At 37.2% G+C, this 71,236-nt stretch overlaps 2 protein-coding genes across 2 annotated transcripts; both read right to left on the bottom strand.

The window, feature by feature from the left end:
* Positions 1 to 21,178: 21,178 nt before the first annotated feature.
* LOC149833076 (uncharacterized) lies at positions 21,179 to 35,497 on the bottom strand. The gene is made up of 11 exons (XM_090013363.1): positions 34,887 to 35,497; positions 33,891 to 34,380; positions 33,340 to 33,470; positions 33,002 to 33,193; positions 30,007 to 30,299; positions 25,481 to 26,240; positions 23,635 to 24,864; positions 23,449 to 23,575; positions 22,423 to 22,722; positions 21,713 to 22,336; positions 21,179 to 21,559 (listed from the first exon to the last, which is right to left on the bottom strand). Exons 1-11 carry the CDS (start codon positions 35,495 to 35,497, stop codon positions 21,179 to 21,181), a joined length of 5,139 nt encoding a protein of 1,712 aa, XP_089869489.1.
* Positions 35,498 to 59,621: 24,124 nt separating this feature from the next.
* Positions 59,622 to 62,203, bottom strand: LOC149833075 (putative pentatricopeptide repeat-containing protein At3g15930). The gene has a single exon (XM_090013362.1). It carries the CDS (start codon positions 62,201 to 62,203, stop codon positions 60,098 to 60,100), a length of 2,106 nt encoding a protein of 701 aa, XP_089869488.1. The 3' UTR covers positions 59,622 to 60,097.
* Between the last annotated feature and the right edge of the window lie 9,033 nt (positions 62,204 to 71,236).

The following is a 71,236-nucleotide window of genomic DNA, read 5'->3' as shown; positions in this document are numbered from 1 at the left end:
GGTTGAGGACCCCACAACAAATCATTGGCGAACGATTCCTGACGCACGCTGACCCCTGGCTTATTCCAAGTCACCTTAAAGATGTTTTGAAAAACAGAGCACTCCCAAAAAAGGTGAAAGTCAGATTCTTCAGCCGCCTCACACAACACACATTTACTCGGCAGATGAAATCCGATGGATTTGAGGAAGTTGTCAGTCTGCACCCGATTGTGTAAGATTAGCCAAGCCAGGAAACATGATCTCGGAGTGGGACCCTTGCCCCAGATCAGGTTCGTCGGAAACCGGTCCACCCCCGACGGAAGGAGAGCGAGGTAGCCTTCTTTAGAACGAAAAAATCCGTTCGGAGCAAGGTTACGACCAAAGAACGGAGACTGTGATTCAACATTGCCATTATGAGACAGAACTGCAGACCATGCTTGGATCCATGATCGCCGAAGCTTTGACATAGATCGCTGACGCATGCTTGTGACCCCCACCAATGATTCCACACCACCGTATTTAGCTAGAAGCACGCTTGCACACGGAGACCCAGGTTGGTGTGCAAGCCAACTCTGCTTCACGACAAGAATCATACTCCTCAGTCGGGGGTCCTTGATTCCCAAACCCCCCTATTTTGGGGTAGTCGAAGAGTGTCCCACCCTATTAGGTGGCGCTTGTTTTTTGGACCACGCCCAGACCACAGGAAGTGCGTCACTACCTGAGTTATCTTCTTACTAACCCCCATGGGCATCAGGAACATAGACATAAAATATTCTGGCATAGTAGAAAGAACGTGCTTAATGAGAGTTAGTCTACCTGCGATAGAAAGGTAGGACGCTTGCCAGCCCAAAATTTTTTCCTGAACCCTTTGGATAGTGGTGCTCCAGGCTGCCGTTGATACACGACTATTTGAAGCGGCAGGCCCAGATAAGAGAAAGAGTTATTCGAAACCGAGCATCCGAATATCCGCTGGCCCAAGTCCAACATTGAAGCAGGGGCGTTGACCATGGAAAGACAACACTTCTCGTAGTTCAAGGATAGACCTGACATCGATTGGAAAAAAAGAAGGACAAGCTTGAATCTTAACATTTGTTGGATGGAGGCCCTTCCGAAGATAATTATGTCATCAGCGTATGTCAGGATCTGACTACGACACTCTTGAATACCGAGAGATTCAATTAGATCACCCTCCACTGCCCTCTTAACCAAGACCACCAGGCCTTCAGAGACAACGTTAAAGAGTAACGGAGACAGAGGACATCCTTGCCGAAGACCACGACCAAGTTTGAACTGTTTTCCCTTGACCCCATTGATCTGAAACTGTGATTGAGCATTGGTTACCAGCTCATGCACCCAGCTAGAGAAACGCCTACCGAAGCCCAAGTTTGCCAACATGTTGAAGAGGAACGGCCAATGAACCGAGTCGTAGGCTTTATGAAAGTCAAGCTTCAGAGTGAATTCATAGACCCTGTCCCAATGCTTTTATTTTTATAATATATAAAGGGCGAAGACATGAATCTAAACCAAGTAAACACAAATACACAATAAGAAAACTCATAGATACATTAATTGAAAAACATATAAAACCCCTAAAATTCTTACCAAAATCAATCCATTATTCAAAACATCATGTTTAATATTGATTGAAATAAAAAAACAAAAATGCTTAATTAAATATTCATAGCATTTAAGAAATTAAATAAAAAAATAAATTCTAAAAAAATCAATAATTTAGAGGTTTAATAAATAATAACCAAAATCAAGCATTCACTAAGAAAATCTTGTTTAATGATATATAAAAAAGAAAAAATATCATAAATAAAACCAAAAATTGTAAATAAACATTTGCATCATTTGGAAAAATGCTAATCAATACCCTAATCTTTGAAAATTTCATGAATTTATATTCATTAAAAAAATAAAATCCCTAATATCCTAACTAAAATAAAGTATTCCTAATTGCTAACTAAAAAGTATATACAAACCTTATAACCTTAATTAAACATTTATGCTATATATTTAGAAAAAAACTAAAAACCCTAACAAACATCATACATCATGCTAAACAAAACAAGTAAAACCCTTAAAATCAAAACATTCACGCTATTATCATATAATTCTTAAGAAAAAGAACACAAAAAAAAATTAAACCCCTAATTAAACATTTATATCATTCAAAAAAGTTTAAATCAATACCTTAATTAAAAAAAATCATAAATTTATTCTAACTGAAAATAAAAAAACTAATTATCTAACCAAAGGAATATATATATAAAGAAAGGGGTGGGTATGTACTTGCCACATTCAGCTTGGGGTCACTATGACCCATCGTTGGCCCACTAGGTGACTCAACAAAAAAACACTTGGGTTCCACTCCTGACACAGCAAGACTCACCAAGTCAATGCTGGGTCTTTCGGTTTTACTTCAGATGCAAAACTGGGATGATTCTTTAAAAACTCATCACTCGAACGAGTTTTACTAGTTTATGCCAAGCTTTCACTATTTTTTGGAACCTTTTGGTTTTACTTCAGATGAAAAATCAATAGAATGCTTGCTCAGACCGAGTCACTGAGTCGACAGTTTGATATGGACGAGATTGCCAACTATGCCCTGACTCATTTGGGTCGAGCACGGTCGACTCACTCCCATTTCTCCCTCTTTCCTTTTGCTATCTTCATCCGTATGCGTACTTTTTCAGATTCTATTTATTTATTTTTTTTTTAAAATTTATTATGATTTGTTCCTACTCGAAGGATCATATGGGCTTGTTTTTACATATTATCTATTTATAAATTAAATTATATATATATATATATATATATCTTTTTTGGTAGTTATTATGGACACTTTTTATATAATATCTATTTATAAATTATCCTATATATTATATTATATAATACACATATTATATGTTTTATATATGTATTATACACATTATATATATTATGATTTATGATGGTGCTCCCAAATAAGCTGGTGAGAAGTACCAAATTCATAAAATTTGTGGACTTCGTACTTCCTTCCCCAGCTACCATAGACTGCTAGATTCCAAACAGGGCCTAAATGGTTATTTATGGTTTTAGCCTTTTAGGGGTTTTAGTCATTAATAATAATGAATGCTAGATTTTGGTTAAAATATTAAGATTTTTTATCAAATAGCACAAGTGCATAATTTATGATGTTTTTTGGAATTAGGGTTTTGATTTATTTTATAAATGACATGAATGTAACTATAGTTTTAGGATTTTTAAGTGTTTTTTTAATTTTTTATTTAGTATTTAGCTTGAATCTATGAATAATAAATGTTTGATTTAGGCTACATTATTAGTGTTTTTGTATCAATTAGTATAAGTGAAAGATCTATGATTTTTGTCTGAATTTAGGTTTTTGATTTGCATTAGTTCAAATGATATAAATGTCTAATTACGGTTTTGATTTAGATCACCATAATCCGGCATGTATGCAGATTTTCCTGGCGATTCAAAAAATCAACCACAATGAATGCATTGATTTTTTTAGACTTATAAAACCATGTTTTTTTGTCGAAAAAACATGATCTAAGAGTGGATTCCTACTAAATCGAGCATTCTGAACACATTTATGAGGTTAGATTGTGTCAAAACAACTCTCATTGTGAGATTCAAACTAGATTGTAGGTACAATAGTTTGCATCCTGATCTGGCGTGTGGAGTTGCATGTAAAACTGATATTGCCTTATCTTGCTGGGTTTGAACATTCACAGCTAGTGGCAGACACAATGGGGAAGGAATCTTATCATTGGACATAAGATGGGTTCCATTCTGCATTCAATCCAAAGTCCTAACCGTATAACCAACGTTTAGGAATGGTTGACAATTACATCTTGATACGAACTCATCCTAGCCATCCAGATGCATCATGCATCAGCTGGATGGCTAAGATCAACATAAGATATTTTTTATAGGATCTTTGTCAGACACAAGACAAGTGGCCCAATTGATCTCCATCACTTAATGGCATGTTCGATTGCACATCGTGCAGGAAGCCACATATGCACATCAGACGCCTGCTATTAAATAGTGGATGCAGTGTTCCGTGCATCCGTGGGATGTGTGGAGTGTTGTTTTTTTTAATGACCACCCCACCCCCTCCCTGGAACAGTGGGGATGGTACACTTTTTGACAAACAAAAAAACCTTTTCTAGGATAAACTGAACAATATGTCCTAGACAGGACCGCTGTCCTGTTTGTCCTGGGCTAGTTGCTCTGTCTTAACCTGGACAGGGATTCAAACACACCCTAATGGTGTCAACAGGTTGGACTTTCAATGGACTCTTTCTTCAAAGTCTGTTGATTGATTTTCTACCCTAACTCTTCTCTAAACTCTTTTTCTTCCTACTTTGGTTAGCGTAGGCACATATCATAGTTTGTAGACTATAGTTTTTGATGAATCTGGAAATGGATTTGCATCAGGCATACATCATCTCAGTAGCGAGCGGCATCTAGAGTTCCTTGGACAGTTTTTTGTTTAAGAATCGTTAAACCCGATATCCTCTCTCGTTTTAGACATGTTTTTCTAAAATTTGTCTGACCAAAAAAGTTGACAGAGCATATGAGATTTGACAATTTTCTAAAAAAAAATAAATATCCTTAACCACTATAATTGATAACAAAATGGATCCTTAGGACCTGTTTTTTTCATGTGGTTTTCATAAGAAATTGTGGAGCTAACATCCCTTTCCCTATCTCTTCTACCGCAGATGAAACAAACATCCAACCATCATAGTGGGAAAGTGTCATGCTAGTACAACTTGACCCCAAATTTCCTCGGGACCTTTATGAGAAGAAATTAACCTACCATGATCTATCCTTTACTGGCCTCACTCTACAGTGGTGAACCTAGAACCGACCCAACAGTCTTACTCCATTCCTATTGTGGGTTTCATTACAAAAGGAACCAGACTCATGACGTGTGGGCCTCAAAGACATCAGGTGCAATGTGATCGCTCTAGTGTATTCCATTCCTATTTTGTGATTTTGTTTGAATTGTTGCTATTACTTGCAAATAATTGTGCAGGTTCTGAGCATGATTTACGGTTTTGCATTTGTTTCTATAGAAGGAAAAAATTGTGAAGCCAACTCTTGTGGATGCACTTGCTTTCTTTTCCTGAGAGCTGAGGTAGAGATATCCTAATAAGCCTTGAACCTGGGACCCCTTGGTGTGTTAGCCATGCAGCCTTCTCATTTAGACGCTGGTGATTACTTATAGTTATGAAAGAAAAAAAAACTGAAAAGAATGTCACTAATGAAAAATTAATGAAAAAAATACTTCAATCACAATAATGCAACATTGCCATCATCATATCAACAATAACTTTATTTATTTTTGACCTCTAAAAAAATCTTTTGGACTACAAAGTCAATGCTACTATTAGAATTTCAAAAATGCTCTTATCTACCTTATTTTTTATTAATTTCAATATAAAAATATCTGTTATTTTTCATATTGTTAAAATAAGTTGGTGTTACAAATACCCTTTTTGTTCCCACTATAAGGTGGATAATATTTCAAACACCAACACTATATTCTCTAGACAAAGCATCCACTTATTATAATTTTTCTGATGTTGACAGATGTTGCTTATTTTAGCAAAGATGGTGATCATGATTCAATAACTAAAGATGAAGGATGCTTAGGAGGCTTTAGAGGCCAAACAAAAGGTATTGTCGGATTGTGAATTTAATATAAATTCAGGTTTTTTGCTGAAGGCATCTTGTATTGATTAATGATATGAACATATCTTATTATACATCTTACCGGTTAGTTTTTTGAAATGCCACTACAAGAAGAAAAACATTAATTAGCGACAAAAAATTGTGACTTGATTATTTTTGTCACAAATTTGCGATGAATTAGCTAAAGAAAACTAGTTGTTCTTAAAATTGAAATTAGTTGCGGAATTAACGATGAAAAAATTGTCTCAAAATCCATCGCTAATTAGCAACAAATTAGCGATGGAAACACTCCGTCTCAAACTCCGTCACAACTTCGTGACGAATGAACAACAATATTTTTTCGTCGCTAATTTGCGGTGGGGTTTGAGAAAGAATGTTTTCGTTGCTACTTTAAGATATAAAACGGCCCATCGAGGGCGCAAAATTCTCTCTCTCTATCTCTCTCTTATTACCCCCAAATCCTCCCATTCCCCATCCGCAGCCCGCCGAAGCCTGGTGCTATCGTCGTAACCGCTACTGCCTCTGCCTCTTTCCCTTCTTCTCTTTTTTCTTTCCCCGTTTGTGGCCTCGTCGGAGCAACATCGTTGCTAACACCCCCAGTCGTCCTCTCTTGTCACCTTCTTCTCTTTCCCTTTCGTCCGAACGCCGGCCATCGCCGGCGCCCCTCCTCTTCCCGTCTTCCTCACATTCTTTTTCTTCTCCTTCTTTCTTCTTCTCTCTTCTCTGGTCGGAGGACTTTGTCGGTTGCTGGAAAACCGCTTTTGCATGGCCTGAGACCTTGCCGGAGAACCGAATTTGCTTCGTTATGGCGGTCGTGGATCCAAAGTCTCCGATGGAAGGAAAGGTGTGGAACCTCTGCCGGATGCCGTTCTGGCAATCGGGAGCGATGTCCTCCTCCTCTTCGTCTTCTTTGCAGAACACCCTGCATCACCAGAGCGGCGGCCAGGAGCTCCGCGGCCGTGATCGAGCGGTTTGAGAAGAAGATCACCACCATGGGTAGGGATCGAAGTTCCCTGTGTTTTCTGGATTTTGTCATTGTTTTCGGGATTTCTTGTTTGTTTGTTTTTTTCCTGGTTTTTGGTTTGTTTTTTCTGAGCGAAAGTTGAATTGGGCTTTAATGGAGTTGAGAATCAAGAAGTTGACTTTTTTCCTTTTTCTATTTTGCTTCTTTTTTTTCTCAGACCTGAAAAATTTTAGCTTCCGAGAATGCTTTCAAGGGGATTCTGACCAGTCTGCCAAAGACTGGAGGTGGCGAATTCGAAAAATTCTACAACTTGCTGGCTCTCAATGATCCAAGGATCAGTGAGTTTCTCTTTTTCCAGTTTTATAAAGATTGAGTATTGATCATATTGGATAGTCCGAGAATCTTGTTTATATATTCCGATCGAAATAACTGAATTAGTCGTCACTTGATTTGTTTTAGATTCTTCGCTACTGAAATTATTTTGTGATTCAAATGACTTTGGTCGGATCGTGCATTGCGAATAAATATGAATTATTATAATTGTTGGTGCTGCTAATTATTAGACAGTACAATGTGACTGTATTTTGCAGCTATATTGCTATGAACTTGTGAACATTTTCCAATTTCAAGTTTTGTTTTGCAAAATTTTCAAGGTGGACTCATTGCATATTTTTTTTTCTATTATCGAATTTTGCGTACAGATAAACTCCCTTACTCGATCAGGATTCTCATCGAGTCAGCGATTCGTAACTGAGATGACTTTCAGGTGAAAAAAACAAATGTCGAGAAGATCATAGACTGGGAGAATATTCTCCGAAGCTGGTCGAGATCCCGTTTAAGCCTGCTCGTGTCCTGTTGCAGGTATAAACCATCAGTGATGCCTTGGTCTCGGTTGAAATTTCTTTAATCCATTCACCATTTCCTAAAGAGGTTTGGATGTTATTTTGTGCTGATTCTTTTATTCCCTGCAGGATTTTACTGGTGTACCGGCTGTTGTCGACTTTGCTTGTATGCGGGATGCTATGAACAAACTTGGAAATGACTCGGACAAGATCAATCCTCTGGTAAGGTTTCATCCCCGTGAGATTTATGACAGTATATTTGTTTCTTAATTAGCCATCCTGATGGAGTGTTTTAATGTTATGGATGCAGGTACCAGTGGACCTTGTGATTGATCACTTTGTGCAGGTTGATTTTGGCGAGATCAGAAAATGCTGTGCAGGCAAACATGGGGCTTGAATTTTGTCGTAACAAGGAAAGATTTGGTTTCCTTAAATGGGGAGCAAATGCTTTTCATAATATGCTTGTTGTGCCTCCTGGTTATGGTATTGTTCACCAGGTAAATTTATCCGTTATTACTTTGTTGGATAGTGTTTTTACTGCAATGTTTTCATTTTCTGATGAAATACTTGCAGCGGTGAGTGGTGTTTTTACTCCAATTTTTTTTTTATATTTTTTAAATTTAGTGATGGATATTATCCGTCGCTAAAATAGCGATGGATATTATCTGTTGCTAATTGGTCACTAAAATAGCGATGGATATGTATTCGTCGCAAAACCAAATCCTCGTTAATTTAGCGACGGATCATATCCATCGCTAATTAGCAACGAAAATAGTGATAGATCAGATTTGTCGCTATTTAGCGACTAGGAAATTGTGATAGACGCTATCCATTGCTAATCCATCGCTAATCTGCATTTTTCTTGTAGTGTTTGTTAAATAAATTGTTCTCTCGTATTTTAGAAATTTTATTTAGATTAGATTAATTAGAATTCAATAAATTAGATTTATTTGAATAACATCAATCAATATAACGTGTCATGTGGTTCTAGCGTGTGCTAGTTAATTTCGGTCATTTTTTTAATTTTAGTTCAATAGTAGTTATATTACATTTATTTTTTTATCTTGCTGTTTTGCTTTAAATTCTGTCATCACCCACGTTTTTAGGATTAATTTAGTTAATATTAGTTGGGACTTGTTTAAGTTAGCGGTATATAGAATATCTTTCAGTTTCGTTTGTTTTAGTGTTTTTAATTTATTTCTAGCATTGCGTCATTATGGTAGTGATTATTTTTAGTTTAGAATTGATTCTTGTATAATTTATATTTTAATTAGTATTTAATTAGATTGCATTGCTTAGTTTTTAATTACATTATCATGAAAATCAGATTTATTTAGTAGTGTTCTTTTTAGTGATGATCGTTAGCAATTTTTTTATGTTGACCATTAGTATAATCTTCTTGTTTTTGTTTTTTTTAGTAATGTTAAATTAAACAGATTTATTGTTGATTATTTGAATAGTTGTTGAATTCCTTTCAGCTGTTCACAATTTTAGTTAGATTTAATTTATGTGAGTTTTTAATTGTTAGTTCCGAAGGCCTTTTGTTATTTTGATAATAGTCTTGCTAGTATAAAGATAATTGTGGTAATTTGTTTAGATGGTATTTTCACTTAGAAGTTGCTTCTTTGGAGGAGAGGATATTTATCACTATTTTTTTATTTGAGCTAAAAAAAAAAGTCTCAAGCTTAGTTTAGAATTTGCTTTCATTTTAAGCGTATTCACTTTTATGATATTGTAATTGAAAAGATAGCGTAATTTTTTTAATTTTCTTTTGAAGTATTAATAAAGTGAGGTTTTTAAGTGAATTTGGATGCCTTATCTCATGTTCTTCCAGGAGAAGATCCAACTTGCCACCCTACACACGAGTGCTTATTATTTGGTGCACAATTCTTGTTTTAAAATTAAGCATTTGCAAAATGGCATCATGAGCCATTTAAATTGTATTTAATTGTATGACTGTGATTATCAATTACCAATACTGAAAGGTCTAGGTAATGCAATGATCCAAGAAAGGATTGATATTGATATACTGAAAGTTCAATTAATGGGCTACAAATTGTCATAACTCATTCCGATTGCCTGTTGGATTCTAAAGAATCCATGTATTAATTTCCTTGGCATCTCTTACTACAGTAACGAGGAGTTCCTTTGCCAAGAAAAGAGCAATTGCAGCGTGTGGAACAGTATGTTAATGTCTATTTTATTGCATTAAGAAAGGTGATGAAAAAGATATGTTACATATAGTTGAATGAATCGATAAGCAGACAACTTACGATTAACACAAAAAATTTGTGATACCACAATATCAGATGAAGTCTGACTTTGGTCAGGGATTCATTCAATTAGATATGTTTTTTTACCATTATTTAGAGCTGTCAAAAATGAAATAATGTCACCCCTTCTCATCTTGCAAACATCATAGGTTGCTGGAACGTCAATCATCCAGGGTCCACCCTCCCCCAAAAACTTCATCATCTCGTCATCCCTTTTGAATTGAACTTTGTATTTGTATCCGACACGACTGAAGACACGGGTCAACAACTTTGTATTTTGCCTCATACACGAACACGCCCTTGCGGTCTGAGTAGAACGTCATCCGCATTGCCGTGACACGTTTGTTTGGAATTACAAAGAAAAAGTGATCACCGACACGCATTCTTGGAATGCTTAGCTGCGCCAAAACTCCAAAAGAAGTAGTCTGTCATGGCAAAAAGGTTAGTTGGAACCGTCCAATCAGTCGTGGTCAAGTGATCGTACCATAAATATCATTACGCTAATGGGTATTGGAATTATAAGCTAGACTCTTCATTCTCCTCTTCCTTTTTGGGAATTCGTTTTACATTAAGGCTATTTGCAGTTTTTCAATGCAAACTGTTTGGGTTTCTCTCTCATTTAATTTTTCTTCTTAAAAATGTAAGTCTTTTTAGTTTTTCTATAATACAAATTTACTATGTAATTAAATTATGATTGAGCTTGAATGCTATATATATAACATCCATGTATCCTCATTTTGGCAAGTCATTGGAATATATTGAAGTCTCTTATAGTCTTCTCCTTTTCTAGCATCATTTCTGCATGTTTTTCATTCTAGAGAACAATCTTATTCTCTAGTTTGCTGTTTTGTTTCCAACACAGTGGTATCAAAGCTGGGATGACTTCCAACCATATGGTGCAACCACAAGTTTTTTGCTTTGCTTGAAAAAAAATATAAGTGGAGTATTCAAATGAATGCGTTCTTGACTCTCAAGATCTATGAGACATTGTTGAAAGTGACTTCGATGTGATGGACAATGTGGAGGACATCACTCCACGACAACAAACTGAGTTGAAAGAAAATCAGAAGAAGAACAATAAAACATTGTTCTATATTTATCAAGCTGTTGATGAAGGCATTTTCGAAAGGATATCTTCGGCGAAATTGGGAAAAGAAGCATGAGACACTCTCTATACAACATATAAAGAAGAAGACAAGGTAAAAATAGTGAGACTCCAAACTCTTAGAAGTGAATTTGATTCTTTAAAAATGAAAGAATCTGAAACGATTGAAACATTTTTCAATCGAGTCTTCTCCATTGTTAATCAAATGTGAGTAAATGGTGAAAAACTTGAAGATCAAAGAGTTGTTGAAAAAATATTGAGAAGCTTAACTCGCAAGTTTGAGCATATTGTTGTTGCTATAGAAGAATCTAAAGACTTATCCACCTTGTCCATTGATAGTTTAATGAGATCACTTCAATCCCATGAACTTCGTATAAAGCAATTTGATTCTCCTTTAATCAAGCAAGCTTTTTAGACACAACTCTCTATTAGTGGTGGTGCTCGAGGACGAAGAGGAAGAAGAAGAAAATATGGAGGTCGTAGAAATCACACTACAAGAAAATATGTTGTTAGCGACGGACTTTAGCGACAGAATACTTCACTCGTTAGTTAGCGACAGATTAACGAGAGAAAACCATCCGTCGCTATAATGAATGAAATTTACAAAACTAGCGACAGAAGATATCCCGTCGCCAGATCCGTCACTAATTAGCGACGGATTTTGCGACATAGTGTTATGTCGTAACAGACGCAATATTTGGTGATGTCGTTTGCGACGAAAGATTTTTCGTCGCTACTTAGCGACGGAATATATTTCGTCGTTAGTTTCGTAAATTTGATTTACATCGGCTTAGCGACAGAATTAATCCGTCGCTAAGCCGTCGTGAATTTTTGAATAACCCTAATCCCATACAACTTTTCCTTTTCTTCTTTCGCTGCTCCCGCTCCCGTCGTTCGCCCGTTTCCGCCGTTCGCCCACTCCCGCCGTTCGCCCGCAATTGTCGTTCGCCATTCGCCGATCCCACCGTCCGTCGTTCGCAGGCCCCGCCGTTCGCCGCCACCCAGAGATAGGTATACGACGGGGTCGGCCCCCCATGTTTTCCGGCAGGGGGTCGACCCCCTCTTTTTCTGGCAGGGGGTCGACCCCCAACATTTCTGGCAGAAGGTCGACCCCCAACGTTTCTGGCAGAAGGTCGACCCCCTGCTGTTTTGGAAGGGGGTCGACCCCCTGCTGTTTTGGCAGGGGGTCGACCCCCTGCTGTTTTGGCAGGGGGTCGACCCCCTGCCGGTTCTAACAGGGGGTTAACCCCCTACCTTTCCGGCAGGGGCTTAACCCCTTGCCGGAACAGGCTGGGGGTTAACTCCCTTTCCGGCAGGGGGTTAACCCCATGCCTTTCCGACAGGGGGTCGACCCCCTGCCTGTTCCGGCAGGGGGTAAACCCCCTGCCTGTTCCGGCAGGGGGTAAACCCCCTGCCAGAACAGGTAGGGGGTTTCGGCAGGGGGTTGACCCTCTGCCTGTTTAGGCAGGAGGTCGATCCCCTGCTGTTCCGGCAGGGGGTCGACTCACTGCCGGAAAGGCTGGAGGTCGACCCCCTGCCAGAACAGGGGGTCGGTTAACCCCCTATGTTCCGTAAGGGGGTTACCTTTTGCCGGAACAGCAGGAGAGTCGACCCCCTGTCGGAACAGCCTCATTTTTTTGTGGTGACTTCATTATTAAACAATGTTTTTTTGTGCAGATTTTTCAACGGAACCAGCTTGTGCTCAGCTACTTGTGGTAAGTAAGTGACAAAAATAATGCAAATCGGGTAAATACCCGTGGTGAGTAAGTGATGCAAGCGTATCACATGTTATTTAATTTATTAGATGTAACACTTTGTTATTCACACGCTCACTTAGTTGTTGATATTTAGGGTTGCTTTGTTGGAGTTCGGAGATCATGCTGAGCATGATTTTAATGTATGAATATGAAAGTATTCTTATTTTTGGAGTACGGAGTCCATGCTAGACATGGTAGTAGTTAGTGAAATATTGAAGTGTGTTAGCTGCAGGTACATGTTTGCCATTTGTTTGATATGAATGATTACGATGTATTGCAATGTTTGATGTAATTGTATTCATACTTGCATGTAGTTACTTTCAATTTGATTATGACTTCCATGTGAAATTGTATAATGAAAGCATGCTTCAAATGATTGTATCATGTCATTAATAGTTTGCACATGAAAATATTAAGTTATCAATGCATGTATCAAAATTCTTGTTATTGTATGGCATCATATATTGCATGATAAATTTGATATTTTCTTCATCGTAGCATTCTGATTGTTCTCTTTTAATTTGTTAGATTATTATTCTGAAACTAAGTTTGTGGAGTGGTTGAAACAGTTGGTAAAGAAGCTAACATAAATTTTGTACTTGTAAACAACACTAAGTTACTTAATTGGTCGTGATCACAATCATTGTTTATGTCTGTGCGTAGGTCCGCTATGGTGATGTTAAAGATCAAGGAATATGTGATTTAGAAAATGGCCCGACCAAAGTTGTGCAATGCTACAACGGGTACATCGTAAATGACTATCAATTTCATACAAAAGATTACGGTATAAACAAATCAACGATGAATAGTGGCGTGTGTATCAAGGGTAGCAACTACGTTGAAAATGAACATGATTACTACGGTGTTATAGAGGAAATAATGGAGTTGACTTACTTAGGCATAAATAACAGGGTAACTTTATTCAAGTGTCATTGGTTTGATCCAACTGCAACAAGACTCGGCAAAACTTCAGGCATTGTGGAGGTGAATCATAAATCCAGGTTTGGAACATATGAACCATTCATATTAGCCTCGCAAGCTCAACAAGTTTATTATACTTTATATCTGAGTATAAAAAAGTCCGATAGAAATGAATGATGGGCAGTTTGCAAGGCGAAGTCCAAACTATACCCTGAGTATGATCAGTTAAAAGAAGATAAGTTAGCTGAAGACTGCGATTACTATCAATCAGATGATATCTATGACTTCGCTTATGGTAACGATGTTGTGCATGATATGCATGTCATATCTCTATTGGCCGATGAAACATTCATAGAAGAATGTGATCCAAATGATATACCAAGTGGATGGGTAAAAAATGAAGAAGAAGACTAAGAAGAAGAAGAAGAAGAAGAAAGTCAAACAAGTGACGAGGAAGAATTCTCAAGCTAGTGAGCAAAATCTTGTATTACAAACCTCTATTTAAATGTATTGCAATACTTGATGTGAATGATTTGAATTATTTGAATGTATTGTACGTAATACTTGATGAGAATGAATGAGTTGTATTGCAATACTTGATGTGAATGATTTGAATTATTTGAATGTATTGTAATACTTGATACGAATGATTTGATTGCATTGCAATGAATGATGTGAATGATTTGAATGTATTGTAATACTTGATACGGATGCTTTGAATGCATTGTAATACTTGATGTGAATGATTTGAATTATTTGAATGTATTGTAATACTTGATGCAAATGAATGAGTTCTATTACAATACTTGATGTGAATGATTTAAATTATTTGAATGTATTGTAATACTTGATACGAATGATTCGAATGCATTGCAATACTTGATGTGAATGATTTGAATTATTTGAATGTATTGTAATACTTGATACGAATGATTTGAATGTATTGCAATACTTGATGTGAATGATTTGAATTATTTGAATGCATTGTAATACTTGATGCGAATGAATGAGTTGTATTGCAATACTTGATGTGAATGATTTGAATTATTTGAATGTATTGTAATACTTGATACGAATGATTTGAATGCATTGCAATACTTAATGTGAATGATTTGAATTATTTTAATGCATTGCAATACTTGATGTGAATGATTTGAATTATTTGAATGCATTATAATACTTGATGCGAATGATTTGAATGCATTGCAATGCTTGATGCGAATGATTTGAATGCATTGCAGCACCTGATATGAATGATTTGAATGTAGTGTGATACTTGTTGCGAATCATTTGAATGTATTGCAATACTTGATGCGAATGATTAAAATTATTATAATACTTGATGCAAATGACTTGAATGTATTGTAATACTTGATGCGAATTATTTGAATGTATTGTATGACATATGTTATTTGTTAGAATATGGTTCGTGGAGGTTACCGTGGTCGTTCATCCAGTAGTATCCATGCCCAGCCTTCATCTTCACGGGCTCTTGTGATAGGTATATCATTTAACTAATTGGATGCTTGATTAGTTCAAATGCTCATTCTGAGAATTTCTAACGTATTTTTTTACAGATGATGTTTCGCCTGTACATGACCCACCTACACCAGTTGATCAAACAAGTCATGAGCCAACATAGGAAGCAAGGTCTTCTCAGTTTGACATAAGAAGACTCATTCGAATAGTGTATATCGATAATCTACCGTAAGTATTTCGTTTTCAATTATTGCATATCTTATAAATATTTTATATTGATATTTACTGTGTACCAATTCATGTGCAGCACGAGGTTTGAGCCACAAGAAGTAGTACGCGAGATTAAGAATTCACTTCTTTAACATCTACCAGGACTGATTGCTCAATGGAAAGAGTATCCAAAGGAGGTGTTAGACAGATTGTGGTCCCCATTCACGGTATACAGTTGTTTCTCATAGTTAATGTGTTTCATATTTAATTTTTTTTAGTCATGTCTACTAACTTTATGAAAATATTTGTAGGCTTCGAATCGCTTCGCAACTACGGTGGAAGAAAATGATACAAGGAAGGTGTGGCAGAAGGTGACTGCCAATCGATTTGCAGACATGCTGCATAATATGAAGACTGCAGCAAAAAAAGCATATGGTGGAATAGATGATCCACTACAGTGGAAGGGCCATGGCCTTATTACTATCAGGAAAGATTATTGGGATGTAATGTGCGATAAGTGGGCGGGAGATGCATTTTGAAATCGCTCTGCGAAGGCTGCACAAAATCGAGCGAAAATGCCCGAAGCCCATCTACACACAGGTGGATCTAAGACATTTGGGAGCCACCTGAAGAAAATGGTAACTATCAATATATAATATTAATTTTATAAGTATTGTTGCAAACTTGTTAACTAAATCTTTTATCATTTAACTTCGCAGGAAGCAGAAAAAGGAGGCATTGTACCATATAAGGATGTGTTTGTTGAAACACATAAACAGAAGACCACGAGAGACTTCGTATCAGAGAAGGAGAGAACGACAACGGTATGTATTTATTCTATTAATAATCATTGCAATATGCAAGTTATCATAATGTTATCATTAATTATTAATGCATACTTTAAACATTATTTTGTAGGAGGCATATAAGCAACAGATGGTAGAGCGATATGGCGATGTCGCTACTCAACATTCATCATTTGATCCTGCAGTAGGTGAACCCAAAAAAGGTCGCGTGTTCGGGTTTGGGAGTAATATGAACACTTCACCTGTTATTGCTTCTTCCAGTTACGGCTCACAGACTTCTTCCGCCGACATAAGCTCAAAGCAGCAGACTATTCTTTTCGGTGAAGATGTACGCCAGATCTTTAAGGACACACTGCGTGACTACTTCCATGAAACCGTCGCCGATGTTCTCCGAGATGAGTTCAACAGTTTTTTGCTGAACAGGGGATCTTCGATTGCAGGTCCCTCTCAGGTAAAATCACATATTCAGTTTTTTGACTGCCTTAGAACACATATGAGCATAATCGAATCACATATATAACTTTTTGCCTGCCTTAGAACACATATGAGCATAATCGAATCACATATATAACTTTTAGCCTGCCTTAGTGCACATTTGAGCATGATAGAATCTCATATAGAGTTTTTTGCCTGCCTTAGAGCACATATGAGCATGCTATAATCACATATAAAGTTTTTTGCCTGCCTTAGAGCACATATGAGTATGATAGAATCACATATAAAGTTTTTTTGACTGCCTTAGAACACATATGAGCATGTTATAATCACATATTTAGTTTTTTGACTATTTTAAAACACATATGAGCATGCCAAAATCACATATAAAGTTTTTTTACTGCCTTAGAACATATATCATTCATGATAGAATCACATATAAAGTTTTTTGCTTTGCCTGTCTTAGAGCACATATGAGCATGATAGAATCACATATAGAGTTTTTCTGACTGCCTTAGAACACATATGAGCATGCTATAATCACATATTCAATTTTTTGACTGCCTTAACACACATATGAGCATGATCAATTCACATATATAACTTTTTGCCTGCCTTAGAGCACATATGAGCATTGTAAAATCACATATAGAGTTTTTCTAGCTGCCTTAGAACACATATGAGCATGATATAATCACATATAAAGTTTTTTTACTGCCTTAAAACACATATCATTTATGATAGAATCACATATAGAGTTTTTTGGCTGCCTTAGAGCACATATGAGTATGAAAGAATCACATATAAAGTTTTTTTACTGCCTTAGAACACATATGAGCGCATGATAGAATCACATATAGTGTATAATTTATTTCATAATAATTTGTTTATCAATACTGACTGTTCTTTTCTTGTGTAGGCTCCTAGCGATAATCAGCGTAGCGGAGTTGAAGGGACAGATCAAGGCAATGAACAAGAAGACACATAAAATCTTGGCGATGATTAGAGAACTGTGTTGAAGAAGTTCTATTTTTTTTTGTTTCGAAATTGTAATTGTTGAATTATAAATAATTAAATTGTTAATTTTAAGGTGGAACGATTAATTGTTGTAGATTCCTTTTATATAAAATTTTATGTGTACTTTGTTTTTTATTTACAGGAAATATAAATTGTATAGGAAATATAAATTGTACCGTTCTCAATATTTAATTTTCAAATAAATATTTTTATTTTTTTTCGTGTTTGTGACGGATTAGCGACGGATTTTTCTGTCGCTATGCATATAAATCTAGCGACGGCTTAGCGACGGATGTAAATCCGTCGCCAACCGAGGTCGCCGTTTAGTACCGGCGGATTGGCGACGGAATACGTCGTTCGTTATTCCGTCGCAATTAGCGACAGAACTGGCGATGGATGTATTCCATCGCCAGTTAGCGTCGAAAAATTCACGACGTAAGCTTTCCGTCACCTCGTCGTCGCTATTCCGTCGCTAAGCCGGTTAGCGACAGAATGTGGTCGTTGCTAATCCACTGCTTTGTTGTGTTGTCAAGAGACGAAAGAAGATGATTATGATTCATCTTATTCTATGCGAAGAAGAGGTCGAGGACATGGTCGCTCCCTCTCACAAGTTTAATGCTTTCATTGTCAAAAGTATGGTCACACCATAAAGTTCTGTACAAAGAGATTGGCAGAAGAAAACCAAAAGGAGGTAACTTTTATGCATGAGAAAAATGAAATTCTTGATGATGATATTCTCTTTCTTGCTTGTGATACCAAAGAATAAACACATGATGAAGTATGGTATATTGATAGTGATTGTAGTAACCACATGACTGAAAACAAAAAATTATTTATGGACTTAAATGAAATGGTCCAAACTGAAGTTAGAACATGTGATGATAATAGACTTGTGGTCAAGGGACGTGGTGATATTCTTGTTAAAACTAACCTTGGCAAAAAGCATGTTACCGATGTTTTCTATGTTCCAGGCCTCAAACACAATCTCTTGAGTGTTGGGCAACTTATTCTAAAAGGATATGATTTTCATTTCAAAGGAGAAATATGTGAAATCAAGGATAAGAAGAATACTCTCATAGTTGAGGTGAAAATGACTCAAAACAAAATGTTTCCATTTATATTTCAAAATGCAGTTCTTCCTTACTTCAATACTATTAGTAAAGATCCATCATGGTTATGACATCTTCGATATGGGCATTTAAATTTTAGTTCTTTATCTCTCATGTGCAAAAAACATATGGTCAGAGGCATGCCTAACATTCATCAGCAAGACAAAATTTGTGAAGGTTGTGTTCTTGGGAAACATCACAAAGATTCTTTTCCTAGTGAAAAATCTTGGCGAGCATCAAAACCACTTGAGTTGGTTCATTCTGATCTATGCGGCCCTATATGCACCACATCTATTAGAGGTAATCGTTATTTTTTAACATTCATTGATGACTTCAGTCGGAAGACATAGGTTTATTTTCTAAAAGAAAAATCTTAGGTGTTCAAATATTTTAAGCAATTTATGACATTTGTTGTAATCAAAGTGATCTCTCTATTAAAACCTTGCATACTGATCGTGAGGCTGAATATATGTCTAATGAGTTCGAGAAATTCTGAAAAGAGAAGGGCATCCGTCATCAGTTGACTACTCGGTACACACCTCAACAAAACGGCGTTGCAGAAAGGAAGAATTGCACGATCATGGAGATGGCAAGAAGTATGTTGAAATCTAAAGGTATGCCTAACATATTCTGGGCTGAATCAGTGGCATGTGCTATCTATCTTCTTAATCGTGACCCCACTAAAAGTGTTTAAGACCTAACTCTTCAAAAAACTTGGAGTGGGCCAAAACTATGTGTTGCTCATTTGAAAGTATTTGGCAACATATGTTATTCTCATATTCCTGATGAACGAAGGAGCAAGCTTGAAGATAAATATAAAAAATGTATCATTGTTGGGTATAATGAATACTTAAAGACTTATAAGCTTTACAATCCAATCACCAAGAAAATTATTATAAGCAGAGATGTAAAATTAAATGAAGAAGAATCTTAAAATTGGGATGTCGAGAATGAAAATAAAAATTCACATTTTATCAATAAGGAGGAGAGTCATGAACCTAATGGTGATGGTGGCAAAGAAGATACTTCACTCTCCTCTCCATCTACGCATTTATCACCGTCTTCCTTATCCTCAAGAAGTTCTAAGTCTCCTTCTATGAAGACAAGAAGTTTTCAAGAAATTTATGAAACAACAAGAAGAAATCTTGAGAAAGATTTGGTGAATTTTGCTTTATTTACGGACGCCGATCCAATTACTTATGAAGAAGCATCTCAAGGAGAGAAGTGGAGAATTGCTATGAATCAAGAAATGGACTCCATCGAAAGAAATCATGCTTGGGAGTTGACTAAGCTCATAAGTGGACATAAATCTATTGGCGTCAAGTGGGTATATAAAACAAAATTCAACTCAAATGGAGAGGTTGAAAAATGTAAAGCTCGGCTAGTGGTAAAAGGTTACAAGCAAAGGTATGACATCCATTTTAATAAAGTTTTTGCTCTTGTGGCTCGCCTTGAAACAATTCGCATGGTGTTAGCTTTAGCTGCTCAAAGAAAATGGAAGGTCTATCAAATGGACGTTACATCGGCTTTCTTGAATGGTCTCCTTAAAGAAGTGTATATTGATCAACCTCAGGTTATGTGAAGAAGGATGAAGAAAACAAAGTATGTCGATTGAAGAAGACTTTATATGGGCTGAAACAAGCGCCAAGGGCTTGGTATAGTCGCATTGATGGATATTTTTTGAAGAATGATTTCAAACGATGTCCTTTCGAGCATACTCTCTTTATCAATGAAGGCATTCAAGGGGAGTTCTTAGTCATATGCTTATATGTTGATGATTTGATAATTACCAGCACTAGTGTAAGCATGTGTAAAATTTTTAAGAAGGATATGATGCACGAATTCAAAATGGCTGACATGGGGCTTCTCCATTTTTTTCTGGGGCATTGAGGTAAAGCAAGCTGAAGATGGAATATTCATATCTCAAAAAAGGTATGCTGAAAATATATTGAAGAAATTTAGAATGGAGGGTGCTACTCCTCTTAATACTCCCATGAAAGTTGGATTGAAACTTAGAAAAAATGGTGGTGAAAAAAAAATCTCTTTTTCAATTTATTATTTGGGGCACAATAGTGCAAGGTCTTCTTTTGAATTTATTATTTGGGGCACAATTTTTGTTTTAAAAATAACCATTTGCAAAATTGCATCACGAGCCATTAAAATTGTACGGCTATGACTATCAGTTACCAATACTTAAATGTCTAGGTAATGCTCTGATCCAAGAAAGGATTGATATTGCTATACCGAAAGTTCAATTAATGGGCTACAAATTGTCATTCCTCGTTCCCACTGTCTGTTGAATTCTAAAGACTCTACGTATTAATTTTCTTAACATCTCTTACTACAGTAACGAGGAGTTCCTTTGCCAAGAAAAGCGTGTGGAACAGTATGTTAATGTTTATTTTATTGCATTGAAAAAGGTGATGAAAAAGATATGTTACATATAGTTGAATGAATCACTAAGCAGACAGCCAAAGATTAACAACAAAAAATTTGTGATACCACAATATCAGATGAAGTCTGACTTTGGTCAACGATTCATTCAATTAGATATGTTTTTTTACCATTATTTGTACCCAAAACGAAAAAATATGTCACAGTTTATCAGCTTGCAAACATCATAGGTTGCTGGAACCTGAATCATCGAGGGTCCACCATCCCCCCAAAACTTCATCATCTCGTCGTCCCTTTTGAATTGAACTTCGTATCTGTGTCCGAACAAGATTTCTGAATTGATCAGCTGCACCTTACGCCTTTCGGTTACATATACGACGCCGAGGCTATCTGACAAGACTTGGAGAACAACGCTCATGTCTTCAACGCTATGGTATGAATAGAACGTCATCTCCATTGCCGTGACACATTTATTTGGAAGTTCAAAGCAAAATTGATCACCGTCACGGATTCCTGGAATGCTCAGGTGCGACAAAACTCCAAAAGAAGTGGCCTGTCATGACAAAAAGGTTAGCTGGAACCGTCCGGTCAGGTGATCGTGCCCGAGTAATTACTCGGGCTACACAAAACACAGAAAAATCATTACGCTACTGGGTGCACTGATTTTCTTTGCAAAACACAAAAGCAACAAAGGAGAGAAAGGCACCTGGAGGAGCCTATTTTTACCGAGGCTTACGCAACCATCCATGCGTAGGACTTCTAAATATTTCAGATTTTCAAGGCCAGCAATGTCTACGAGCTTTGTGCAATAACTTAGAGAAAATTTCTTCAATTCTTTTAGGTCTGAAACGTCTGAAATCGTTGTCATAGAATAACAGCGTTTAGCTCTGAGTCTGACTATAGAAGAGGGTAGTCGAGGGAGAGACAGGAGTCTCGAACACTCGATTAAGTCGAGGTCTCGTAAGCGGGAAAGGTCCCGAATGGAATCGGGTAGTTTCTTCAAGTTGGAACATCTGGACAAATATAGCTTAGAGAGGTTTTTCATTTCTCCTAATCCTTTTGGCAAAGTAGAAATCGACCGCAAGCATAACTCGAGGGTTTCAAGGGAGCTCAATTTGCAAATGCTTGCGGGTAGGTCTTTTAGTTCTCGGCAGTCCTTGATAGTCAGCGATTCCAGCTTGTTAAGATTCCCAATCGATTCATCAACTTGGAGCAACTTCATACAATTACAAAGCACCAGCTTCTCTAGGCACGGCGTAAGAGCAAAATCAGGAGATTCCAAGAGTAGATTACAAAAAAAGAGACGCAGGACCTTCAATCTCCTGAAAACCTGCAGATCAATCGATTCAGACATAAATGATATGAGCTATAATACATGGTTATTAATCTCACTTGTTTTTAGCTATTGCGTCTAACCGTCTTAGTTGATCGTAGCACTCTTCGGATCCCTGAGCACACCAATAGTTGGAGAACAGCAAGTTCCTCGGGATGGCATTCATCATCATCACATAGCACGGACTCCATGCAACACCCAGTTGCACCCAACCATCTCAGATTCCTAGGCAGCTGCACTAATCCACTTCCGAAATCGCAGCGGTCTATAAGGAGCATCCTGAGGTTGTCAAAACCTGCAAAGGCGTTTCTGCTCAAATGCACCTTGCTATTTATCTGGTCCCAATCGAGAAGGATGGCCTGGATGTTGTTGTTCCCCCTTGCCTAATAAAAAGAGCCAAACAAGACGGCTAAAACACAAGTGGCAGGGCAGGGTTTTGCCATTGATTTCTTAATGGAACCCACAAGAAAATGGGTGTTAATCATTCTCATTGAGTATAGCAATGCATAGGCAGGGCAGGGTTTTACCTAACCCCAAGCTAGGGCTGGGAAACAAGCCTAGCCGTTAATGGCTTGGTTCATGTTTGTCTCGCAAAGAGCCTCTTCGAACTCGTAAAATACATTGGGCAAGCTGAATATGAACAATAGGTGCTCGACTCATATAAGCTCGTTAGTTATTAAAAAGAACATATTTTACATGTATTTTTTTGTAAACCTATTTCTTCTAGCTTTAAACCAATATATTTTTTCTATAAACAAGCCAGATCGAACTTGGCTAGTTTAATTCGGGCTCACTATGAGCTCAAACTCAGTTTTGGCTTGCCACAAGAATGAGCCAAGCTTAACGCTCGGCTTTTCAGCTCGTTTACCAGCCCTTCCGCCAGCTTGAACAAAACAAAATGTGTTCATTTAGACTTTCGACTAAGCCTAAACTGAAAAAAAAAACGAGGGAGTCCGCTAATTGCTTTGAGTCATTCAAGAATTGCTGACACCAAGCTTAGAGAGTCTAATCACAATTAAGACCGAGTTAACAAGTTATTTCAGGCTCTGTTCGTGAAGTGGTAGCTAGGATGGAAATTAACGCTTCTGCTAAAAGCATGGTCAAACTACCTTGGTGGTGGATGTTTGGAAACCGATAGCTGGGATGAGAGTTTCTGAATTAAAAGTGGAACTGAGGCCAATCCTCCTTTTCTGTGTTTTGCACCAACTACCACATCTTAGAGGTAAGAGGTGGTAGCTGCCAAATCCAGGATTTGACAGCTGCCACTTTTTCAAATGCATAAACATCCTCAAAACAGAGCCTCAGTTTCCATCCAGCTCAGGACTAAAGCTTGATTTGGGCCGCCCAATGTGTGTGGCACAAGTATTAACAGAAATGAAAGCAAGTCAAGAATGGAAAATATGAATTCTCTTACCTCATTGGACTTCAAGACATTTAACACTTCATCCCTATCCCAAAGTCTGATGCGCTTTCGATCGTCCGAAATGCCTTCTTGTCGAACGATCTGTCTTCCCATATCTCGGATTTGGTCATGCATTTTATACAAGGTGCGATAACCATTATTTTCAATGCTAATGAGAGACTTGTGCTGGAGAAATTTAATTGCAACCTTTGGGTAATATCCACAGGCCTTCCACATATAAATTGCACTTTCTATATCTCGAATACTGCTGAAATTAAAGCACGCAATGTCCAAGAATATACATTGTTCTTCATCATCTAATCCTTCATAACTGATTTTCAATCTTTTATGAATGTCGTTGAGCTGCATTCTTTTCAACTTCTGCAACATTTCTTGCCAATCATCTTTAGCCTTTAGATTGAAAAAATGTGACCCAAATACTTCCAAAGCCAATGGTAAGCCACCCGCAATCCTTGCGGCCTCCTTGGATAACTCAATATACTCCTTCGGTGGTTCTCTCTTGACAAATGCATGAAGACTGAACAGCTCAAGTGCTTGATCATCATCCAATTCTCTAGGCTTATAAACCTTACACCCATTTAGTAGTATTGAACTGTCACGTGTCGTAATAATAATCCTACTTCCCGCACCAAACCAGCCATGCTCCCCAGCCAATCCATCTAGTTGCTCTCTATGATCTACATCATCAAGGATAATAAGGACTCTCTTAGAATTCATTCTCTGCTTGATCATGCTTATTCCTTCTTTAGTGTTGTTGATCGATATTTCTTCTTTTTCTTTTAAACAGTCGGTAAGAAGCTGGGACTGGAGAGAGGCTAGTCCGTCCAGTGACTTTTCCCTAACATCTGAAATGAAGCAACTGCCTTCAAAATTGCCAAACAGTTTGTTAGAGATGGCCATTGCGATAGTTGTTTTTCCCATACCGCCCTCTCCGCAAATTGCAACCATGTGGACATCGTGTGTTTCTTTTGTCTTCAGCAGCTTCATCACATCATCTACGCGAGAATCTATCCCGACTGGGTACTTTGCTATATCAAATTTAACATGATTTAATTCACTAAGGACCCTTTTGACAATGAGGGATACCAGTTTTGCTTCATGCCTGCCAATTTTCAAGAAAATAAATGAACTAAGAAACACAAATCATAACAAGGACAGGGGACATGACATGGCAGCAAGTATTGATCAGTCTTTACAGCTCAGGTCAGAGACTTTTAAGTTTAAATCAAGGGATAATCCGTTAACCAGTGTTCTGTTCCGTCCACCCTGATGTAGGTCACGAAACAGGATCTACTCATCAGATCTCTTTGTTGCAAGTTTTTTTTTTTTCATTAAATCTGGCACTAGAATCTGACCAGTGTAGGATTTTCCAGTGATTCAAAAATCAATGACTAAAAATACCAAAACTTTATGATTAAAAAATCATATTTTTGTCTCAGAAAAAGATCCCGTGGTCGACCGTGCTGAATTCATATCTGGTGTCAGATTTAATGAAAACAACTTGCAAGTTGCAACTAAGAAATTTCAGAAGCGGTATAAAGATAGGGATGAATGGACCCTGTTCGTGAGATCACCTGTAGATAATTCTTCCTTTTCTTTTCATACGAAAAACAATGATAAGACAGACCAAATGAGAGAGAGAGAGAGAGAGAGAGAGAGAGAGAGAGAGAGAGAGAGAGAGAGAGAGAGAGAGAGAGAGAGAGAGAGAGAGATCGAACCCATGTGTTTCAGTGTCGAGATCGAAACCCGAAATCTCTGCTGCTTCCTTCAATGCTTTTCTCCATCCTTTCACAACATCTACTTTTTCATTCAACTCGTGCTTGGAGAAGTAGCTCTCAAATAATCCCCTCTGATGCCCAACATCTGATGGCTCGACTTTGAAGAACACGGGGATGATCAACCTCTTACTCGTTGCTTTTCTGCACTCGACCATCTTGGAGATCTCCATCAAGCACCAACTCGACTCGGCGTATCGCTCGGAGAAGACGGGAATCAAGATCTTCGATCTCTCTATGACTCCAAGCAGCTCTGATATATTCTCTCCCTTCTCCAATTTCTCGTCATCTTTGAAGGTGCGTATGCCTCTCGCCTCCAGATCCTTGTAAAGATGACCAATGAAACCTTTTCTGATGTCTTCTCCTCGAAAGCTTAAGAAAACATCGAAGTCGAAACCACCATTTTCTGGCAGCGATGACGATGATGGCGTTGAGACGGGCTGCTCTTCCTTCTCGGGGGTACTCTTCGAGTCTTGTCGTTTCAGCTTCATTCTCAAAAAAATCAGACACACAACGACGATGATAGCGATGGGTAGTGCCAACAGGCGCTTCATCTCTTTCTTGGATTCTTGAAACGATGGGCGAAGTTCCTTGATGGGCGAAGCAGGACTGGGCTTGAATATAGTAGAGGGAAGTAGAGGGAGGTGATTTCTACCAAGCTTCGCAAAAATATGTGTCGTATAAATTGGGGCAATCCAAAAGCCTTAGGCAGACCGTTGGGCCCCCTTCCAACAAAACCCTCAACTTGCATTGACCCTTTCATTTACTCCATATTTTTTTAACCCAATTGGGGCCATCATGCCATTAATAAATTTGAGCTGCCAGCTATTTAAAATAAAAAAATATTATAGAAATCCCTACGAGTCAAAAATGCAAGGACTCTCAAGGTCTTGGCACCCACTTGGTAGTCAAGACTTGAGGTCTCCTGTGGAGACCTACTTCGTTTCGTCTCAATCAATCGGTTATAGATACGTTGAAACTTGTCAGGCCCGCATTGACCCTGTCCCAATGCTTTTATTTTTATAATATATATATATATATATATATAAATAAAGGGCGAAGACAGGAATCTAAACCAAGTAAACACAAATACACAGTAAGAAAACTCATAGATACATTAATTGAAAAAAATATAAAACCCCTAAAATTCTTACCAAAATCAATCCATTATTCAAAACATCATGTTTAATATTGATTGAAATAAAAAAACAAAAATGCTTAATTAATTATTCATAGCATTTAAGAAATTAAATAAAAAATTAAATTATAAAAAATTCAATAATTTAGAGGTTTAATAAATAATAACCAAAATCAAGCATTCACTAAGAAAATCTTGTTTAATGATATATAAAAAAGAAAAAATATCACAAATAAAACCAAAAATTGTAAATAAACATTTGCATCATTTGGAAAAATGCTAATCAATACCTTAATCTTTGAAAATTTCATGAATTTATATTCATTAAAAAAATAAAATCCCTAATATCCTAACTAAAATAAAGTATTCCTAATTGCTAACTAAAAAGTATATACAAACCTTATAACCTTAATTAAACATTTATGCTATTTAGAAAAAAACTAAAAAAATAAAAACCTTAACAAACATCATACATCATGCTAAACAAAACAAGTAAAACCCTTAAAATAAAAACATTCATGCTATTATCATATAATTCTTAAGAAAAAAAAACACAAAAAAAAATTAAATCCCTAATTAAACATTTATATCATTCAAAAAAGTTTAAATCAATACCTTAATTCCTAAAATAAATCATAAATTTATTCTAACTGAAAATAAAAAAAACTAATTATCTAACCAAAGGAATATATATAGAGAGAGGGGTGGGTATGTACTTGCCACATTCAGCTTGGGGTCACTCTGACCCATCGTTGGCCCACTAGGTGACTCAACAACAAAACACTTGGGTTCCACTCCACTCCTGACACAGCAAGACTCACCAAGTCAATGCCAGGTCTTTCAGTTTTACTTCAGATGCAAAACTGAGACTATTCTTTAAAAACTCATCACTCAAACGAGTTTTACTAGTTTATGCCAAGCTTTCACTATTTTTTGGAACCTTTCGGTTTTACTTCAGATGAAAAAACAATAGAATGCTTGCTCAGACCGAGTCACTGAGTCGACAGTTTGACATGGACGAGATTGCCAACTATGCCCTGACTCATTTGGGTCGAGCACGGTCGACTCACTCCCATTTCTCCCTCTTTCCTTTTACTATCTTCATTCGTATACGTACTTTTTCAGATTCTATTTATTTATTTTTTTTTAAAATTTATTATGATTTGTTCCTACTCAAGGATCATATGGGCTTGTTTTACATATTATCTATTTATAAATTAAATTATATATATCTTTTTTGGTAGTTATTATGGACACTTTTTATATAATATCTATTTATAAATTATCCTATATATTATATTATATAATACGCATATTATATGTTTTATATATGTATTATACACATTATATATATTATGATTTATGACGGTGCTCCCAAATAAGCTGGTGAGAAGTACCAAATTCATAAAATTTGTGGACTTCGTACTTCCTTCCCCAGCTACCATAGACTGCTAGATCCCAAACAGGGCCTAAATGTTTATTTATGGTTTTAGCCTTTTAGGGGTTTTAGTCATTAATAATAATGAAAGCTATATTTTGGTTAAAATATTAAGATTTTTTATCAAATAGCACAAGTGCATAACTTATGATGGTTTTTGGAATTAGGGTTTTGATTTATTTTATAAATGGCATGAATGTAATTATAGTTTTAGGATTTTTAAGTGTTTTTTATTTTTTAATTAGTATTAAGCTTGAATCTATGAATAATAAATGTTTGATTTAGGCTACATTATTAGTGTTTTTGTATCAATTAGTATAAGTGAAAGATCTATGATTTTTGTCTGAATTTAGGTTTTTGATTTGCATTATTTCAAATGATATAAATGTCTAATTAGGGTTTTGATTTAGATCACCATAATCTGGCATGTATGCAGATTTTTCTGGCTATTCAAAAAATCAACGACAATGAATGCATTGATTTTTTTAGACTTATAAAACCATGTTTTTTTGTCGAAAAAACATGATCTAAGAGTGGATTCCTACTAAATCGAGCATTCTGAAGACATTTATGAGGTTAGATTGTGTCAAAACAACTCTCATTGTGAGATTCAAACTAGATTATAGGTACAATAATTTGCATCCTGATCTGGCGTGTGGAGTTGCATGTAAAACTGATCTTGCCTTATCTTGTTGGGTTTGAACATCCACAACTAGTGGCAGACACAATGGGGAAGGAATCTTATCATTGGACATAAGATGGGTTCCATTCTGCATTCAATCCCAAGTCCTAACTGTATAACCAACGTTTAGGATTGGTGGACAATTACATCTTGATACGAACTGATCCTAGCCATCCAGATGCATCATGCATCCACTGGATGGCTAAGATCGACATAAGATATTTTTTATAGGGTCTTTGTCAGACACGAGACAAGTGGCCCAATTGATCTCCATCACTTAATGGCATGTTTGATTACGCATCGTGCAGGTAGCCACAGATGCACATCAGACGCCTGCTATCAAATAGTGGATGCAGTGTTCCGTGCATCCGTGGGATGTGTGGAGTGTTGTTTTTTTTAATGACCACCCCCACCCTCTCCCTGGAACGGTGGGGATGGTACACTTTTTGACAAAAAAAAAGCCTTGTCTAGGATAAACTGAACAATATGTCCTAGACAGGACTGCTGTCCTGTTTGTCCTGGGCTAGTTGTTCTGTCCTAACCTGGACAAGGATTCAAACACACCCAAATGGTGTCAACAGGTTGGACTTTCAATGTACTCTTTCTTCAAAGTCTGTTGATTGATTTTTAAAGTTTAGTTGATTGATTTTCTACCCTAACTCTTCTCTAAACTCTTTTTCTTCCTACTTTGGTTAGCGTAGGCATATATCATAGTTTGTAGACTATAGTTTTTGATGAATCTGGAAATGGATTTGCATCAGGCATACATCATCTCAGTAGCGAGCGGCATCTAGAGTTCCTTGGACAGTTTTTTGTTTAAGAATCGTTAAACCCGATATCCTCTCTCGTTTTAGACATGTTTTTCTAAAATTTGTCTGACCAAAAAAGTTGACAGAGCATATGAGATTTGACAATTTTCTAAAAAAAAATAAATATCCTTAACCACTATAATTGATAACAAAATGGATCCTTAGGACCTGTTTTTTTCATGTGGTTTTCATAAGAAATTGTGGAGCTAACATCCCTTTCCCTATCTCTTCTACCGCAGATGAAACAAACATCCAACCATCATAGTGGGAAAGTGTCATGCTAGTACAACTTGACCCCAAATTTCCTCGGGACCTTTATGAGAAGAAATTAACCTACCATGATCTATCCTTTACTGGCCTCACTCTACAGTGGTGAACCTAGAACCGACCCAACAGTCTTACTCCATTCCAGTGGCTTCGACTTTTCCCTAACATCTAAAATGAAGCAACTGCCTTCAAAATTGCGGAACAGTTTGTTAGAGATGGCCATTGCGATAGTTGTTTTTCCCAGACCGCCCTCTCCGCAAATTGCAACCATGCGGACATCGTCTGTTTCTTCTGTCTTCAGCAGCCTCATCACATCATCTACGCGAGAATCAATCCCGACTGCGTACCCTTTTGCTATATCAAATTCAACATGATTTAATTCATTGAGGACCCTTTTGACAATGAGGGATACCAGTTCTGCTTCATGCCTGCCAATTTTCAATAGAAAATAAATGAACTAAGAAACACAAATCATAACAAGGACAGGGGGCATGACATGGCAGCAAGTATTGTTCAGTCTTTACAGCTCAGCTCAGAGACTTAAGTTTAAATCAAGGGATAATCCGTTAACCAGTGTTCTGTTCCGACCACCCTGATATAGGTCACAACACAGGATCTACTCATCCCTATTTGTATATACCTTAATGTCATGCCCCTTATCAGATCTCTTTGTTGCAAGTTTTTTTTTTTTCATTAAATCTGGCACTAGAATCCGACCAGTGTAGGATTTTCCAGTGATTCAAAAATCAATGACTAAAAATACCAAAACTTTATGATTAAAAAATCATATTTGTCTCAGAAAAAGATCCCGTGGTTGATCTCGATCAGATCGACCGTGCTGAATTCATACTGGTGTCAGATTTAATGAAAACAACCTGCAAGTTGCAACAAAAAAATTTCACAAGCGGTATGCCATAAGGGTGTAAAGATAGAATGGACCCCGTTCGTGAGATCACCTGTAGATCTTCCTTTTCTTTTCATTGGAAAAACAATGACAAGACAAACCAAATCAGAGAGAGAGAGAGAGAGAGAGAGAGAGAGAGAGAGAGAGAGAGCATTCACGATTCAACATTACCAAAATACATCCAACAGAATATTGGATGGGAGAGACAAAAGAGAAACATAAGAGCAAAACAACCACAATCTAGATGGTGATTGTGCATAGATCAGAGTACAAGTCGATCGCCCCCTCCCCCCTACTATGTAACTTAAGAGCCAGATACACATCAGACATGACCCGTTGCCGAAGCCTTTCGAAATCGAATTTGATGCCCCTGAAAAAGATGTCATTTCTTTCGGTCCATATGACCCACCATGCTGAAAGCAACCAAACCCGCCACAATAATCTCCATTTTTTTTGTGTCGTACAATCCTGGGACCAAGCAAGAGGTCCCGAATAACGGAGCACGGACGAGTTTGAACAGGTGGCGCACCCCAAGTTTGAAAAAATAAGTCTAGAACGACCGGACAGAACCAAAATAGGTGAGTCGTATCCTCTACAGCCTTCTCGCAAAGAACGCACATGCTTGGAAATTGAATCCCCCGTTTTCTGACATTAATTTGGGTTTGAACACGGTCCAGAGCCACAAGCCACACCAAAGCTTTTGCCCTTGGAGCTGGCCCCTTACCCCACATACAATCACTGGGAAACCAGTCCATCCCGGACGGCAACAAGGAATGGTAAACTTGCTTAATGGAGAACCTATCTCCGCTCGCCATGGCCCAGTGAAGCCACGGCAGGCCATGGACCGGCGTAAGATCTCTGCCACTGAAGGATCGAAGTGTCTTCCGCCACTCCAGCCAGAGGGACGAGTGACACACTGAACTGGGTGTGGAAAGAAGGGATTCATGTAGACTACCATATTTTTGCCTAACAAACGTAGCCCAAGAAAATTGAGATGTGGAAGCTTCCCAAGCCCACTTCAAGACTAAAACGATGCTCCTCTTTCTCAGAGCTGGAATCTCCAAGCCGCCTCGCTGCCTCGGGAGAACGATCTGTTGCCAAGAAACAAGCGGGTACTTTTTGTGCGACACATTCCCAGACCAAAGGAAGTGCGAAAGCAAACGATTAATCGTCTGCTCTACTATCGTCGGTATAATAGACATGCTCATTCGAAACTCTGGTAATCTGGCTAAAACATGGCGAATGAGCGTCACTCGTCCCGCAAAAGATAAATATCGAGCCTTCCAAGCCTGCAATCTCCCTTGCACCCGCTCTATGGTAGACATCCAAGTAGAAGTTCCTGCTGGCTGCAGAGAGTGAAACGATAGACCCAAGAAATTGACAGGAAGGTCAGATATTGGGCAGTTGAAGATCCTTGCAGCAGCCGATTGGAGAAGAGGATCAGCATTGAGTAAGACCAGAGCGCACTTACTCTCGTTCAGGCGAAGGCCTGAAATTGCAGCGAAGACTTTAATAATGAAGCACAACCTGGACATTTGATTAACATTCGCATGTCCAAATATTAAAGTACCGTCTGCATATTGAATTGTGTGACCAACAAAACCAGGAATGCCCAAGGATTCCAAGAAGCCTGTTTCTTCTGCCCTTTTCATGAGAATAGATAAACCATCTACCACGATATTAAAAAGGATAGGTGCTAGAGGACAACCCTGTCGTACACCTCTAGCCAACTTGAATTCTTCCCCTCTCATTCCATTGATGCAAACTGATGATACGGATTTTGTGACCAACTCCTTAACCCATGCTATAAACCGGATGCCAAACCCCATATTTGTTAGAGATTCAATCAGAAAATCCCATGCCAGACTGTCATAAGCCTTGTGAAAATCCAATTTTAGCATAAAGTGTGGTGATCCAGTCGACTGTAAAGAGTGAAGAAGCTCAGTTGCATAAATAAAAGATCCTTGCAAACTTCGACCTGGAATAAAAGCACCCTGGTTCAGAGAAACAAGTTGATCAATGACAACGCGCAATCGATTAGCCAACACCTTAGATATAATGCGATACAGAGCACCCATCACCGAAATCGGCCTGAAGTTGGATATGTCTGACGCCCCTTGCCTCTTAGGAATCAAAGAGATGACTGTCACATGATATGGTTTAGGCAACCTCGCATTACGATAGAATTCATCGAACAAGTGGAGCAGGTCAGTTTTAACACTTGACCAAAATGCTTTAAAGAAGTCGATGTGAAAACCATCAAGGCCTGGTGCCTTCCATCCCAATAATTCGCTAATAGCATTCGAAATCTCCACTTCAGTGAATCTAACCTGCAAAGAAACTAATTGGTTTGTCGCCAACCGCTTATAGCCCATATCGCCGATGACACCCCCGACGCCTAAGTCGGCCGAATACAACCTGGAGAAATAAGAAGTAATAGCTGGCAGATAATTGTGCGGACCAAACTGACATCCATCGATCTCGATCGAGAGTATCCGGTTCTTACTGTATTTATTTGATGCGTTCATATGAAAAAACGTGTAATATCATCGCCATTAGCTAACCATGCAACTCTAGCCCTCAACTTCCATCTAAGCTCATCTCGTGCTCTCCATTCTGCAACAAGAGCAGAGAGTACGGCGATACGCTCCTGCAACTGAAACACTTGACCCTCCGGTACACCAACAAGATCGACCTGACGTTGGGCCAAATCGGAGAGCTCGGCTTCCCACTGGCCGATAAACCTAAACTTGTTCAGGTTATTAAAACTTAGCCATTCCTTAATACGTTTCCGAAGACGAAGAAGCTTAGCATGGATGCGGATGGCCACCCAAGATCCCGTAGCAGGTTGAGCCCACGATTGACCTACCAACTGCTGAAAGTCTGGCACCCGAAGCCACCATTCCTCAAAGAAGAACCTACGACACGCCTTGAAGCCTGCGCCCCACGAAACAGTCATTTGTCCATGATCGGACATGGTCCGTGGCAGCAGACAAGCAATGACATCCGGAACTGCGTGAAATAGTTCTGGGGAGAGAAAAACACGATCAAGTATCCACAAGCAAGGGCGAGACCTCATATTTGACCACGAGAATTTCTCCCCCACATGAGGTACTGAGTAAAGTTGGTTCCGCTGAACAAACTCCTGAAACCCCCTAATGGAGGGGTTGAGAAGAACCGGTAAACTAGAATCCTGCGTGGACAACAGGCAATTGAAATCCCCTCCTAAACACTGAAGAGCTCCAAATGTAACCAGAACTCGATCTAAGTCAGCCCAAAACATTGGTCGCGAAGTAGACACGACAGGACCATACACAAAGGTGAGAACAACATCTTGCAGCGACGACAACAAGTTTGCAGAAAGGGAGATTGAATAAAGACCAATATCTATTATCGCCACCTTAAGAGAAGCTTTCCAAAGAACCAGGATTCCCCCAGCAAACCCAACGGACGGTTTAAAAGCATATGCTGCACCTCTCCATAAGAAAGATACCACTGATAATAGAATATCCTCCATTTTGGTTTCACAAATTGCAACGACATCCGGACTTTCATACCTAATCCAATTAGCTAAAAACAACCGCTTACGGGGGCAATTCATGCCTCTAATATTCCAAATACACATCTTCATGATAAATAATCAGACAACACCCTAGTACGCCTTTGCCTGACTGAGCGTCGAACTGAGCTGGAGCCATCTGCCTGAATCTGGGCTTGCGAACGTGCCAATGATTTAGCTCTACGAAGACTATTTGTGACCCTGACTGCCGATCGTGCTCGAGGAACAATCTGTTGTTGGATCGAAGAAAGTTGCCCGATTGAAATCTGCACTCCTAGTGCCTGCACAGCCTCGACGAATGACATACCCCATATGTCAAACAAGTCATCGACCCCCTGCGACTCACCCCCCGAACTTGACGAATCTGGGCAAGGTTGTGGATGCATTGGTTGCAAGCAGGAGGCCCCCGAGTTCCCCTGAACCGATGCTCCGAAACCCTCCATGGGACAACCCCCGTCTTGATCGGGCAAGCAGTCCGCCGAACTCAAAAAGTGAGTGTGAGAGAGAGAGAGAGAGAGAGAGAGAGAGAGAGAGAGAGAGAGAGAGAGAGACCCATGTGTTTCGGTGTCGAGATCGAACCCCGCAATCTTTGCTGCTTCCTTCAATGCTTTTCTCCATCCTTTCACAACATCTACTTTTTCATTCAACTCGTGCTTGGAGAAGTAGCTCTCAAATAATCCCCTCTGATGCCCAACATCTGATGGCTCGACTTTGAAGAACACGGGGATGATCAACCTCTTACTCGATGCTTTTCTGCACTCGACCATCATGGAGATCTCCATCAAGCACCACCTCGACTCGGCGTATCGCTCGGAGAAGACGGGAATCAAGATCTTCGATCTCTCTATGGCTCGAAGCAGCTCTGATATATTCTTCCCCTTCTCCAATTTCTCGTCATCTTTGAAGGTGCGTATGCCTCTCGCCTCCAGATCCTTGTAAAGATGACCAATGAAACCTTTTCTGATGTCTTCTCCTCGAAAGCTTAAGAAAACATCGAAGTCGAAACCACCATTTTCTGGCAACGATGACGATGATGCCTGTGAGACGGGCTGCTCTTCCTTCTCAGGGGTACTCTTCGAGTCTTCTCGTTTCAGCTTCATTCTCCTAAACATCAGACACACAACGACGATGATAGCGATGGGTAGTGCCAACCGAAGCTTCATCTCTTTCTTGGATTCTTGAAACGATGGGCGAAGCAGGACTAGGCTTGAATACAGTAGAGTGAAGCAGAGGGAGGTGGTTTCTACCAAGCTTCACAAAAATATGTATCGTATAAATTGGGACAATCCAAAAGCCTTAAACAGACCATTTTCTTCTTGCCATTTAATGGGCATGTGCACCCTCTTCAACAAAATCCTCAACTTGCTCTGATCCTTTCATTTACTCCATATTTTTTAACCTAATTAGGACCGCGATTAAAAAATTTGAGCTACCATCTATTTAAAATAAGAAATATTATAGAAATCCCTACTGAGTAAAAAATGGAAGGACCTCCAAGGGCTTGGCACTACTTGGTAGTCGGGACTTGACAACAGTGTGACAAATATAGTGAGATTTATGAAAATCTTGCGATAATATCGCAAGAAATTGCCTGAAAGTTTAAAACGGTAATTTATTGCAAGATTTACAATATATCATGAGATTTATAAAAAAACATAAATACCGTGATTTAAATGCGATATTTATGTTTTAAACGGCTATTTATCGCAAAAAAATCATGTATTTTTATTTTTAAATAATTTTTATTAATATTTTCTTATAAAAAACATTTTTTTATATTTTTTAATTAATTTCTTTATTGCCGATATTTTGCAAAAAAAAACAAGATTTATGGATTTTTTTTCAATTTCTCACAAGTTTTTGAAAAATAAGAAATTGTCGATAAAAACGTTTGTCACTACGCTTGAGAGGCCTCTCTTCACCCATTGAAACTTGTCAGGTTATATATATATATATATATATATATATATATATATATATATATATATATATATATATATATATATATATATATATATATATATATATATATATATATATATATATATATATATATATATATATAGGGCTAAGACAATTTACCTAAACTTGGTAAACACAAATACACTGTAAAAAAATTCATAGATATGTTAATTAAAAAAATATAAAACCCTTAAAATTCTTACCAAAATCAAGCCATTATTCAAACCATCATGTTTAATATTGATTGAAATAAAAAAAATGCTTAATTAAATATTCATAGCATTTAAGAAACTAAAAAAATTAGATTCTAAAAAAAATAATAATTTAGAGGTTTAATAAATAATAACCAAAATCAAGCATTCACTAAGAAAATCTTGTTTAATGATATATAAAAAAGAAAAAAATCATAAAAAACCAAAAAATTGTAAATAAACATTTGCATCATTTGGAAAAATGCTAATCAATACCCTCAACAACAACAACAACAACAACTACGCCTTCATCCTAAAACAATTGGGGTCGGTGATATGAACCAAAAAAGAAAATCATTCTAGGTCTTCCACATGAATCCTTCTCCTCCAATCATTTCTATCCAATGCCATGTCTTCAGTGAGGTTCAAAGCATTCATATCCTTTCCTATCATCTCCATCCAAGTCTTCTTAGGCCTACCCTGACCTCTTTTAACTAATATATTCTTCCATTTCTCCATCCTTCTAACTGGAGCATCATTAGGCCTTCGCCGAATATGTCCAAACCACCGTAAGCGATTCTCTCTCATCTTATTTTCAATGGATGCAACGCCTACCTTCTTACGTATCTCCTCGTTTCGAATCTTATCTTTTATTATATTTTCACACATTCATCTAAGCATGCGCATCTCAGCTACACTCATTTTTTGAATATGATGTCTCTTGGCAGCCCAACATTCCGTACCATATAGTAAAGTGGGCCTAATTGTCGTCTTATAAAACTTTCCCTTCAACCACAATTCTACGATCGCACAACACTCCAGTTGTACTTTTCCATTTCATCCACCTAACCTTTATCCTATGATTTACATATTCATCAATTTCTTCATACTTTTGAATGATAGATCCCAAATATTTGAAATAGTCATCCACCAATATTTCTTGTTCATCAAGCTTCACTACATTCCCATCACTACTTCATTGCTTAGTTAATCGACATTCCATATATTCTGTCTTACTTGTTGCTAATCAATACCCTAATCTTTGAAAATTTCATGAATTTTTATTCATTAAAAAAACAAAATCCCTAATATTCTAACTAAAATAAAGTATTCATTACATGTCTAATTGCTAACTAAAAAATATATAAAAACCTTAAAACCTTAATTAAACATTTATGCTATTTAAAAAAACTAAAAAAAAAACTAACAAACATTATAAATCATGCTAAACAAAACAAGTAAAACCCTTAAAATCAAAACATTCATGCTATTATCATATAATTCTTAAAAAAAAGAACACAAAAGAAAATTAAATTCCTAATTAAACATTTATATCATTCAATAAAGTTTAAATCAATACCTTAATTCCTAAAAAAAACCTAAATTTATTGTAACTGAAAATAAAAAAACTAATTATCTAACCAAAGGAGTGTATATATATATATATATATATATATATATATATATATATATATAGATAGAGAGAGAGAGAGAGAGAGAGAGAGAGAGAGAGAGAGAGGTGGGTATGTACTTGCCACATTCAGCTTTACCCATAGTTGGCCCACTAGGTGACTCAGCAAAAAATTAGCTAGTCAACGCCGAGTCTTTTTTTTTTTTCAATTCTTTAAAAACTCAGCACTCAAAACGAGTTGCACTAGTTTATGCCAAGCTTTCACTATTTTTTGGAACCTTTCGGTTTTACTTCAGATGAGAAATCACTAGAATGCTTGCTCGGACCAAGTCACTGAGTCAACGGTTTGATATGGACGAGTTTGCCAACTACGCCCTGACTCATTTGGGTCGAGCATGAGTGATGCCTGATCGGAGCAATGCCCACGTGCAGTCCGGGTCAAGGTGGACAATACTACCCACCCTGACTCAGTACTGTTTGAGAATTTTTTCTTGCCAGGGTGGGCATGTCCCCACCCTACCCATCGTGTGGCTCATATATATATATATATATATATATATATAGAGAGAGAGAGAGAGAGAGAGAGAGAGAGAGAGAGAGAGAGAGTTGGAAATAAATTAAAGCTGTAGTTAAGGGTAATATTCATTGTTGATAAATATGATGGATTTCAATCATTTTTTATTTTGTAATTAATCTTATCAAAATACATTAAATATGCTATCTTATTCCGAATTTTGTTTTGATTATTTAAAATTAAGTTACGAAAGTGTTGTATATACATATGCCAATAATGTAGCAATCAAGGTCATGTTGGAGCAATAATTCTTTCGATGTAACATTTTAAAAATGACAAAGACCATTATCGGGGTTGAGTGTCATTTATTTTATTATTTGTCGCTTTTATTCTTATATAAAATATCCATGTCGCATTTTTTTATTAAATGACAAGGTTAGCAATAAGGTTTTCTTGTCATTTACTAAAATTTGTTGGAAAAGATGGGGTTTTTATTTCTGAGGTTAGTCCAGGTTTCCTAACCCTGCCTTATGAACTATTTCAAAGAAAAGGATATGAACGAGCCAAACAATGAAAAACATATGGCCACTTGGGTCAATCAAATGGTGAGTGAGGTGATCAGGCTTTCAAAAGTAGGTCCAAAAGACCTCATTGATTTTAGCAATGGCCTGGAAATTGGTTGGGATTAGGGTCACTTCAAAAGTCTTGGTCACAGTCAGGTGGTTCTCGTATGTTACCAGGATTGTGATATTGGGCACATTTTTCTTAAGGTTCAAATTATGAGGTAGTAAATGTCTTTTTCATTGGAAGGAGTTGTAAGGTGTTGGAAAATTGAACTAATGGAATTTTGGGTAGTTGTGGACTTTCTCTTTTGTTTGAAAGCATAATTAAACAACTCCTTCACGGATTCAGGCTTGCAACTACTCCTGATTTTCACCATGTTTGGACCCATAGCATGGTATATATATATATATATATATATATATATATATATATATATATATATATATATATATATAGGGGCCTAGCTAGGATTCATGTGGGGGAGGGGGGGGGCAAACAGGGGTGTAGCAATTATTAATATTTTTTTTGAGATAAAATAAAAAATGGCCACAATTATTAATAAAAATCTATTTCATATGGACAAATCAAACTATTTGCTGAAGTCAGGGCTACAAAAATGTATAAAAATCTATTTCATATGGAATCAGGGCTGGGCTAGGAGTGGGCTTTTAATTTTTTTTTAACTGTTTGGGGAGGCATGACTGGGCTACCCCCCCTAGCTACGCCTTTATATATATATATATATATATATATTGTGTATATACATATATATGTATATTATGTATATATAACATAAAAATATAGGATTGACCAAGGTACAATCCTATTATTTAATAAGGTAAAATAGATAAATATAGGATTAATAAGGTAAATGCCATAAAAAATTTGAACCATCAAAAATTTAAAAACCCACTAGAACCTTTATGATTCAAGGAGTAGCTAATACCTCCTCTTTTAAGAGGAGTTCAAATGGGTATTTTAGAGTAGTTGCCATCCTAACTCTTTTAAGAGGACTAGCCGAAAATCTCGACTACCTCCAACTCCTCCCAAACGTTACCTAATTACCGAATTCAGTGCCACATCATATAACCGTCGCCAGTGACATCCTAACCCTTTCGATGAAAGGCTCCCAAACAGAGCCTTACTTAAAAGGGCTGGGTTGCGAGGCTAAGCCCTTAAATGCTTTCTAATAAAAACAAATAGAAAATTATCCATAAGAGCTCCAGAGACCTAGCCAAGTGGGTTAGCTTAAGGCTTTGAAGTTGAAAGAGGTGGAAAGTCTGATACCTGAGGTGTGTCTTTTGCCGTAAGAAGTAAGCCAAATAAAAAACTATATCCTATCAATAGAGAGTACTCATAGGGCACATTTGAAAGGAAGAAAGATGTAAGAAAAGTAAAGGTAGGAAGAAAAAATGTATATGTTTTTCAAGAAATTTTCTCTTAGAGATCTTTTCTAAAAAGTATAATTTTTTTATAACATTCCTCTAAGGAGAGTAGAGAATGTTTCCTACCAAGAGAAAAGGTTGATTTACACTCCCCATCACCCATATCACCACATCCGGTCACCACCACCCACCATCTCACCGTCACCACCACTTAACATTTCACCATCACCGTCCATACCTGCCTCCAATTAGGAAGAGTGGATCCAGATTTGGATCAGAACCGTTTTTTCATAAGAAAACCATAACAAGATCTGATAAATATTACATAAACTACACCCGGTCAATACTTGGTAACATAATATTTTTTTTATTGAAGATCTTAATTGAAACTCGGGTTAGATTTGGGTTTGATATAGTATTTCAAAAACTATACCTTAACCATTTAACAATCGGACCTCATGGGTCTGACCTGAATAGTTACCAACCCCTGACCCTACTATATCCAATACAGGTCGGGATTGGGTTACACGACCCATTGACACCCCTAACCTAAGTTGCCACTCATTTTTGGGGTAAAACCATAGTAAGATAAAATTGCGTACATAATTGACCAGCCAGAAACGAATAAAACCATTTCGGGCCCAACTCGAGGCGGGGTGAGTCGACTCAATTTACTTGACTAAGTCGTTCTTTCGTGTGTTAGTTTTAAAATACAAAAATCATAACATCATTACTGTGTGAATCCTCTTTTTTTCATGTTTTTAGTCTGAACTTCAAAATGCAATATACAAGGTTTGTTTTGTGCACCAGGTTCAGATTCCAAGACGAGTTTGCGGGTCCTTCTTGAAAATACACACATATATATATATATATATATATATATATATATATATATATATATATATATATATATATATATATATATATATATATATATATGAAAACCCTCCCAAACCTCTCCAATCAATGTTTTGTTGGATTTTTTTTTTATTTTTATTTTTTAAATTTTGACCATACAGATGTGAGATGTGGTCTATACGATTCTTTTTATAGGAATCAGTTCTTAGAGCATTTGATTCTGGATAGTTTTTATAAGTTTCAAAATCAAAGACATACAAATTTCTTAATTTTTTGAGGGTTATATATAACATGCTTAATGTTATGTGCTTAATGAGTTTTTCAGATTTTTTCATTTTATTTTTAAATTTTGACCATACATATGTGATCTATGTACTTGATTTTATAGGGATCAGCTCTTGAAGTATTTGATTTTAACACATGGATGGGTTTTTATAATGTTCAAAAAATCAACGGTCCAAAATCTTTGTAAATTTTTAGGTTACAAATATCATTTTTTTTTTATCGAAAACACATTATCCGGATTCCTCATAAATCGACCATACCTAATACATTTATGTGGTTGGAACTGCAAAAGAAAAGGAAAAATCCATTAAGCATGTACACTCTACTCTCTCTCTCTATATAAAGGATGGGGGACCATCGACTCTACTTCTCCAATGCTTGAGTATCTCATAAATCACACCTCATATATTTATTTTTTATAATTTATTTAGTAAGAATTGTGTTTTGCATAAAGACTTTATGACATAGACATGTTTTTGTTACGTGAAAAATTGATGGCTCACAATGTATTTAAAACTTTATAGGACATAGTATCGTAGGTCGTTGATTTTTAGTGCTTTCAAAAACACATCTAAACATCAAAAAAATCATAATCCAAAACATATCACTCACTAAATGAATGATACCAATCCAATATGTAAAGTCCAATCGATGAAAAACTCTATCGTTAGAGAAAGAACATCGTCAATTCTCATCGGTTATATATATATATATATATATATATATATAGTGGTGTATTTTCTAGACAATTTATCTCTCAAACTGTCTTAAACATCTTTAAAAAAGAAATTTGCACAAGTTTTTGGCTCAATCCAAACATGTAGATATAGCCTAAGGTATGTATAGAGAGCATATTTCTAGGTTTTATAGTTTATGTTGGAACCTCCTGTCAGTCCTAACAAGTTTGTGACTGATATAGGTCTTAATCCGGCAAATAGCTGAAATGGTCGAGAGATAAACCTCAATTTCTATAAGAAGACAAGGTTTTTGCCAAAAGTAAATGGAGGTAAAACATTGTGTTGAATGCTAGCAGACCTAAACCCCTCTATGTGAACCATAACAATTCCCTGACCGATCAGTTTTAATAAAAAAAGAAAAGAGTATTTATTTAATTTTTCATTCCAGCATGTTATTACTTAGACAAATGTTGCATTTTAATTTTTAAAATGTTATTACTGTACATCATGCTGTGCTTTATTTTTTTTAGCATGCTATTATACCCTAAATCATGCCATGGGTTAGCTATTGTTTCAAAAAAATAAAAACGTTGAAGTCTATTTAGACCGAGTATTTTTTTAGGGTCTGACATTGTTGTGTTGTATTTTTTTAGATGCTACACCACCGTACAAGCTCTTTCGTTCAGGATGGACACGTCCAAAGGAACTTAGTATCCACTCACTCATTTTTTGTCTTATGATATTTTTTTTGGATTCTCACAAAGTCTTCTTAGTAGCCATCACCCAAACCATTGAACCTAGATCTTTCTTTCAAGTGATTCAAGATCATAAGTGGAAAGAGGCAATGACAGTTGAAATTCAGGCATTAGAAGCTAATAACACTTGAATGCTTGTTCTTTTGCATGTTGATAAAAAGCCTATAGCTGTAAATGAGTTTATAAAGTCAAATATGGTTCAAATCAATCCATTGAGCTATATAAAGACCGCTTAGTCACCAAAGGTTACACTAAGATTGAAGGGCTCAATTAGAATGAGACTTTTGCACCAATTACTAAACTTGTCACTATGCAATGCTTCCTTGCTCTTGCCGCCATCTTTCAATGGGCTATCTACCAATTTGATGTCGATAATGCATTTCTGTATGGTGACTCAGGGGGAGCCGAAGTTTGTCACTTGAACAAGTCGATTTATGGACTCAAGCAATTTTCATGCAATTGGTTTGCGAAGTTTTTATCTCTTAAACATCTTGGTTTTACGCAATCAAAGGTGGACTATTCATTGTTCTTCAGAAACAACCCAGTTGGCCGCATGTTCATCATTATTTATATCAACAATATCATTATTGCCGGAGATGATATTGTGTATATTAAGAATTTCAAAGCAACCTTGAACAATTTATTCTGCATTAAGGATCTTGGGAAGGTAAAATACTTTCTGAAACTTGAGGTTGCACAATCCAAACCAAGCATTTTCCTCTCTCAACAAAAATATATTTTGGATATCCTCACTGATAGTGGTCATCTTGGAGTAAAACCACTAGCCACACTAATGAATCCCTATACTAAACTCGATAATAAGCATGGCGTTCTGCATGATGCCACCACATATCAATGGCTTGTTGGGTAACTTATTTATCTCACCATCAGCAGGCCGATATTATTTATTTAGTGCATATTCTCAACCAATTTATGAATCAGCCTAGAGTTTTTCATATGCAAGTAGCTCTTCGTATGTTAAAATACCTTAAAGGGATGCATGTCTAAGGTATACTCATTTCTTTCTCTTCGAAGATTCATTTAACCGGTTACTGTGATTCAGATTGAGCCTCCTGCTTGATAACCTGATGCTCCACATCAGGCTATTTCATCCTCCTTAGTGAAAGTCTCATCTCATGAAAAACAAAGAAGCATACCACAGTCGCTTGGTCCTCGGTTAAAGCAGACTACCAGGCCATGGCCCTGACGTGCTGTGAACTAAACACATTGGGATTAACTGTCATGTCATTCGTGATAAGATGTAGTGCGGTAACTTATGTACTCAGTTTGTTATGTCTGTTTTATAATGTACAGATATCTTTATTAAACCACTAATGCATGGTCCTTTTTATAGGCTCAAGAGTAATTTGGGGCTGTTGAACCCACGTGCCCCACCTTAGAGAGAGCGTTAGAAATAATTTTAATGTAGCCATTGGTTATTATAAGAAATGACTTATCGATTTCTCAAATAAAAATCATGCCTGGATATGATAACATCAAATGTGATAATAGATTCCACCAAATACCAAATGGGATAGAGGATAACATCGGTTGGGATAACGTCCGAACCATCTCACACGGTTTTCTAAGTTTCTCTGTATTGTATAAAATGTAAAGGATCAGGTATGTGAATAATACATCAAAAAAATTTCTCCTCTTGGTCTATAAGCATTCTTTCACCCTCTCTTCCCTTTAGTATCATATTACAAGGTTTCATTCTGCCTACACTTAGAGCTGAAAAGAGGGACTGACTGCAGTCCGTAAGCTGCATGATCGCAATGAGTGCTATTTTCTTGAGCTCTGTGCACTGTAGACAGGCCACTGTATTCTTACACATGCCGGATCTTCACATTCTGAATCTCATGGCCACCTTTTTGAGAAGTTTCTCTTACATTATTTTACTAATAAAAATAACTTTTTGTTATGTACTATTTCAAACTCTAACAAATTTTCTAATATGTAAGATCAGACTTACATGACATTACATTGTCAAAACTTGCATAGGTGTTTATGTTTTTCCTGAGCACTGTTATTGTATTAGATGCCTCTACTCATAAAATTATTGATTTAGCTTTCCCATCCGATCTTGCTAAGTAACACATTTTCAATTTAATAGCTTAGACCTCTATTAGTTCCAGGCATTCAACTTAGTATGCCATATTTACACATTAATTAGTTAATGCTTAACTGTTCCCTTTTTCTGCCCCAACTGTTCTACCGGATTTAATTGGTTGCAACATTTTTGGAATTATTTGGCGAGTTCTCGGTCCTAGATGAGTTCATAATGTGGACAGAGTCATGGACAAAAATGCTTAGAAATTTAAATTAGCTTGTCTGATCTGTGAGTCATTAAAATTGTACTTAATTGTATGGCTATGACTACCAATTGTCAATACTGAAAGGTCTAGGTAATGCTGTGATCCAAGAAAGGATTGGTATTGCTATACTGAAAGTTCAATTAATGGGCTACAAATTGTCATTCCCCATTCAGACTGCCTGTTGGATTCAAATGAGGAGTTCCTTTGCCAAGAAAAGAGTAGGTGATGAAAACATTTGTGATACCACAAAATCAGATGAAGTCTGACAGCGATTCATTTAATTAGATATGTTTTCTTACCATTAACCATGTATTATGAGTTATAATACATGGTTATTAATCTCATTTGTTTTAGCTATTGCGTCTAACCGTCTTAGTTGATGGTAGCACTCTTCAGATCTTTGAGTCCTTACATAGTTGGAGAACAGCAAGTTCCTCGGGATTCCATGGAACAATATTTCGCATGCAACCATCTCAGATTCATAGGCAGCTGCGCTACTCGACTTCCAAAATCGTAGTTGTCTATACAGAGCATCCTGAGATTGTCAAAAGCTGCAAAGGCGTTTCTGCTCAAATGCAGCTGGCGTTAATGATAAAATGGCAAACAAGACAGAACACAAGTGACGTTAAAGATAAATGGGAACATATTAGGTCTGGGAGCCTTGTAGGCACCTGGAGTCTCTCTCTCTCTCTCTCCACCCTTATCTATATTGCCAAAGTTCCTTGAATGGTGAAGCAGGACCTCAGGTTTTACACTAATGAGCTCGACCCGAAATGGGCTGGGCTGCTGCGGGGCTCGGTTTTATATATATATATATATATATATATATATATATATATATATATATATATATATATATATATATATATATATATATATATATATATATATATATATAGGATTGACTAAGGTAAAATCCTATTGTTTACCAAGTTAAACTAGGTGAATATAGGATTACTGAGGTAAATGGGATAAATTTTTTGAATTATCAAAAATTTAAGAACCCACCGGAATCCTTATGATTCAAGGAGTTGCTAATACCTCCTCTTTTAAGAAGAGTTCAAATGGGTATTTTGGAGTAATTGGAGTCGGCTAATTCTAAACCAAAAATCTTGACTCCCTCCAACTCCTCCCAAACGTTACCCAATAACCCATTTTCAGTGCCACTCTAGTTACATCCTAACCCTTCTGATGATAGGCTCCCAAACAGAGCCTTACCTAAAAGGGCCGAGTTGTGAGGCTAAGCCCTTAAATGCTTCTAATAAAAACAAATAGAAAATTATCCAGAAGAGCTCCGCACACCTAGCCAAGTGGGTTAGCTTAAGGCTTTCAAGTTGAAGGAGATTGAAAGTATGATACCTGAGGTGTGTCTTTTGCCATATGAACTAAGCCAAATAAAAAACTATATCCTATCGGTAGAGAGTACTCATAGGGCACATTTGGAAGTAAGAAAGATGTAGGAAAAGTGAAGGTAGGAAGAAAAAAAAATTCACATTTTTTCCAATGGTTCCAAAATAAAGAGAACTTTTTTCTTAGAGTACAATTTTTTATTAGAAACATTCCTCTAAGGAGAGTGGAAGAATGTTTCCTACCAAGAGAAAAGGGTGATTTACACTCCCCACCACCCATCTCACCATATCCCACTGTCACCACCACTCACCATCACCGTCCATACCTGCCTCTGATTAGGAGGAGTGGATCGGGATTTGGTTCAGAAATGATTTTTCATAAGAACAACCAGAACAGGATCTGATAAATATTACATAAACTAGACCTGTTCAATACCTGGTAACATAATATTTTTTATTGAAGATCTTAATTGAAACTCGGGTTCGATTCAGGTTTGATATAATATTTCAAAAACTATACCTGAACCGTTTAACAATCGGACTTCTTGGGTGTGACCTGAATAGTTAATCAGACCCTTTCCTTTGTTACCAAACCATGACCCTACTAGATCCAATACAGGTCGGGATCGGGCCGGTCACACTACCCATTGACACCCCTAACCTAAGTTGCCATTCCTTTTTGGGGTAAAACCAACGGTAAGATAAAATTACGTACATAATTGGCCATTCAGAAATGATTAAAACCATTTCGGGCCCAACTCGAGGCCGGGTGAGTCAACTCAATGACTTGACTAAGTTGTTCTTTCATGTTTTACTTTTAAAATACACAAAAACCACAACGCCCGTACTATGTGAATGCTCCTTTTTCATGTTTTTAAATCTGAACTTAAAAATGCAATATACAAGGTTTGTTTTGTGCACCAGCTTTTAGATTCCAAGACGAGTTTGCGGGTCCCTCTTGAAAATACACACCATTAACAATATATATATATATATATATATATATATATATATATATATATATATATATATATATATATATATATATATATATATATATATATATATATATATCAAACCTCTCCAATAGAAAACTCGCCCAAACCTCTTCAATCAATGTTTTATTGAATTTTTGCTATTTAAATGCTTATTTTTATAGGAATCAATTCTTGGAGCATTTGATTTAAATCCATGGATAGGTTTTTATAAGTTTCAAAATCAGCGCCGTATAATTTTCATAAAATTTTTATGCTCCAAATAGCATTTTTTCTATCCAAAATTCATGATCCAAGTGTTGATTTATAGTAAATCATGGTATATGGTCAGAATTTTGAAAAAAATACCAAAAAAGTTTCATTGCAGAGGTTTGGGAGTGTTTCCATTGGAGAGGTTTTCATTTTCCTATATATATATATATATATATATATATATATATATATATGGGTAACTAAAATATATAAATCAATCAAATAAGTAAACTGGTATGAACCGAGATTTTCATAGGTTTTTCTCTATTTTTTCTAAAATTTCATTGTATGGATGCGATCTAGATGTATGATTTTATAGAAACAGACTCTTAGATCATCCGATTAAGATGTATAAGAAGGATCTTTTAAGGCTTGAAAGTCAATGACTCATATTTTTTTAAATATGCAAGCATGAAAAATCACATTTCTTGACCTGATTACGATTATCTAATAGTCGATTTCAAGCAAATAGAGAACACAAAATGCATATGCAAACATAGATTTGCAAAAAAATTATGAAAATCTTGGTTCATACCAATTTACATATTTTGATAGTTTACACACACACATACATACATATATATATATATATATAGTAGAGTGTAGGTGCTTAATGAGTCTCCTGGTTTTGTGAAAGGCTCAATTTTCAATTCATGTTTGATTTTATTTAAGTTTTTTTTTGTTAGTAGTGATGGCTTTAGAAGCCCCTTGGGCTTATATATAATGATCATTTTTGTAAGCCTGATATAAAGAAAAGATATAGAATTTTGTCTCTCATTTTCAAGAGATCGCCCCCCTATTAGGACATTTTTCTCCAACTCTCTCTCACCTTTCCTTGTACCCTAGGCCATCACTTTCTTCTCTCTCTTCTACCCTTGTAATTTCCTTCTTCTAGACTTGTTCACCCTATCTCAGGGCTCACCCAACTCGTGTTTGGTGGTCCCAACTCTTTCGAGGATTAGAACCATGTAAAGTACTAAGTAAATCCAACTCTACTTAGTTGATGACATCAACTCTTTTGCGGAATCTCTACTTAGTTTAAAATTTTACCTAGAACCCTATTTTTTGAGATTTTTTTGAATTTTATTCTAAGAGAAATAACTCACGCTCTCAAGGTTTATAAAAAACTCAACAAAATTCATATACAAAACAGAACTCAAACATTGCAGAATTTTATCTCAGCAACCCAAATTTTCCTAAACTTCAAATTTTAACCCTAGCTTCCATGACGCATCCTAATCCATCATATAGTTTTGCGGCATTTATAGAAATGCATTTTAGTTCAAACTGATTTTTCTTTAAAACCACCCAGGCCCACTCAAACCTGTTTTTTTAGATCTTGACCTTTGACTTAACTCAAGCCTACTCTAACCTAGTCAAACCCCTAAAATTGAACCTAAGCCCATTGAAACTTGTCACAACTGGAGCCATGAACAAGATTAGTAGCATGTTAGATTGCCATGACTCACGAGAGGTAATCCATTAGAAAAATCATTTGGCATGATGACTTAGAACATAGAAATATGATGTGTAATAACATGGGGCACACTAAGAATAGACCTGCAAACCTCTTTCCCAACAATATGAATGCTCTTCTTGTCGAATTGCCAATGACAACTCAACAGGATATGGCAAGCATTCATATGTGCCACATCACACCACACCTTATCATTAGAATGTTGCCCCATCATAAATTTCACAAGACATCTACAAGTAATTGGGACCTTGTTTCCTCTTTTAAACCAAGCCATCTTATAGGAACATGAATGCTTTTCAGTTTTTAAATTAAGCATTTCGATCATTTCTAAGGATACCATGTTCTCACAAGCCCCACTATCAATAATCACATCATACACATGGTCCTCACATTTGCAACGGTACACGAATATTATTCTGTAACCACTTGCTTTTAGCAAGTGCTCGTAGGATCGTCAAAGTGTGACAAATGGAGAGGAGGTTGTTTACATCATCACCATTAATTTTAACAACTTTCTCATTTGAATCACTATCACTACCAGGCTCGTTCAGATTCTCTATGTCTATATGCTCAATCTCAACAACATTCGAATCTTGATATGCTAAGTGAGTATCCTTGGTAAGTATGGGGCATTGAGCTGCTAAATGTCTCAACCTCCTGACACTGGAAACAACGAGCCACCTGCTCATCCAATTGGGATTGCAACCTAGTGTTATATGCATGCCTAGAACCCTCAACTCGAGGTTGAGAATTAGGGCCTACCTTAACTCTTAGATTCTCCGATCTTAGAGGAGGCCCTTCCCTTGGCTGGAGGTGTTGTCTTAGGTTGCAAAGATGCGTCTCCTTTGGATAGATACAATTTATTTTTTCTTTTTAAAGTATCCTTCATATTCATTATATTACTACTTTTCTAGTCTAGAGTTTTTACTGTCATACAATTAAATGCATCAGACAAATTAGAATGAAGATCATTGTCGTATTTGGTGATTTACTGCTTTTTAATCTAAGGAACCTGAACCAGTAAGGCGGGCCAATAGAACTTCTGTATGTATTCTTGAACAAATTTAGAGCCCTGTCAAAAATCAAGGTACTGCTTGTAGGCTGGTTCTCGATGATAAGGCACACATTTAGCTTGCATTAATCATTGCATCTCCACCCAAGTTTGAACCCGTCCCAGGCTCTGGTGAACAAATTTTATAGTTTTAGGTTTGAACCATAAGCTTAGTGATTCGATTTAGTTCTCCAAGTGGATCTTTCTACAAATACAAATTCTAGTGGTGGTGATCATCTCGTGCATAGATTAAGTAGGTCGACAAAGGGAGAAAGGAAGCGATTGTTTAGTTGTTCACATCCTTAGTTGGATTCGAGCCTTGCATGGTGAAATGGGCCTATTGATAGCAAGATCCAAATCTCGATTCATTTTCATGATTCAGTTCCACCACTTTAAGGATATTTATTTGTGTTTTTAGAGATGAGAGTTAATTATGAGATTTTGAAAACCTTAATTATTATTCCTTTGTTTTTGTTTGGTTTCAATTCCAATTTATGGTTTCTGTTACTTTTGGTATCGATTAGTAGAGTTCAAGAGAAATCGTCTTGATCACTGCATCAAATTTTAGTACCAAAACTTCGGTTGTTTCCTTGATCATTACCCTTCTTACAAAGGTTGAGGAAAGCTCCATGGAGGAACATCAAGCATGATTGAAATGTGTCAAGGCTGATTGACAAGAAATGCATAAGCCACTTGATTGGATGGGAGAAAACATGGGTGAGATAAGAAAGCATCTCAAACACATGCAAGAGGTTTTCTTTTGAATATTGGTGCAGTTGGGAGCTATGTAGTCAAAAGGGATAGGTGGTGCCTAGTCGATAGACCTCTAAAAAGACTAGGCAGAACTAGTTGGTACCCTAATTAAAATATAAAAACATATACAAAATATACAAAAAAATATGTTTAATTCTTTTACTAATCAGATGTTTTCATCACACAAATACAAAATTACACATGCTGTCACAAAATATATTAATATACATAACTAGAATTGTTCCCTCGTGACTTACATTGTAAAGTTGCGTCTAGAGTCTGTTTTGCTTTCGTTGAGTATGATGTAAGCTGCCCAGTTTAGGTTAATCAATACCCCGAAGGGGCAGCCCGTATACTTGAACTGTAAGAAGCCTACAGGCTAAATTGTAAATGAATTAAATGCGTTGAGCTTTCTTTTATTCACCCTCATTGTGATTGCTTCTTGTGATTGTAATTTTTCTTCCTCTATTCTCTCTTGCACTCTGATTACAAGCTTTCGCAACTGGCAAGCGAGCGATAAGAAGGCTTGTGACAGTAAGGAAGGATCGTCGTATCTCGCTGGCCTATTAAAGAAAATAGGCCCATGATAAGTAGTACCAGAGCCCATTCTCGTGCTGGGGAATAGATTCTGAAGTCAATGTCGACAGACGCACTGACAAGCTATGATTTGTAAGCAAGACATCGTGGTACCTTATCAAAAACTTGCGTAACACCAAAGGCAAGACAATTGTCAAAACTGAGGAGATGGGTTCACCTCGGGGCCAAGAGCAAATGGTTGCAACTGTCAACAAGTTGGTGGAAGATGTGACTTTGCACGAAAAAGTGATTTCACGAACAATTGAATCATTCAGTGAACTAAATGATGTGGTGGCGGGCCTGTAAGAGCAGGTGATCTTACTTATAGGGTAGGTAACTTCGTTGACGACAACAGTGGCTGACTTGCAGATTGAAATAAGGGAGCTACAGTTGAAGAATCACATATTGCAATGGATAGTGACCCTGAATAGGAGAAATGGTGAGAGGCCATCAATGATTGATGTGCCAAGACCCGCAAAGTTCAATGATTCTCGCGACAGCAAAGCCAATGAAAACTTCTTGTTTCAAGTATAAGACTACTTAGATATTCAGAACATGATTGTTAAAGATCTCAGGATTAAGGCTCTAGCAACTCTACTAGATGGAGATGTCATCGCTTGGTGGAGGCAAAAGCGCAGTGACATGGAGAAGGGTCAATGCGTGATAGACACCTTTGACGACTTCAAAATAAAATTGTGCAACTACTTCATACTGGATAATGCGCCAAGATAGACTTATAGGATGGTGTCGGATCTTAAACATACTGATTCATTGCAAGATTATGTCAGAACGTTTCAGAAGCTTATGTTTGAGGTGCCTAACATGCCAGATGAGGACAAGCTCAACTGGTTCATTGCAGGACTTCAGCCATGGGAACAATCCAAAGTGGAAAAGAGCAACCCCAGTATTTTAAAAGATGCATACATGACAACCGAACACTTAGCTGACACTCAGTGAAGCCCTTCACCCCATCAACCAAGGTCAGAAAGAAGCCTGACTACGGAGGCAAGAAGGATGAGCGACGCGACAACAAAGGTGAGGCATCAACATCCCACCAATTTAATAAGAAACAAAACTTCAAGAAGTATAACAACAACAATAATAAGGGAACAATTATTACTTCCTGGTTTTGTGGCGATATGCATATCTCCAAGCAGTGTCTGAAGTGCCTTATAAAGGATGATGGGCAAGCCAATGTAGTGCAGGTAAAATGCAGTGATACTGAGACCATGCAATCAAGGATGGGGGTCATGTGATCGATTAACGCAGCTAGAAGTTGCGCAACTGAAAACATGCAGGTCAGTAAAGAACTCATGTATCTGGAAATCATTATGAATGAAAAATCTACTTCAACAATGGTAGACTCTAGGGCCACACACAATTTCGTCTCGTGGGAAGAGGCAGAGCGGTTAGGCATGAAGCTTGGGCCAAAGCAGAAGACCATCAGGATAGTGAACTCTGAGGCCAAGTCCATCTTTGGTGAAGAAAGAGATATTGCTATTCAAATTGGGAGTTGGGCCGGGAAGGCCAACTTCTTTGTGGTGCCCCTGGACAATTTTAAGATGATTTTGGGTATGGAGTTTCTGCGTAGCCAGAATATGATGATGCTACCAAAGTTTATCTCGTTGACGATTATAGGGCCAAACCTGACATACACAGTTCAGTGCCTTACTTAGAAAGGAAAGACTTTAGTGTTATCGACAATGCAATTGAAGAAGGGTGTCAAGCATGTGGAGCAGACATTCTTAGTTGTTGTGCGCACAGAAGAGGAGAAGGTGCAAGCAACAGTGCTGCCGACCCTAGCCCTAATGTTGGCAGAGTTTTGGGGGGTGATGCCTACGAAATTGCCAAAGCGTCTACCACCAAGATGCGAGGTCTACCATACGTTTGAGTTGACTCTGGAAGCGAAGCCTCCCATAATAGTTTCATATCACATGGGGTCAGCTGAGCTCAAGGAGCTGCGTATGCAGCTGGATGAGATGTTGGATGCAAGCATCGGTCGTCCATCAAAAGCACCATTTGGCACTCCAGTCCTATTTCAAATGAAACATGATGGCTCCAATAGGTTGTGTGTGAACTACCGTGCGCTAAACAAGTTCACAATAAAGAACAAGTATTTGTTGCCACTAATAGCGAACGTGTTCGATCAGTTGGGCAGTGCCCCAGTCTTTTCAAAGCTAGACTTGAGATCAGGTTACTGACAGGTGATGATTCCAGATGGTGATGAGCCGAAGACAATTTGCATCACCCTAATGTCATTCGGGTTGACGAATGCTCTAGTCACGTTCACGACCCTAATGAATCAGATTTTCTACCCTTACTTAGAAAAGTTCATAGTAGTCTACTTGAATGACATTGTGATCTATAACATCAACATAGAGGAACATGTCAGACACTTGCGAACATTGTTTCAAGTGCTAAATGTGAAATACCTTTGTATTAAACGTGAGAAGTATCTCTCCGTTCAGAAGCAGATCAGCTTTCTCAACCACATTGTGGGGCATGGTGTGCTGCGCATGGTGTGCAAAGTGCCAAAGTTGTGGTTATTCCTTGGTTTGACGAATTACTATAGGCGATTTATTGAAGGTTACTCTCTCATTGTTGTGCCCCTTACTGACCTATTAAAGAAGAATCGGGTATGGCTCTGGACAAGAGTATGTCATGATGCCTTTGACGGCTTAAAGAAAGCCTTAGTGAGGGAGCCAGTGTTGCGACTGCCTGATCACTTGAGACCCTTTGAGGTCTATACAGATGCTTCAGACTTTTCCATCGATGGAGTTATTATGTAGGATGGTCATTCGATCGCATATGAGAGTCATAAGCAAAAGGATGCAGAGAGGCATTACACAATGCATGAACGTGAGATGTCAACCAATGTATATTGCCTCAGGACCTGGTGGCACTATCATTTGGGTGCCAAGTTCGTCATCAAGATGAAAAATATTGTCATGAGTTATTTTCAGAAACAAAAGAAGCTCATGCCAAAGCAAGCTTGATGCCAGATGTTTTTGGCTGAGTTTGACTTTGCCTTAGAGTACAAGGTTGGGAAGATCAATGTAGTTGCAGACGCCTTGAGTCGTAGGGCTGAACTGACTGTTGCATGTGTAGAGCCTTCCAAAGTATATTTAGAGGGCACTTTGCTGAGTTGTATCCATGAAGGTACACAGCAGGATTCGATGACACAACACCTTGTTTCTCTGGTGCACGCAGGTAAGACTCAACGATTTTGGCTACAGGACGACCATCACGTGACAAAAGGAGGGTGCATCTTTATGCCACGGTGGGGAAGCCTCCACCGAGAATTGCTTAAGGAGTGCTATGATACATTATAGGTTGGTCATCCTGGTCAAGAGCAGACCTTAACACTCCTTGAGCGCGATTACTATTGGCCGCAGATGAGAGATGACGTGAAGAGGTATGTGCGAACGTGCCTCGTTTGTCAGCAAGACAATGAGACCAACCAGAAGACAACTGATCTCCTTGAGTCTCTACCAATTCCAGAACATCCTTGAAAAAGCATCTCTATGGACTTCATTGTTAGTCTGGTTCATTCCAGCTTCTAAGGAGTGCCATATAGAGAAGACTGTAGAGTTGTTTGTAAAACATGTGGTGAGGCACTAGGGCATACCAAAGAGCATTATGAGTGATCACGATTTTCTCTTTATGAGCAAGTTTTGACATGAAGTATTTTGGTTATTTGGCTCTGATTTGCTATTTTTATCAAGCTTCCATCTATAGACCGAGGAGCAAACATAGTGCATCAACGGGATACTTGAGCAGTACCGTAGGCACTTTGTTAGTGTCAATCAGAAAAATTACGTAAAGCTCATTAACGTGATATAATTCTATTACAATCTACAGAAGAGCGAGTTTTCAGGCAACAACCTATTTGAAATAGCTACGAGGCAGCTGTCGCTGACCTCAAACACTCTTGTCACAGAAGAAAAGGGAAGGTCATTCTTCGCCTATCAGTTTGTTCGAGATTGACACGAGCAAAATGAGTTGGCGAAGGCATTCCTACACAAAGTGGCAAAGAGATGAAGAAGTGAGTGGACAAACATCGTCGGTCCGCTGGGTTCAAAGTGTTGGTGAAACTTTAACCTGGTCGCACATGCATCTTCCGCGAACGACACCGTAGACTGATTAGAAAGTATGAAGGACCATTCATCATCACAAAGAAGGTGGGCAAACTGGCGTACAAGTTGGAGTTGCCCCCAGATTTCAAGGTGCACCCGATGTTCCACGTGTACAACCTCAAACAGTTCTATACAGATGACGGAGATCCAGAACGTAGCATGCTACAACACGCTCCCATCATGCAGAGGGTCTCGACAACACAATGAGCCGAGGAGCACCTCAGTCAAATCCTTCGCCACAAGGTCAACTACTTGGGTGAAATGAAGAAATACCTAGTGCAGTGGGAGAAAACAACAGAACCTACGTGGGAGTCAGCTTTTTGGATGAACAACCGCTACTCGGCTGAAATCAGGGCTTACCATGAAGCAGATGACGTTGAGGACGGTGCATGATTTGAACAAGGAAGCATATTTTTTTGTGACTTACATTGTAAAGTTGCGTCTAGAATCTATTTTGCTTTTGTTGAATCTGATGTAAGCTGCCCGATTTAGGTTAATCAATACCCCGAAAGGGCAGCCCGTATACTTGAACTGTAAGAGGCCTACGGGCTAAATTGTGAATGAATTAAATACGTTGAGCTTTTTTTTATTCAGCCTCATTGTGGTTGCTTTTTGTGATTGCAATTCTTCTTCATTTATTCTCTCTTGTTTTCTTGCACTCTGATTACAAGCTTTCGTGATTGGCAAACGAGCGATAAGAAGGCTTGCGACGGTAAAAAAAGATCGTCGCACTGCGTTAGCCTATCGAAGAAAATAAGTCCATAACAAGAATGTATATATATATATATATAATCAATTAAGCTTAATTGTGAATGTATTCAATGTTTTTACAAAAAATATCCCAAATGCAAAGTAATATATATACAACAACTAGGCCTTCATCCCAAAACAATTGGGGTTGGCGATGTGAACAAAAAAAAAAATCATTCTGGGTCTTCCTCATGAATCCTTCTCCTCCAATCATTTCCAATGCTCACTGAGAGCAAAATTGGTAACTCTTAGGTACCTACCTAGAAATTGCAAAGCTTTTTACTTAGGCTGCTGGGACTAGTAGGGCCTTTTGACTGCAAATGTTGAAAGATACAAATCGAAGGATGGACCAAAGGTTCGTCGAGTTTGATCCAAGAATAACAGATATTCGACATCAACCCTCGAATCAGAATCTGTTGGTGCCAAGTAAATCTGAAAATAGAGAGATTATGCAAGGTACGCAACACGCTGAGTTGATCGTCGGTCTGCTTAGGGTTGAGACTTCTTTGGTGATCAGAACCAGCCTTCTGCCCAGCAGTATCCTGAGTGTGGTAGGGGCATTCTCGCAAGGGGGGCGTTCCTAATCCAAATGAAGCTTTCGGCGATGCAAACGCACCCGAACCAAACTCCTTGGGTGAAGCCATCAACAGAGCTATTGAAGCCCTAATCGCAGTCTCGTTGCAAGCCACATCTCAACCACATTGCTCTCCAAACCTAGGCATTGTTACTGTCAGCCATCAGTCGCCACCCATGCAAGGTTGGAGCACACCTCGATGGCCGAAAATCGTGAGGGAGACAACTGGTGATGGCACCCTAACCACCATTAGCTTCTATTTCTTTCAAGGAGCAGAGGCAACAACCAGACGGCCAGCTGCTGGACCACCACTCGCCGGCCGGCGCCCCTCCCCAGGCCTTACCAGGTTCAACGGGCTGGGGGCCCTTCGGTTACCCACGTCAGGTGGGGTACCCGATGACTCAGGTGGGAAGCTCCCACCCGACGACCCAAGTGGGCGGACTGATTCGTCCCCCAACAAGGAGCCTATGACCAAGGATATTTGATATTTTTTTGCTATTCAAACAGGTTTGGGCCCGGTTCAGGCCCATTTCCAGCCATATAAGGCTGGATTTGGTTCAGGTTTACATTCGGGTCAAACCCAAACCCATTATTTTGGTCTGAACACTATTGACCCAACCCAAACTTGGCCTAATCGGGACCCAACAAAGCTTTAGCTTGGTTTTGGACTGGGTCAAAACCAGACCCATTAGTTTCTTATCTAAGATTGTTATCCTTGAACCATAAAGGATCCTTATAGTCACATCTAGCATATGGTGCCTGCGCAGTCGCTCTTTTTTGCAAGTTCTCGGGATTGTGCATACACAAACAGAGTTGACTTCATCTAACAACCGCTTATGGTTAATCTTGTGCATTATTTGGATTGGAAATGTTGGCCTTCCATATCATGTTTATTTTATTTAGTGGACACTTCTATTAATTGATGGAAGTTCCATGAATTTTCTGTCTTGCTTTTTTCCTGTGATATGTTGATGCTACTTGGATTTAATGTTTGACTACTAGATTTATAGCTTTTGACCTTGTAATTTTGAGTAGCCTCTTATATCATGGATGTACTTTTCAGTGTAATCTTTTGTGAGGCTGTGGCTATATATGGTGTCATCGTGGCAATCATTCTACAAACAAAGCTAGAAAGTGTGCCACCATCAAAGACAGGATACGCCATCTTTGCTTCTGGCATCATTGTTGGTTTTGCTAACCTGGTTTGCGGGTACAGTGTTTTGGTTATTCTTCTAGGCACAATTTTAATTCTAAAACATATATGCACCTAAGATATCTTCTATGGCAGGGTCTGCGTAGGAATTATTGGGAGCAGCTGTGCTCTCTCAGATGCTCAGAATTCATCTCTTTGTGAAGATATTGGTGATTGAAATCTTTGGTAGCGCTCTTGGATTGTTTGGAGTGTTTGTGGGCATAATCATGTCGGCTCAAGCAGTATTTGCACCAAAGTAGTAATTACACAGCGGGAATGAAAGTCTTGCTTGTGAATTCAGCAGTGTGAGATTTTGGATGTTGGCATAGAGCTGGAGACCATACTGGCTATTGCCTGTGCAAATTTGCACATGTATAAGCTCTGGCAGACAAATTTAGTGAGTTCTGTGTAATAAATGTACTACAGCCCCTATTTCTTTGGAAGTGGTACCATGTGTTCCACATTCGGTAACATTGGTGCATCTTAGCATTTCAATATATCTGCCATGCACAGAGAGAGAGAGAGAGAGAGAGAGAGAGAGAGAGAGAGAGAGAGAGAGAGAGAGAGAGAGAGAGAGAGTTAACCAGCTGCAAAAGAAGCAAGAAGAAACCACCTTACTCTTTCCTCCACACTTCTGATGGCGGCAACATCATCAGCGGGTCTTCCGCCCTTGATATAACCAGCTATCAAACCGTTGCACAAACAAATCCCTCAGGCATTTCAACGAACAAATGTTCTCCTGAACCGATCCTACCCATTTCTACATACCAGGAAGTGCATTCCTTATGAAAGAATTGAACAAACACCCGGTTTTTGTAATGGCAGTATCAGCCTTCTTGCCATTCCCAACTGCTTCCAAGGCAACAATTGCCTGAAATTACCAGGCATCAGTCCTCATCGTTGCCTGTCAAACTAGTTTAAAGCTTTATCAAAGATGTCCAATTTGACATGAGCCCTGTTCATTACGTTGAAGATGAATAGCCCTGGACCATGGTTATCCCTTGATAGCTTGTAATTTTTCTCTCTTTCTAGGCAGAGTCTGAATTGCACCCACTTGTTGAGAAAAACAGGATAAGCTGGTAACTTGCATTGTGCACTATATTGCTAAGCATTTTATGTTGTCAGATCGAGGATCCCACCTTCAAAGAACAGGTCGTGAAACTTTTTTTTTCTGGCAGTTAAAATTGGTTGCTTTCTCCTTGCAAACTCCCATGGATGGATAAACTGACTGATTTGTTGGATCATCAAGCTTTCAGCTATTATTTTTCTTTTGAGTATCATGACAATCAAATTAACATGATCTGAATCTGATTGGCTCCACAAGAGCAAGAAAATAGTGAATCCTTGACATTTATCATGTATAGAAAAATCAGTAACCAAAATCCTAGTAATTTGATAGCATGTCAAGAGAAGAATGAGCCCAGGCTTAACACTTCTTTTCCGTTATTTTGGTGTGTTTAGAATATCAATACACCATTGTGACCCACTCTTGCTTACCCCTAGGAATGCTCGACTATTTGTATACTAGCGGCTCCATTATATTCAGTAGAGCAAGGCTTATTTATATTTGGTAAGGTGAGCATTGAAATACCAATGCAATGTAACAGCTCTTAGGTGGTCCATAATAATGAATCTGCTTGAGAAAAGAACCTGAACAGCTTATTGATCAGCAGGACAGCTCTAATCCAGCATGAATGAACTTGCCATCGCAAGGTTGATAAAAATAATTCAAAACTCCTCACCAGAAATCTTTACAAGAACACACACCATCCTTGAAATGGTGGAAACGAGTGCGGTCCCTGATAACTACTTTCGTGTTGTATAGTTTTGATATGATCTTAATAGCAGAATGGCAGTCAGCACACATACGCAGGTTCTTGACAATTCTGATGGTCGTCTCTGGACCTGAGCTGATAAGCCCAAAAGCCAATGCCAACTTCTCACTATGACGATGAAGCACATTCTCTTTTTCCTCCTCTCCAAGATCAAGCAACACTTCTGATGTATTGGGCACATATCCTGCCAACTTCAATTGCCTTGCCATCTCATCCAACTTCAAATAGATCTCCTTTGACTGAGCGTGAGAGCTATCTCCCGCAACAAATTCATGAACAATCCCATTCATCTCAATCAAACTACAACCCGGTGTCTTCTTTATCCTTTTGTCTGTCATCATCAATCGCACCTTGCGAACTTCATCCCATTTATTACAAGCAGCATAAATATTAGACAGAAGGACATATACAGCACCATTTTCAGGCTCGAGATCAAGAAGGTGTTTTGCAGCTTTTTCAGCAAGTTTTACATTCTTATGAACCCTGCAAGCACCGAGGAAAGCTCCCCAAACAATGGAATTGGGTTTCATCGGCATGTTATTTATGAGCTTCTGGGCTTCATCTAGCCTCCCTGCCCTACCAAGAAGATCAACCATACATCCATAATGTGCAACTGTAGGCAAAATTCCGTGATCTTTGACCATGCTAGAGAAATACTCCCTCCCTTTATCTACAAGACCAGCATGAGTGCAAGCACTCAGGACACCAATGTAGGTGATCTCATCTGGTTTTACTGAGGAAATCATCATTGCTGAGAAAAGATCAAGTGCTTCTTCTGCATATCCATTAACAGCGAGACCCGTGATCATTGCTGTCCAAGTAAATTTGTCTCTTCGGGGCATCACATTGAAAATGGCTTTTGCACTTCCGATGCTACCACATTTTGAATACATATCAATGAAGGCATTCCCCACAAAAACATCAGTCTTAATCTTGTTCTTCTCAATGTAAACCCTTATCCACTCCCCAACATCAAGTGCCCCCAAGTGGGCACATGCTGTAAGTATGCTAACCATGGTGAACTCGTCAGGCTGAATTTTTGCCATTTGCATCTCACGGAAAACTGCCAAAGCCTCTCTGAACTTGTTGGCCCGGATGTAGCCGTCTATCATTGCCGTCCAAGATACAAAATCCCTGTCAGGCATTCGATCAAACAACCCTCTCGCTTCATCGACTTTTCCCATGTTCGTAAAACCAGTAACCATGGTAGTCCAAGAAATGATGTCCTTCACAGGCATCTTATCAAAAAACTCAGCTGCCACGTCCATTCTCCCGCAAGCAGCATACATATCAAGCAAAGCATTCTCCAAAATCACGTTCAGCTCAATCCCACTCTGTTCTATGCACTGGTGAATTCGTTTGCCCCATGCTAAATCTCTCAACTTGGTACAAGCGGAAACTGCTGAAACAAAAGTCACAGGAGTTGGCTTCACGTTCTCTCTTTCCATCGAGCCAAACAGCGAAAGCGCTTCTTCGTACTTCTTACTTTTGATATACCCAGCAATCATCGCATTCCAAGCAATAGCATCCCTTTCAGGACTTTTATCAAACAGTCGGCGTGCATCGTCCAAGCTCCCGCACCCAAAGTACATATGAATCAAAGCATTCTGCACGAAAGAAAGCGAGTCCTTACCATACTTTATGATCTGCCCATGAAATCCTTTCCCACAACCCAATGACAATTCTCGATTAAACGACTTGAGAACGAAAGGGAATGTGTAATTATCGGGAAGGAATCCATTGTTCAGCATATCGACGTAGACGGAGACCGCGATTCTGGGGTTGTTGAAACGGGAGTAGTATCTGATGATGGTGTTCCAAACGAATGTGTTGGGGTGGTGTAGCTCTGCGTTTCGAATGACATGGGCATGGATTTGTTTCAATTCCTTTATGCTTTTGCACTTTTCCAAGAGATGGATTGATGGGTGTTTGTGATTCTTGGAGTTGTTGTTGTTGCTGTTGGTGGTGGTAGTGGGGATTGGGGGGAGAGTCTCTAGCGCAGAGGCCATGTATTGCTTCAGTGGAGAATTTGGGATGAACACTTGTGCTGGGAGACGTATGGGGAATAACATGCAACCACAGAGGGCGGTAAGTAGCTGTTGTAAAATTCTAAGAACTTGTTCCCTCGTCAACATGAAGTATACCGGGTTGGGTCAAATGCTATATCACAATGATTCGTAGACACGTGATGCGAGTCTGGCTCAATTTTTTTTTAAATTTTAATCAATAAAAACTATTTTTTGGTATTTTAATAGTAAAAAATATATTTTATTAAAAATAATAAAAAAATATAAACAGTATTACAAATATTAAAATAAGGTGATGGGAAAAAACCGAGATTAGCGAAAATAAGCCATATCACTTTCCTTGTTATGTGAATCATTTAAGAAATTCAACACTTGGTGTGCATAATCACGTAAACCACAACTACACCAAACAGTGTCCAATCACTTTCACCAAAAGCAAACATACAATGCAGGAATAGAAAAATACTAATGAAAATCAAAGCAAGGGGAAACCACAGTGATTTACACGAAAAACACTTTTTAAAAAGAAAAGAAAAAAACATGAGGCCACCGTTATAAATTCACTATATAAAATCGGGAATGTTTTCTTTTCAAGATTCCAAGCTTGAGATATAACCTTCTTGCTTACAAGAATCTCCGATTGTACTTTCTTGATGGTAGAAGTTGTAGGTCTTTTCTTCCTCACAAAGGAAAAGGACTTTGCACTGTCTTTCACCGCATGTCTCTCTCACGTCCTTAAGACAAATAGAACTGCCACTTCAAATATCGATATAAATATTGAAACATGACTGTACTTTATGGATAATTTAACCGATCCTCTAAAAATTCTATAATTTTTTATATTCTCTCGATGTTAAAAATCACAAATATCCAATATCGTTAAGATCCTTTTACCATTAACAACTGCGAATTTATGCTTTATTGTGATAAAATTATACCATCCCAACTATTTTCAACTCTCACTTAAATCCAGAGTCGTAGGTTTTTTTTATGTAGAAACTCAGACCTTACGAACTCACATAAATTTATTTGCCAGTTTTTTGTGAAACTAAAAACACCAAAATCATAAATATCCTACTCTTTTATATATATTTTATGAAATCACAAAAATATATGTGCAAAACTCTACTTACCACTAAATTCATAAATATCCTTCTTTTTCACATACACTTCTCAAAATTACATAAATTTATGTGCAAAGCTGCACATTCCACTTACCACCAAATTTACAAATATCTTACTTATTCACATACACGACGCAATATCATATAAATTTATTTGTAAAACCCCATTAAATTCGCAAATGATTTGAATATTTAAATTGAAAACAATGTTGAATGTTTAAATGATTTGAATGTTCAAACTGAAAACATTGTTGAATGATTTGTATATAATGTCATTGTATATATGTTTATATGTTTTCAAATCATTTTAATGTTTAAATAATTTGAATGTTTATTTGCTTACATTCATTGTCATTTGGGTTGTTATATGCAAAAATTCACTTAAAAAACTAAAATCACTAAAATTGCAAATATTGTATAAATTCGCTTAAACATATGTCTATTTAAACTAAAACCACTAAAATTGCATATATCATACTTTTTCGCATATCAATTCAAACTATTTGTGAAAATCCTATTGATTTGCATAAATCCGACAGTTTCACAACAATCTTATTGTTTCATATAACTGCTGAAACAACTAAAATCTTAAATAACCAATTTATTTGTGAAACAGAAGATTTTTTGTGAAACAGTATGATTTTCACAAATATGTTTATACGCAGTTATGAATTATATGCAAAAAATATGATTTATGTGAAACAATAGGATTTTAGTGGTTTGAGTTTAAGTGAAGTTTCATAAATATTTTTATGCAAAAAGTTGACGTATATGCAAAAGAATATAATATTTGTGATTTTGGTGGTTTCAGTTTTACCAAAAATCCGTAAACAAATTTATGCGAGTTCGTGAGGTTTGAGTGTCCGCATAAAAGAACCTATGATTTGGGATTTAAGTAAGAGTTGGAACTAGCCGACAAGCGGTATAATTTTATTACAGTAAGGCATAACTTCATAGTTGTGAAGGGAAAAAAGGTCCTAACGATGTCGAATATTTGCAATTTTAGATAAAAAAATATAAAAAATTATAAGATTTTTAGGGAATTAGGTCAAATTATCTATGGTCATTTTTTGTATAAATATACCTTCATAAGCCAAATCAAATTAAACTCTCCTTTCTCTAGTGACCTTGATTTTTTTTTTTATAGTATAAGAACTCAATTGTAGATTCTATAAACAACTCAACCCAACCTTAATTTTGCTTGAGTAAAATCAAATCTTACCTCATTTTTTATTTTTTTTTTGAATCTGACTAAACACGTTCAGATGGATATCTGTCTCAAACCCAAGCCATTGACATCCCTATTTTTATGCCAAGGTTGTTGAAGAAGGAAACCATATTCTCTCTTAACTCTTTCAATTCCAGTTTGTTAAGAAACTCTTGATTGTTACACATGCTCACAAACATTTAAGCCATTATCTAGAGAAAATAAAACAAATGGATTACCTAATTCAAAATTCATGGAGTGATATTCAAAATATGGTTTTTGAAATTATGCCACAAACAAAGGAATATTGCTTATAAGTTTTAACAAGTTCTAGTTTGATCCCTACAAAGGCACAACAAAGTTAAAGTTTAGTCATAAAATTGGCCCATGGTTGCCAACTAAAGGCATCTTTATATGTTTTATTTTTGCTTTAATCATTTAAGAGTATAGACACCCAATTTGGACCAAGATATTTGTCATATAAAAAATTTCTATTTTCACTACCTATGCTTGATTCTATTTGATTTTAGACCAAAACTACCTCTTTAAGGTTTTAATCAAAAGATTTGAAGAGGAGGTTCTTAGCTTTCCAATGCACCAAAAATCAGGTCAAACTGACATTGAAATCAAAAGTTATGGCTAAAACTACTTTCAGAGTTATAACAACAAATTGATTTGTTGTTATTTCTTTTGAATTGTCATTAAATCTCTTGAAATGTTGTTAAATCTGTGTCATAATGTCTCACTTTAAAATGGCTCATTTTCAGTCATGATGTCATGTGTTATTATTAGATATAATAACACATCCATTAGTCATTAAATCTCCGATCATTTATTGTTAAATATTTCAATAGATTTTCATGTAGCAGGCTCGAAAAAAGGCACGTCCCACCCATTTCTGTGCATTTTCATCACTCAAAGATTCTTCCCCCACTTAACGACACTCATTAAACCTAGATTCTATCCCTAAATCACCTTCTTAAGATTAAATCTAAGCTCTCGATTTGAATTCTTTTGATTTTAGTCGTAGATCTCTCTTTTAATTTGAATACGCAGAAAACATATTTGGATACGCTAGAAAACTATAAATAGCCCCCCTATTTTAGTATATGAAATTCGAACAACTTTATGTTGTCAAAATTTATAGATGGCCTAGCCTAGCTGACCTAACCTAGTCTGTCTAGTCTAGTGACCTAGCCTACTGAGCCAACCTAATCTAGCCTAGGGTCCAGATCATCCTATCTCACCCCATTTGGAGATTGAACCTAGCCGAAGTGCCATTAGTGCTCCCCCGTGCTTATCGATCGTAAGACACCCGTAGCCTGAAGTGATATTCATATTAGTTTTATATGTATATGTTGTTAATTTTTTGCATTTTATAAGTTTAGATGTGTCTAATAGTGGTATGTTGTTCATATTTTGTGTCCTTTCTGAGTTTCAGTAGTTCCCACCACCAAAACTCATATTTTTTTAGGATTTTGTGTCTGAGGTACACTCTTTCTTTACAACACAACTTCAACAACGAAGATCTTACATCCCTAATTTGACTGATCCATGTTCAACGAAAGAGGAAAGATGTGAGGTCTTGATGAATGGTTTTCATAATCTTCTCAATTTTGGATCTGGATTCGAATCCATTTTCAAAACAAAATTTTAAATGGAAAAACCTTTATTTTTAGCATTAAAAAATCGAGGATCCACTTAATGGCGATCATAGTGAGACTGTTCATGTGATATGAAGATCAAAGTTGTCAAAATAGCGTTGTGAGGTTAGTATCTATTTTTGGTGTTTTTCGGATCTGGAACTACCTCAGATCCAATTCCTGCTTTATTTTATGTTTTCTGTTTTTGGTACAATCATAGTGACAGAGTTATATCTCTACGCTCGCAACTCACTTTTTCACATTCCTAGATTTATTGGAAATCTGATAAATGTGGCTATGTTTTACATGTTCAACTCATTTTCATATTCCATCTTTGTGTCCTCTGAAAATAGGCACAAACAATAAGAAATAGTCATTTCAGTGATTACTTTTATATAGAAAAACTTGCTCTTTTATTTGAATCTTAGCGATTTAGTAATGAAAAATAATATTTTCAAGCTCATTGAAAATCTGGGACTCCGATCTAAGTTTTTAAAGTTTGAGTTGGAGCCAAAAAAAATTCTGGAGTGCTCATTTTTTCTATTCAAAAAATTGATATTGGTATTTTTGCTGTAATGTGAAATAATCAACTAGTCTGTCTTCCCAGAGGCTTATCTCTGCAATTGCTTATTGAATCATTGTGATTTTGGTAGCATTTGAAAGACAACATACTTTTCTTTTTTTATTCTTTCAACTATTTTTCTGATTTTCTGGTGTAGATAGTCAGAAAATAAGCTAGAACAAACATAACAGAGGCAACAATGTTTGTTCAACACCTGTTTTTAGGAGCATTTCTGGGGTCATATTTTGACATCCGTCTGTTGGTTTTTAGCGTACCATACATTGTTAGAAAGATTTTTTTATTTGTCATCTTTTCTCTATTTTGTGTTTTCCTGAATTCCTGCATTTTCTAACAAAAATTAGTAGCAAAGTCTATTGTTTCTTGACATAGAATTAAAAAAAAAACACCTTTTTTAGATCGAATTTAGTTTTCTTTTGAGTTTCAGCTCTTTGGTTCCTAAGACTCGTGTTTGCATCCTGATCTTGTGTGTTGTTTGTTTCATTTGGAGCTGGGTGTGAATTTTTGGATAAAATCCATATTTGGATCAAAAGATCTAATCTACTTTCATTTTCCTATGTAAAAAACTGTTTTGGATACAAAACTGTAGTATTTTCTTCTGTGTTTCCTTATAGTTTTCTTCGGTAAAAACACTAGGTAGATTATGTTTAATTTTTCTTGTTTTAGTTTAAGAAAATAATCTAGAAAAACCTTGTTGGGAAATTGCATGTCATCTAGATTTTCCTCAAAAAATGTCGAACTCCCAACAAGCTAGAAAAACACTTTGGTTGAGATAATGTTTGTTGTGTGTGTGATCTTAATTATTTATCCTTAGAACTCTAATTGTAGAGGCTCTAATTTTTTTGTATAGATTTTTAAAAAGCCCCGACCCATCCTTTAATTTTGATATTGGATCCCCCCACTCATACTAACAACCTTCAACTTGGGTATATCAGTGGTATACCAAGGAGACCGATAACCTGCTTACAGTACCAGAAACCTTAGTTCGGGTATATCACAAAAGGTATGATATAGAAAAAAGCTTGTCCTATTAGATCCTATCTGGAGCAGGCCTCACAAATCTGTAGAACTTTTGAGGAGAAATAAAAAACCTATTTGTGAAATCTTGATTTGTGTGTTGTTTAACTTGTTTGGACTTGTGTTTGTACTTTATCTTAAACCATGATTCTACAAAAGGATTTTACGGATCCTCCAAGGAGCCAATCCATATTTGAGCTAGGGCAACATTTCGGGAATCCTAACTCACCTAATCAACCTGAGTCTAGAATCCAAAATCAATCTAGGAATTTGAGAAAATTACCTAAGGCACACAATAGTTAAGTGCCTTGTTAGTTGGGATCCCACTCCAAGATATGAGAGCACTTCTATCTGGTGGGATATCCATCAACAAACCCATTGAGGAAGAACCAAATTAGTTAGAACTAAAATAAGAAGAAGATGATGAGAAAGATGTTTAAGGTGAAGAAACATATGAGTGAAAAGGTGTAGCAAATGATTTTTTTTATCAATCTATCTTGAAAGAAGTTGAGAATTCCAATGCAGCTTTGAAATTCATAATATAAGGGTTATAAAAGAAATTCTTAAAAATGAAGCCAAATTGCAGAGCTATAAGCAAAGTCAGAAGTGCAAGGCATAAAAGTTGTCGATTAGGAAGGTTCTAGTTGTTAAGAAAACAAATTTTTGACCCAATGAGTATGAGGAGTGAGTCCATAATCTAAAAAAAGAGCTAAGAAATATGACTTGTAGATGTGCAAAGCCAAAGGAGAACAAAGACCCTATGAGATTCAGGACTTTGTCGTAAGCTAGGACATTGAAACTATGAGCCTGATTTCTTGAAATTTTATTAAATTCAACGGGACTGGGAACCCCTAGACCTATATCACTTTGTTCTTGGATGCTTGTTCATATTGTTTTAATAATGACCGAGCTCTGATTTGATAGTTTGGAAGAAGTTTAGAAGGAGAAGCTCTGTCTTGGTTCTCCACCTTAGACGTCTACCAAATTTGACAATTCTGGACCCTAATGAATCTCTTCATCATATAAGGTGTTCCTGTTCGGCCCTGAACATTGGATCTGCTTCTTATAATAAAACACACCACAAAAATAGAGAGGGGGCAAGTAAGAAAAATATAGAAAATAACGTGATTCGGTTCCTATGAACTTATGTCCATGACTGCAACTCGTCACACAATTCTTTTATTTCCTCAAACAACAATAAACACCATTATAACTATTTAAGTAGAGGCTTGAGAGATCGGATCCAAATGAGTTCAGAGGCAGCATTAGCTAATGATTTATATTCAGCCTCAACACTAGAATGAGCAACTAACAGACCAAGAGATGAGATTGAAGCAAAAAAAAGATGAAGTAGCTAGAGGTGGAGTGATGATTATCTCGACAACCGACCAACTCATCATCAACAAATGCCATAAAAGAAGGTTTGGGGATTGGTTGTATCCAGAGCCCATAAGATAATGAGCTTTTAACATATCGAAGTATTCTCTTGATAGTAGTTATATGAGCAGTAGAAAGATGATGCATAAACTGACATACTTGATTTACTGCATAAGCGATATCAAGCCGAGTTAGTATCAAATATTGAAGAGAGCCAATGAGTTGGCGATATTCAAGAGGATCGGGAAGACGATCACCATCATATAATGAAAGCTTCCCATCAGAGGCAATCAATGTGGGGACATGCTTATATTTGTCCATCCAAAACCAAATCAAAACATCCATAGCATATTTTTGTTGAGACAAAAAAAGCTCAAAACCGGAATGTGAAATTTCAATACCCAAGAAATAATGAAGAGAGTTAAGATATGTTAGCTCAAACTGAGCATTTAGGCAAGTGGTGAATGCTTAAATATGAGACTTGTCATTGGTCGCCAAAATAATATCATCCACATAAACTAATAAAATCATGGTGTAACACCCTCAAAATCTAACCTTTTAAAACTTTTATATTTTGAGAGAAGTTTTTTTATTACATTGATTGGTTAAAACTTCTCGAAAGTAATTATCCAATGGGTTTAATAACGGCTACGTTCCAACCTTACTAAATGCTAGAGGCACCACATGAGCATAAGCACAAGCATATTATTATGCTACTAGTACAAGGTCCAGTACAAAACCACCCACAATTCAAGCCAATTGGATTATATTACATAAGGAAAGTCATAACAAAAACAAAGTATTAAAGATAATGCAGAAATAAATTATTCCTAAAATAGTTAAGATCTTGGGCGGGGTCACGAGAAAAATAATTAAGGAAAATTAAATTATATGACAGAATTTTCAAACCACATACAAAAAAATAAGGAAATGAATATCCATAGAGTTCTACCATTCCAAAACATCCAAGTTTATCAGTCTTTACAAGTTATTTTAGGACAGGAAATAAACAAACAAAGACTGAACTCTCATGGATCGTAAAAGCTAACAGTGAAACCCTTGAGGATGCAGCTCGACATGCGCTTCACGTCAATCATCCAGAATGATATTTGTAAATATTATTAGGCATTAATTCAACTTGGCCAATAGAAAATACCAATACCCAACTTGAAGAAAACATATCAAGCATTCACAGGTCATAACATGATGCATTATTCAACAAGTGATGGACAAGAGATCACATCTCATGATTCATGCATTCAAGCAGTTATATAACATGCACCCAATAGGCATACCATCACATATGTATCATTTCTCAAAAATCATATTTCAGCATAAACATATTCAATGCATCATAAAGCAATAAGCATACAGGATATACAAGTCCATAACAAATTATCTCATATGAAATCATATTTTTACATTCAAGTCCAATACATTTTATCTCTTATGAAATCAACATATGCATGTTATGGCATTTCATATTCATATGCATTCAATACATGCAAATCCATAACATGATTCCATATGCATTCATTCTTTTGTATATTCAAAGGAATAGGTCATTCACATGACCAAGCAACATAATTCCTACACACATGCATCTCAATGCATTAGTCACATCAATGACATCAATGTCAAGTCTCTCACTTGACCAATCTAGCGTGTAAGCATTTACATAGCAATGCAAAACAACCATAACCATTGGAACAATAAACAAGTCCACCATACGTGACCAACAACATATCTTTTTCATTCATATGCATTAGCATTCAATAACATAAATAGAACACAATTTCATATCATGACATATATGCATATGACAAATGTGTTTCTAAACATTTAATGCATTGTTTCTCTTGATTAAACAGAGACCCAATAGGTATAAACATAAGTATTCGTAATCAACACAAATGTTTAGGGTATTAATTATTCTATATATTTTATTTTTCCCTGAAGACCTACTAAAGCGCAGTTTTCTGCGATTAGCAGAATGTGAAGAGTCACAATTGGCTGAGAAAAGAGCCTAAAACTATAATGTTCTTACATAGCCAAACTCAAATACAT

This window comes from Nuphar pumila, chromosome 7 (assembly GCF_984573655.1).
Source record: "Nuphar pumila chromosome 7, dmNupPumi1.hap1.1, whole genome shotgun sequence".
Classification (NCBI taxonomy): domain Eukaryota; kingdom Viridiplantae; phylum Streptophyta; class Magnoliopsida; order Nymphaeales; family Nymphaeaceae; genus Nuphar; species Nuphar pumila.
Note: the sequence above shows the minus strand (reverse complement) of the source record. Positions and strands in the feature narration are given on the sequence as shown.

Excerpts from the sequence above, each read along its gene's own strand:
- LOC149833076 (XM_090013363.1), bottom strand. The coding sequence starts at position 35,497 with ATGAAGCTTCGGTTGGCACTACCCATCGCTATCATCGTCGTTGTGTGT. Across the intron at positions 33,471-33,890 it reads AGCGGAACCAACTTTACTCA|GTCGATCTTGTTGGTGTACC; the intron begins GTACCTCATGTG and ends GCCCAACGTCAG. Across the intron at positions 23,576-23,634 it reads TGGATGGAAACTGAGGCTCT|CTACCACCTCTTACCTCTAA; the intron begins GTTTTGAGGATG and ends TGGATTTGGCAG.
- LOC149833075 (XM_090013362.1), bottom strand. The coding sequence starts at position 62,203 with ATGGCCTCTGCGCTAGAGACTCTCCCCCCAATCCCCACTACCACCACC.